General features: G+C 36.5%; 2 protein-coding genes and 2 non-coding genes across 4 annotated transcripts; 2 read left to right on the top strand and 2 right to left on the bottom strand.

Annotated features, from left to right (window-relative positions):
• Positions 1–4,237: 4,237 nt before the first annotated feature.
• LOC113769295 lies at positions 4,238–5,393 on the bottom strand. Its single transcript, XM_027313757.1, has 3 exons — positions 5,331–5,393; positions 4,641–5,135; positions 4,238–4,495 (listed from the first exon to the last, which is right to left on the bottom strand). The coding sequence occupies exons 1-3, from the start codon at positions 5,391–5,393 to the stop codon at positions 4,238–4,240; spliced, it is 816 nt and encodes a 271-aa protein (XP_027169558.1).
• A 775-nt stretch (positions 5,394–6,168) lies between these two features.
• On the top strand, positions 6,169–6,274 carry LOC113769725. Its single transcript, XR_003468271.1, has one exon. It is a non-coding gene; the product is annotated as a small nucleolar RNA R71 (small nucleolar RNA).
• Positions 6,275–36,667: 30,393 nt separating this feature from the next.
• On the bottom strand, positions 36,668–62,788 carry LOC113769294 (protein STRICTOSIDINE SYNTHASE-LIKE 10-like). Its single transcript, XM_027313756.1, has 2 exons — positions 62,649–62,788; positions 36,668–37,670 (listed from the first exon to the last, which is right to left on the bottom strand). Exons 1-2 carry the CDS (start codon positions 62,786–62,788, stop codon positions 36,668–36,670), a joined length of 1,143 nt encoding a protein of 380 aa, XP_027169557.1.
• A 1,678-nt stretch (positions 62,789–64,466) lies between these two features.
• On the top strand, positions 64,467–64,574 carry LOC113769706. Its single transcript, XR_003468253.1, has one exon. It is a non-coding gene; the product is annotated as a small nucleolar RNA R71 (small nucleolar RNA).
• Positions 64,575–72,089: the final 7,515 nt, after the last annotated feature.

Here is a 72,089-nt window from a genome sequence, read left to right as displayed (position 1 = left end):
CAAAAACATCAATATATATCATCAAAAATTTGAAATTAAAAGATGTCAGAAAGCTCAGAAAATTGAAAAATATCAACTTCTAACATACAAAGATTTGATGAAGAAACTTACCTCAATCACGTAGAAGGATGTTTGATGATGATAATTGTGCAAAAAGCCCTATCAAATTCACTCCAATTGACCTCTAATTGAAGAATTTGTAATCTAAGAACCCTAACCCCCAATCTTCTTGGAAACCGATTTTTAGGTGTTTATCTTGAATTTCAATCGGTTAGAAAGGCTCTAGGATGATCAAAAAATGCTGGGTTGATGTTTTTTTACAAGAAAATGGAGCAAAAATGGAGTTTTGTGAATTGTGTGTGAGAGGAGAAGGGAAAACGCGAGTTGAAGGAAGAAGATGAAGAAGAAAACTGGCCAAGCGATTCGCGTGTTTTAGCTTTTGTACAATGACAGAATATGTGACTAGACAAAACACGCCTTCAAGTCACATTTTGCGTAAGTCGCGTTTCTATACAAATTCCGCAAGGATGAAAACGCGACTTCAAGTCGCGTATTACAGGTCTGAAAATGCGCCTTCTTGAATACGCGGCTTAGAGTCCCGTATTCAAGTCGCATTTTCTGTACAATTTTTGCAGGGGTGAAAACACGATTCACGTAATACGCAACTCTAAGTCGCGTATTCCTGTAATCCACGTTTTTTTCTGCAAATTTTTGCAGAAATGCTAACTTTTAAAAAAAAATTATATGTTACCCCAATTATTCAAAATGCATCCTAAATCATTCTTTTGCCAAAATTATCATCGCATGCACATGTAAAATGATCGAAACATGCATTTTACCCATTTTTAATGGATCAAATACACCTTTAACGCGAATCGAAGGATTGAATTCCTTGATCAAATTTCGCATTTTTCACCTCAAATGGTCATCTTTTCTTCCATTTACCAAACCTATAACACAAAAACAACAAACTAACTTAATTACATGCGTTAAACATAAAATCATACCAAATTAACATCTTAAACAAAAACATTGGGTTGCCTCCCAACTAGCACTTTTGATTATAGTCGTTGGCTCGATTCAAAAGGTTTGGCTCATTTCTTTGAAGAAAAGTCACCCAAAGGACTCATATGTCCTTTGGGGACGATTTCACCCGCCAAGTAGGGTTTCAATCGTTGTCCGTTGACCTTGAACCGTTCATTTTTTGCATTTACCACTTCAACAGCTCTAAAAGGAAACACTTGAGTGATTTCAAATGGTCCCGACCACCTTGATTAGAGTTTTTCGGGAAACAACCTAAGGCGTAAATTGTATAATAGCACTTTTTGCCCCACCTCAAATTGTTTGGATACGAGATGCTTATCATGCCAATATTTCACTTTCTCCTTATAGATTTTTGCATTCTCGTAAGCACGTAACCGGTGTTCCTCAAGTTCATTCAACTCAAGTAGTCTCCTCCCACCTGCAAGACGTAAATCTATGTTAATCGTTTTAATTGCCCAATATGCATTATGTTCGATCTCTACAAGTAAATGACAAATTTTTCCAAATACTAATAAATACGGTGACATCTCCAAAGGTGTCTTAAATACCATTCGATAAGCTCATAATGTATCATTGAGTCGTCTTGCCCAATCCTTCATTGATTTGTTCACCATTTTCTTCAAGATAAGCTTTATCTCTCGGTTGGCTAACTTTGCTTGTCCATTCGCTTGTGGATGGTATGGAAGTAATGTCTTATGCTTACAACCTTACTTAAGTAATAAAGAATCAAATTGATTATTACAAAAGTGCTTTACTTCATCACTTACTATGGCCCTAGGAATACCAAATCTACTAAAAATATTCTTTTTAAGAAATCTAAGTACTCCCTCCATCCCATTGTTAATGTCATATTTCCGCTTTTTGCTTGTCCCAAAATTTGAGTCACTTTGAACAAGTCAAACCACTTTTGAAATTATTTTCCAGTTATACCCTTCTATTGAAAAGTCAAGATTGCACTAACCAATTCTAATGGACCCAGCCATAACACATCATCGGAAGTTATACCCTTCTAATTGTCTTTGCCTTTTAGTCAAAGTGACTTAATGGCAAGTGGTTCCCAACAGTTTGTTGTTTTACTCCACAAACAGCAAAGGGTACGATTGAAAGAGTCAGATAAGTGTGTCCTCATAATGCTACTGTGCATAAAAAGTGTGTTTCCCAAAAAGCGTCCCAAATTTTGGGACGGAAGGAGTACTACCTTAGTATCATTTGTAGGTGAAACAATTGCCTCCACCCATTTAGAAACATAATCTACCGCTACTAAGATATACTTATTGTTAAAAGAACTAGGAAATGACCCCATAAAATCTATATCCAATACATCAAATAACTCAATTTCTAATAAAGTAATTAAGGGCATTTCATTTTTGTTAGAAATATTTCTAGTTCTTTGACAAGCGTCACAATTTTTAACATATTCCCAAACATCTCGGTATCTAGTAGGCGAATAAAATCCCGATTGCCAAATCTTAGTTACGGTCTTAGAAGTGCTAAAATGTCCTCCGGTTTTTAAGTTATGACAATGAAACAAAATATCACGTACCTCTTCTTCGGGAATATATCTTTTTATCATACCATCGGCCCAATGTTTATAAAGCAGCAGTTCTTCCCAAAAGTAACTTTTAACATCATGCAAAAATTTCTTTCTTTGGTGAAAATTCAAACCCTTGGGAAGTATTCCACTTACCAAAAAATTAGCAAAATCTGCATACCATAGGGATTTAGTTAGTGCAAGAACAAACTCATCTGAAAAATTCTCTTTAATTGGAATTTGATCATCGGTAGGGATATATTCTAATCGCAAAAAATGATCCGCCACCAGGTTCTTCGATCCCTTTTTATCTTTAATCTCTAAATTAAATTCCTGCAATAAGAGAATCCAATGAATTAGTCGCGATTTTGCTTTTTTTTTATGGAGCAAATATTTAAGAGTTGAATAGTTCGTATAAATGATAACTTTAGATCCTACTAAATAAGATCTAAAGCAAATATCACCGCCAAAAGCTCCTTCTTCGTGGTCGCATAGTTAATTTGTGCTTCGTTGAGTACTTTACTTGCATAATAGATCACGTGCAACCTTCCTTCCTTTCGTTGATCTAACATAGCTCCGATTGTATAGTCACTTGCATCACACATCAACTCATATGGTAGCGACTAGTCTGGTGATGTTATAATTGGTGTTGACGTCAACTCCTTTTTCAACCTATCAAAAGCCATTAAACAATTATCATCAAAATGAAATGGAGCATCATTGCATAGTAAATCAAATAATGGTTTAGCTATTTTGAAAAAATCCTTAATAAAACGTCTATAGAAGGTCGCATGTCCAAGAAAGTTTCTTATCCACTTGACATTAGTTGGAGGTGGCATTCGCTCAATCACTTCTATTTTTGCCTTATCCACGTCTATTCCTTGAGATGAAATCTTGTGCCCAAAAACAATTCCTTCTCGAACCATAAACCGGCACTTCTCCTAATTAAGCATAAGATTTGTCTCTTCATATCACTGCAAAATCAAATCCAAATTATGAAGACAATGGTCAAACGATCAGCCATATACCGAAAAATCGTCCATGAAAATCTCCATAACTTTCTCTATATAATCAGAAAAAATAGCTATCATGCAACGTTGGAATGTGGCTGGAGCATTGTAAAGGCCAAATGGCATTCGTCTAAAAGCAAATATGCCATATGGACAAGTGAAGGTGATTTTCTCTTAATCTTCCGGAGCTATGGCTATTTGGTTATAACCTGAAAATCCATCAAGGAAACAATAAAATCATAACCAGCAATACACTCCAATAATTGATCAAGAAAGGGTAGGGGAAAATAATCTTTTCTTGTGACTGAATTTAACTTTCTATAATCAATACACACTTGCCATCCTACCACAAGTTTATAGGGAATAAGTTCATCATTTTCCCTTTAACTATGGTAGTTCCACCCTTCTTTGGAACAACATGAATTGGACTTATCCAAATACTATCTGAGATAGAGAAGATTATACTTACATCCAACCACTTTATAATTTTCAATCTTACCACCTCTTTCATGTTCAGGTTAAGCCTTCTTTGGGTTTCGACTACCGGTTTGCAATTTTTCTCCAAGAGAATGTGATGCATGCATAAAGAAAAGCTAATTTCTTGAATGTCAGAGATGGTCCATCCTATAGTCTTCTTATGCTTCCTTAAGACTCATAGCAACTTATTGAGTTGCTCTTCTTCCAAATACGCACTAACAATCATTGGAAGAGTTTCATTTTCACCAAGAAACTCATACTTCAAGTGGTTAGGAAGTGGCTTGAGTTCAAGTTTTGGAGTTTCTATCTCCGACGGTGGTGGAAGTCTCTTTTCTTGTCCAAGCTTTTCAAACATACCCCTTCCTATAAAGAGGTTGTGCATCCAAATATTGGGTCTATAATTCTCTTTCTTCATCATTCTCCTTTTGTACCCCTGCACTTATTAAACAAAACTCAAGAGGATCGACATCGAGATTGATTCGATTCACCTTTTTGGTTAGCAAATCCATTGTGGCAATTAAACAAGCATGATTAGTAAAAGAAGGGTATTTTTTTATTTCATTCAAATTAAATACTACCTCTTCTTCACCTATTTGAAACTTGAGTTTGCCATTTTTAACATCAATAATAGTACCCGCAGTTGCTAAAAATGGCCTACCTAAGATAATTGGTATAGATATATCTTCCTCCATATCTAATGCCACAAAATTCACCGGAATGATACATTTTTGTATTTTGAGCAGTATATTCTCCAAGACTCCTAGTGAATATCTAATAGACCGATCTGCTAACTGCAAAGTAATATTTGTGCGTTTTAGCTCATGCAACTCTAGTTGTCTAGCCACCGTTAAAGGAATTAAGGACACACTTGCACCAAAGTCACATAATGCTTTTGAAAATTCAATGTTACCAATAGTGCAAGGTAGAGAAAATCTCCTCGGATCTTTCAACTTTGGTGGCAGCTTGTTTAGTATGATGGCGCTATACTCCTCAGTTAATGCTATTATTTCGCGATCCTCCAATTTCCTTTTGCGCGTCATTATCTCCTTGAGGAACTTGGCATACGAAGGAATCTGCAAAATGGCATCAATTAAAGGAATATTAATATGCAATTGTTTAAAAATTTTTACAAATTTATCAAAATCTTTGTCGAGTTTATTTGGCTTGAGTCGTTGAGGAAATGGCACTATCGGAGGTATCAGAATGGTATTGTAGGAAGTTGGTTGTTTTTCTTCCAATTTTTCTTTATCACCTTCCCCCACACCTACCTCTTTCTCCAATTGCTCATCTTCTCCGCTAACACTCTCCTCATTCCCTTTGTTTTCTATCATTGGAGGGTCTTCTAGTTGTTTACCACTACGAAGGGAAATGGCCTTGACATGTTCCCTATGATTCACCTCCGTTTTACTTGGTAATTACCCCTGATTTTGATTGTTGATAGAATTGGCGATTTGATCAATTTGGATCTCCGCATTTTTATACATTCCGATCAATTAATCCAACCGCCCCTCTATTCGTTCGAATCTCTTCGAAATTCCTTTTGCCAATTTCTCCACCGCAATCTTCCAATCCGGTTTAGTATTCATCTATTGTGCCCTCGATTGGAATCCCGACAGATTATTGGGCCTTTAAGGATTGCCTTGCTCCTTCCATCCAAAATTTGGATGATTCCTCTACCCCGGATTGTATGTTTTTGAGTATGGATTGTTTTGATCATTCCTATCGTAATTATTAACAAATTGAGTCTGCTCAACATCAACACACTTGTTAGGGTCGTGTTCTCCTCCACATATGGAACAACAAGCAACAGGTGCATTAATAGAAGAACTCGGACCACATCCGGTTTGACGACGTAACATTTGCATCATATTACTCATTTGTGCACTAAGCATATTGATCGCATTAGTTTCAATCATACCTGCGTGTTGCCTTGGATTACCTTTTTCATTAGCCCATTAGTAGTTGTTAGCTGTCATTTCTTCAATCAAACTTTGAGCTTCTTCGGGTGATTTACCCGTCAAAGCACCACCTGCGGCTGCATCAATAGTCATTTTAGTAGAGAAAGATAAACCGTTATAGAAGTTTTGTACAATAAGCCAATTGAAAAGTCCATGATGTGGACATCTTCGAAGCAACTCTCTAAATTGTTCCCAAATTTCATACAACGATTCACCATCAAATTGACTAAACTAATGATATCCATTCTAAGTTTAACCGTTTTACCTGGTGGGAAATATTTATTCAAAAATACCCTAGATAAATCATTCAAAGTGGTGAAGGTATTAGGGACATGAGAATGTAGCCAAATTTTAGCTTTATCTTTTAATGAAAATGGGAACAACCTAAGCCTTATTGTATCATCGTTAACTCCATTCATTTTAATAGTATCACATATCTCCAAAAATGTGGCTAAGTGTGCATTTGGATCCTCTATGGCATTACCTCTAAATTGAGATTGTTGCACCATTTGGATTAGTGATGGTTTAATCTTAATATTATTAGCGTTTACTGTAGACCGCACTATACTTGTTTGGGATCCTTGAGTTCCCGGTAGAGCAAAATCCCTTAGACCTCGCCTATTTGCTTCGTTTTTCGTCATTTTTTCTTTAAAAGGTAGTTTCATTGCAATTCCCTCTATTGGATAAATCTTTTCTTCTTCTTGTTGTGGTGTACGCCTTCTTTGTCTATGTAGTGTCCTTTTAATTTCTGAATCAAAAGGTGCTACTACCCGTAGCGCCCGGTACATACACTGCAAACAAAAATAAAAGAGACTATGTAGCAACTAATTCGCAAAAACCAATAAAAATTGTAATTTAACTATAAACAAATTAGCTAGTAATTACAAATAATGTCTAAATTAATAAAGTTAATTAGGCCCTAATATTGCCGCTCCCAGGCAACGGTGCAAAAAATTTGACAGAATTTCAATATAAGTGCAAGTTTAAATCCAATTTATACCCGTTTTGACTGCAAGTATACAGGTCAACTAGTAGTTTAGGGCATATATCGGGTCGATTCCACGGAGAGCTATTTTTCAAGTATTAGGTCCTTACTTACTCTATTATTTAGACTAACAATAAATTGGAACAGAAAAAGTTATAGCTACTATTAACTAACTAACTCTAACTAGATTTTTGCAAGATACAAAGGAGAAAATTCACTAAAAACTGGAGTTTAGGGATATAGATTCCACTTATTGCATAAACAATGAATAGATTTACCTCTTGTTACAACCCTTGTTTAACTAGGGATTCAATTCCAATATCACCAAATCTCATTCTCATGATGAAATGGCTTAGAATAGTCTAGTTTTTCCTATTCTCAAGGTGAATACCTAGTTCTACTGTTGTTTTCTTCAAGAAATTCAAGTTTACCACTTGAGTGTACCTCTATTCTCATGAGTCTACTACTCAAGCTCTATTCATGTGGTTCTATCATTATTACCAACTTTTATTGAATAATAATAACTAAGAGTTTGTTATTGGTGATCAAGCAACAACAAGTGATAAGCATGCACAAATAGACAAGTTAATAGAAGATGTAACAAGTGTAAATTATATTCACTTTATATCAAATAGCTATAAGTTTCATCTACTCCCTAGATCTAGAAAATTAGCTATTCCTGTAACATACAACAAGAAAACACATAGTTTCGTTGTATGAACACATCATGAATCACAAGTAAAAGATAAATAAAGAAAATTTAGCCAAGTTAATGAAGAAGCTCCCAATGATCTTCAATTTTTTCAATAAAATGGTGTACAATGAAGTCTCGAATTGTTCTCACAAAAAGTGTTAGTTAGAGAGAACAAGACAAGACTTCCTTTTTTAAGTTCAAATGCTAAAGTCTGATATGAGCTTCTTCTAATATGTTCTACTCTCTTCTTCTAATGATTCTAAGATCTAATTGTTAAGAGTCAAAAAGGTGGACTTTGGACAAGACATAAAGCTCCTTTCCTCTTCCTTTTTGCCTCAGAAGCATGTGCAGCTGAAATTCTCTCTCCAACTATAGCTGGAAAGTAGTGTGAAAACAAAGCAAGTGGCTGAGCAAGTTACTGAAATCAGGCTGCAATACGCGACTTCACTCACATTTTCTCAAGTCGCGTATTTACTTCTGTGAATTTGGCCTCACTTTAACTGCTATTGTCTCTATAACGAAAGCTGAACTAGCTTTTGTGCAAAACATGAAAGTTGTAACCTCTTGAATTAGCTTTTCAATGCTTTAATAATCATCCAATTTGAAGTTCTGTGGACTGAGATATGATCAAATTACCATCGACTATTCAATCCCCTGTTTCAACTTTCGACCATACAAATAAGCTTCTCTGTTTCGACTTTTTGACTGAGAAAACAACTGAATTGGATTTCGATGTCTTCATACCAAATGCAGATCTATCTCTTATCTTCAAAATGGTGTAAAGTTCATCTCGATCCGATGTGTATAGCTCAAGATATAGCCGAAATACGAAGATGTATCAAAACTGTCTTCACTTGCATTTCTTCATTTGAATGTTTTGCACTTCATGTTTTCTTTAAGCACTTCAAATCATGAATTATCATCCAATTATCTTCTCAATTCGCACCCTTTGATGATTGAATCATTAAACCTACAAAAGCATGAAGTTTTTACCATTAAAATCCATAGAAATGCAATGTTTGCCATTTAAACCACAAAATGTATATTTTTACCAAAACTCTAGTTAATTAGTTATGAAACTAGTTAAAACGCACCAAAACTAATGTGTAGGGGAAAGAAAAGAAACAAAATACCTCTCGGTTGGCTACCTTCTCAGGAATTATAAGGTCGGTTGAATTCCCCTTTTCAAAAATGACCACGGGAGCAGACGGGTAGAAGGTCAAGCCGCCCTTCTTTTTTTTTTCCCCAATTGCTGAAGGCTCGACAAAGGCCTTGCACTTCTGCCTCTTGGTTATGCTCCCTGTTCCTGAAGTCATCAGGTCGGATACCTTCGCCACTGCATAGAAAAATGAATCATTACTCAATAATTAAGAAGATTAAAATATTACTAAATGAAATGAAAATCACAAGTTCTCTTAAATCTAGAGAGTAGTAAAGAGATTTAGTGGCACTGATAAGAGTTCGACTAATGCCCTCCTCTGCCAAGACCGCGTCAGAGTAGAACCAGCCATTTATTTTGAGACTCGACCTTTTAAACCTTCTGAAAGTTTTGCTCTTCTACAAGTTCGGGAGGGGGATTAGCAGGTACGTTATGAGGTCGCCACCAAAATCCATTCGAAAATCATCACTGAAAACAAAAACAAAGTTATTTTTCCTCCTCTTAATTGAGGTGGAGGCATTTATTATTAATTTCTTGACATATTTGGAGTGTGTCCTAAAGTAGAACCACCCTTCTCATTTTCACTATTCTTTATCTTGTAAAATCTTCAAAATAGGTTGACAATGGGATTCATTCTTTGTTCTCGGTACAATATCTCGAACCACGTAAGAATTTGGATGGCATTGGGAGTAAGTTAGTTGATTCAAGTTCCCTAATATCAAAAGTCGTCCGGAACAAATCGGGTGGTTGACATTCTTCGGATCACTTCTAGTTACTCAACGTAAATTGTCACTTGACTTTCAGGAGGAATAGCTGTTGACTAATTCGCCTCAACCCAATGTTTGTTATAATCTCGGTAAAAGGGGTAGGCTCGTAGCAATGCTTTTGGCTCGATCCAGTATATATCGTAATGTCGACGAAAGGCAGACTTTTTGAATTCTAAAATGCCCACTTCTATTTCTCTCCCTCTATTAATGAATGACGGATCGAATGACACTCCCATGGTAGCACACTTCAATCACCCTTGACTGACATTTCATCTTCTCATAACCCAATATCTGAACATGTGTCTCTTCTTGACTACAGAATATAGTTTCAAATGGAGAATCGTCTATACTCACTCCACTCAAGATTGGGGGCTTACGTGGATATCACGGCCTACCCGAGTTTAAACCATCTTGTCCATTCTACTGATCTGGGAAACACCTCGTCCTGGTTATTCTCAAACAAGAGTTCACCTCAAGAATTCATTTGGTTCGAAATAATAGACATCTCAATTAATGATGTGATTAGAGACTGTTGGATCGTTGTGACTATCAGCCATCCTGTTGCTTAAATTTACAATTTACACTGCTACCTTAGACTGTCTCATAACGTCAGACAGTTATAGATTTCGTCATCCTACCCATAGATATTTCTAGTATATATACCCATACACTATTCACAAAAAAGATATGCAACTTTATTCTCACAAACAACTTTCGAACTACTTTTGACTTCAACATCGGAGTGAGACCGGTGGACTAGGTCTCGACCATTTTATATTTTGCAGGTAAACTAATCTCTTGGTAACCTCGATTCTACCACCAGGAACTCGCCTCGCCACCTCCCTAGTAATAATCATTAAAACTAATTCTAAATTTTCAGATTAATTACATATTTTTGCCTCTTTTTCTTAGTTGATTACATTTCATATTATCATTTTCATTTTTGGTTCCGCCATAGCAAACATCTAGTCGATGAGTTAAACGCTTGTCAAATTCTTATTGGCTCTAGTGTTTGTATGCAACTTTAGCAGAGAAGTTGTCCGTAGCAATTACCTTTACGCACCTCAGTAGGAAATTATTAATACCGGAAAGAATTTTCTCCAGTCAATTTATCATATTTTTCATCTATCACGGCATATCAGTTGAATTCACAAGATTCGTTTACCTTGGGTATGCTAATTGAATTCACAACGCATCAAAATATAAAAGTTTTAAACAAGTTGAGAAGTTCTAAATGAGTTCAAAGACATCATTCTTTAATTTGTGTAGATTTAAATTTTTCATTTTAATAAATGGGAACTGAAGAAATGAAGCAAAGGGTATTTAAATATGTGTATAACTTGCACTGGTATTCGAAGATGTATAAAGCTTTCTTGGTGTTTGAATTCGTGGGCATGCCAGTTGAAATCACCAAGATATCAGAAAACAAGTTCAAAATTGAAATCTTGACATCGATCGTTGATGGTGAGTTCCCATGGAGGATAGAAGTGCTCAATGGGGTACCTGATCTCGGGGCTACTTGGCTTCAAGAGGAGAGTAAGATATCAATTCCATAAAGATGCTCCCACGATCATAGGACCACGAAGGTAGAGAATCTTTTGACCCCTATGACCAGCCAAGGCTATTGTTATCCCTTGGACGGCTACCCTCTATGGAATTATGGATTTGTTCAAGATCCCCTCTTCAAGAATGACCACGGGAGAAGACTGGTGGGAGGTCGAGCTGCTCATCGTATTTCTTCCCAGTTGCAGATGGCTCTGCAAGGGTTATGTGCTTTTACCTATTGACTACGCTCCCCGTTCTCGAAATGATCTAGTCAGATACCTTCACAACTGTATAGAATAAATGAATTATTATTCAATAATTGAGATGATCAAACCATTACTCAATCAAATGAAAATTACAAGTCCTCTTGAACCTAGAAGAGTAGTAAGAAGACTTATTGGGGCTGATAAGAGTTTGGCAAATAACCACCTCTACCAAGACTACCTCTGGATAGAACCAACCATTTATCTTGGATTCGATCCTTTAAATTTATGAAAGTTTAGCTCTTTCACAAGTTTGGGAGAGGAGTCGGCAGGTGCGTTATGAGGTTTCCACTGAAATTCGTTCGAGAAATCATCATTTGGAAAAAAAATAAAGCTATTCTTCCTTCTTTTAATTGAGATGGAGGCATTTATTACCAACTTCTGGACATGTTTGGAACGGGTCCCAATATAGAACCACCCTTTCTCATTTTCACTATTCTTTATCATGTAAAATTTTCGACATAAGTTGATAATGGAATTCATTCTTTTTTATCTGCACAACATCTCATATCCTAAAGAATTTGGATGGCATTGAGAGTGAGTTGGATTATCCGAATTCTCTAATACCAAAGGTTATCCCGAAGAAAGCGGGTGGTTGGCATTCTCATGCCTGCTTCTAGTTTCTCAGCATAATGTAGACACCAAATTTTTAAATAATTTTTATTTTATTTTTATTTTTATTTTATTTTTTGCTTTTAGTGATAATTCTTATCTATTTTTATTTGTCAACTTCATGATTTTGGTTTAGATTTTTTTAGCATTTGTATAGCGTTTCAGATTATTATTATTATCTATTATTATTAGTTTTTAGTTTTTATTTTTGTATTCATTTTGCCTTTTTAGATGTTTATTTTTATTGTTATTGTTAAGACTTTTAGCATAAAACTTGTCCAAAAAAAAAACAGAGAGAAAGAGAAAATCATTCACAAAAAAATATGCTTTAGTATTTTAAATTCAAGTTCATTAGAAAAAAAAAGGGAAAAAGGAAAAGAGAAGGAAACAAGCTTATGCACCTGAGCTACACAGGATCCGTGCCCATTTCTTATTTCAAGCAAAAATGAGAAACGGAACCAGAGATGAAAAATGCATCCGACTCATCAAGAAATATCGGTACAAAAAGCCATCTAATGGCTTAATAATCACCGAAAAAATGCAGAAAACATGCACCATTGATCCTAGGTTCTAGGGATATTCGGTACACTATAAAAGCAAGAGGAAGGGAGGTTGGATGACGGCTGGGGGGGCAACAAGAAACCAAACGAGAGCTGAGGGTTTAAGGGCTGGAGGAAAAGACAGAAATGAGAGGAGAAAGGGGAGAGAAAATCAGAGAGCTGGAGTGGCGGCGGAGTAAGGAAACAAGAGAGAGCAAAGGCTTTTGAAAACCAGGGAGAGACAGGGGGAGAAAGTTCAGAGGGGTAGTCGGCGGCTAGGTTTAGCAAAAAAGAAACGGAGAGATAGAGAGGGAGCTTTCGTAAAGGAGGTTTTTGGTCTGGGAAAAAGAAAAACAGGAGGCTACGGGGGGTTTTTTGACGACTGAGTTGGAGAGAGACCAGGAGAGCCGAGGGTTTTGGATAGAAAGGGAGAGTTGAGGCTGAGCGAAGAAAACCATAAAAAGGAAAAGAGCGACGGGCAACAACGAAAGAGCCAAGAGAGAAACTACCGAGTGAGGAAGAAACGGGCAACTCAACGAAAGGAGAGGTGATGCAGAATCTGGAAGGCAGTCGCAGCAAAAAGATGAAACTTTTCCCAGCTTTGTTCGGCTTGCGCTGAGATTCATTGTTCCTCCATCCCGACGCCGTCTTTCTGCAATTCAAAGGAGCGCAGGTAACCTTTCGTTCTCTGCTCTCTCGTTCACCAAGCATCAGACCATTCATTTGGGTGTTAAATGGATTTGTAGCTAAACTTGCTGTAAGCTTTCTTCCTTCATGTTACTATCTTTTGTGCATCTGGGGAGATGATGGATCTGTGTCATGAATGTCCTCTTGGTTTTTCTGATGATAAAGCTGTAAACTTTCAGTCGGTTTTCCGATGGTATCATCATGGGTCTCCTCAAAAAGCAAGCCAACTATTTTTCCCCCGTGCATCCTTTATGCTTGTCCCTTGATTTGATCAAACAATGGTCTGGGACGTCATTTGTTATGGTTGTTAGGACCCATAAGAGTCAGTTTTAGAGTCTGCTACCACAAACTTGAAGTGCTGGGTTTTTGTTGCAGCAACACGCACGAGCAGATTGTTCTCTCTTTAATTGCTGATATTGTTTTGGTTGAAATTTTGATTTACCAACCATTTTGGGATACCATGTTATAGTTTCCTTTTCCTGTGTCGCGTTGAAGTTTTTGACATACTTGAAAGGTTCATTTTTGCTTGGTATTTGACTGCTATGGGTTACCTCTGTTCGCCGCAAGTTCGAATCTTTCCCTGCTGTGTTTCATGTTGCACTGCTGCACTTAACCTTCCCTTCCCCTTATCCCAAGTTCTTCCAGTTTTTGAGTTGAGTTGCTAACTCCATTAGAACTGCGGACTCCTTCGCATGACTACGTTTAGGATGACTGAAATTGCAGCAAGCCTTCCTTTCTATTGCAGCAACTTTCCTCGTAACATTTGCATGAGAAGTTTAGAAAATGGCTGTCTTTTGCTTGCTTGGATGTTGAGGTTGTGTGTTTGGATGCCTATGTTTCGTGTATTTGGGCCCGAATTCTGACAAAACAATAATGTGCTCTTGTTGGAGATGAACTCAGGAAGAGCTGCTGCCTATGTTTCCTTTTGTGTCAGTTTGCTTTGCGCTTAAGCTTGCGCATGAAATCTGTTGCAACAAGCTAAGCTCGATTGTTTTGTTTTGTCGGATGAGGAGGTTATTTGTTTTGCCGCTTAAGTTCAAAGTTTTGGATGGATGAAACGGCTTTACAAAATGCTGCCCAGAATCTGTTTGGAAACGCAAATGGCAGCAGAATATAAAGTTTTCCTTGTTCTCCCTTAGAATGCTTTGTTGGGTCTCAATTGAGCAATTCATGGATTTTGTTTGGAGTTTGCATGAATACTTGTATTCAATAGATTGCTAAGGAAACTGCAGCAAGAAAGTTGGAAATTGCCGAAGGCTTCATAGCTTGCTGAAACTTGATTGCAGAATTTTTCTCACGTCCTTGCATGAAGATTGCATGAAATAACTTTCTAAAACTTCACTTTGACCCCTTGGCTTCTAACTAATGCTGCTATGACCCAATCAATTGAATAATCTCCTCAATTTGGTCCTTGGTAGTTTTAATTTTACAACTTCATTGCTTGTTTGCTTCAATTGACTACTATGCTTTGTTTAAATTGCACTTAAGTCATGACTTTAGGGGCTTTATGATCAAGTGAGCTTTGTATTTGCGCATTTCTTTTAATTTTTCTCAATTAAAGTGGTACCTTGACCTTTTTATTGTTTTGAAGCTACTTTTCCTTCCTTTGATTACCATTGCGAGGGAGGTACACTCTATTCTTCATTTCTTGACTTTATTTGACCCTACGTGCATATATGTGTCTTATGTGTGCAATTGCATGACTTTAAGTGATTATTTCATTCTTACCTTATTTATTTCTTTAGTTGCTTAGTTTTGCATTAATTTTAGTTCAATTTCATCATTTGGAAGGCACTCGAATGCCAAAATTGTAATAGTTAGGGGTTTAATTCCTTTTTTATTTCCCCTTTTAGATTGTAGTAGGCCTTCCCCCCCCAAAAAATGTAATAGTTAGGGCTTTAATTGCCTTGTGTGTTTTGCATGTCTATGTGCTATGTGTTTAATCGCTTTCTTAGGTCTTGGCATCTAGATATGCATGCTTATGTGTTATGTGAATTACGTGCTCACATGTCTACTTGCTTTAATTATGCACATTACTTATATATGTGTATGATGGATATAAATGCACGTAATCGTGGCTAGTCCAATGCTAGTCATGATTGTCCCCTCGAGCTCTTGCAAGTCCAACGCTTGTGAGAGAGCGTTAGTGTGGGCTAGTCCAATGCTAGACCTAATAGGGCCGCCCCTTGCTAGTACATACTTGCATGCCCTCAATACATCTTCATTCATTTTTCTCGTTTAGTTTTACATATTTGCACGACCCTTTACTCCCTTTCCCTTGCACATTTAGGATTGCATTTCATTCTAGTTATTAAGGTCATTTACTTGACTAGATTAGGCAATAACCCCTTGGATATGGGATATGGACGAGTTTGGCTTTCCAGCCTTAGCACGCTCGTATTCCCTCTATTAAAGGGAAAATTGAGTCACGGACATTAGTCCCCCGTACCCGTTTTGCTTGCATTCCTCTAGGGTTCATGCATTTCATTTGTCCGCTATCACGTGCACACACACACTTCATACTATCATTTTACTCACCTTACTTTGCACATCCATTTGCACACTTCCACTTACACACTATTATTTTTTTTATTATTACTTTTTCACTTCATGCAAACTCATATTTTCACATTGCATACATTCATTCCACTCATTTTTCGTCATTAGCATTATTCGTAACCTCTCCAAAGAGTCGTTATTTGGGCATCACAATTAATGTGATTGGCACCATTCAAGCTTTGAAGAGAAATCTTACCCCCGATTCCCCCCTAGGTCTAGGGTTTGCATTCATATAGTACATCCAAATGTGATAAATTCTTTGGTTAAAACAAGAAAATCTTTGACTAAATCACGCAACTAGCCTTGGCTAGGTCGAAGGGGTGCCTTGGATTTCTATCCTTGCCTTCCCCTTCGTCAAATGTGACTCCCGAACCTTTTTCATTGGTTTACGTAGACTAGGAGTCGTTTAAAAGGGGTTTCTTTCTACCTTTCCTCTAAAAATTCATTTTTAGGTGACTTGGTACACCTTAACTCCATACCAAGTGGCGACTCTGATTTTTTCTTCAAAAACCCTTTTTAAACTATATTTTGCGTCAAATCGTCGCATTTTCAAGTCCCATTTAGACCCACTTTCTTTGTAAATCAAACATTACTTTTCAAATCAAAAATTCACTTTTTAAAAAAACATTTATTTTTCTTGTAAAAAATGGGGCGCGACACATAAATTACCACTTGACTTTCAAGCGGAATAGCCGCTAACTGATTCATCTCACCCCAATATATGTTATAATATCAGTGAAAGGGGTAGGCTCGTAGTAATGCTCCCGCCTCGACCCAATATATGTTGTAATCTCGGCAAAAGGCAGACATTTCGAATTCTGAAATGCCCACCTCCCTCTCTCTCTCTCTATTAATGAATGATGGATCGACAGACACTTCCATGACAAGACACATCAATCACCTTTGATTGATGTTTCATCTTCTCATCACCCAAGGTCTCAACATGTATCTCTTCCTGGTTACAAAGCACAGTTTCGATAAAGAATTAGCTAGACTCACTCCACCCGAGGTTGGGGGTTTATGTGGATATCTCAGCCTACTCGAATTAAAATCAGTTCGTCCATTCCATTGAACCAGGAGACACCTCATCCTGATTATTTTCAAACAAGAGTTCACCCCAAAAATTCCTTCTGTCCGTTACAACAGACACATTGATTAATATTGTGACCAGTGATTAATGGATTGATATGACTGTCAACCACCCTATTGTTAAGATCTACAATTAGCACTGCTGCCCTAAACTATCTCATAACGTCTGACAGTTGTAAATATCATCATCCTACCCATAGACCTTTCTAGTATATATATACCCATTCACTACTCACAAAAAAATTATGCAACTTTATCTTTACAAACAACTCCTGAACTATTTTTGACTTCAGTATTGAAGTGAGACCGAGGGACTAGGCCTCGGCCACTTTATATTTTGCAGGTGACCTCATCTCTTGATGACCTAGACTCTACCACCAAGAACTCAACTTGTCACCTCCCTGGTAATAATCATTAGAACTGATTTTAAATTTTCTATGTTCTCTAATTAATTGCATATTCTTGCTTCCTTTCCTTAGTTGATTACGTTTCATCTAATCATTTTCATCTCTAATTTTGCTGCAGCTAGCACTCAATCGGAGATTTAAATGCTTGTTGAATTCTTATTGGCTCTAGTATTTATATGCAACTTTAGCAGAGAACCCGTCAGTAACAATTACCTTTACGTACCTCGATGAAAAATTATTAATACTCGTAGGAATTTTTCTCCAACTAATTTATCATCTTTTTCATCTATCAAGGACATGTCACTTGAATTCACAAAACTCGTCTGCTACGGGTATACCAATTGAATTCACAATGCATTAGAATTTAGAAGTTTCAAACAAGTTGAGAAGTTCTAAATGAGTTCAAAGACGTCGTTCTTTAATTTGTGCAAATTTGAAATTTTCATTTCAATGAATGGAAGTTGAAGAAATGAAACAAAGGGTGTTTAAATCTGTACAGAACTTACGTTGATGATTGAATATGTACAAATCTTGCATTGGTGTTTGAATTTGCGGACATGCCAATTAAATTTGTTAAGGAATCAGAAAAAAAAAAGTTTAGAATCGAGATATTGACATCAATCGTTGATGGTGACTTCCCATGAAAGGTAGAAGTGCTTTTCAGAATCCTTGATTTTGGGGGCGGCTTGGGTTCAAGGGAGAACAAGATATCTATTCCACAAAAATGCTCCTACGATCACAGGAAGATGAGGGTGGAGAGTCTTTCCACTCCCATGACCAGTCGAGACTATTGTCACCCCTATGGTGGCTATCCTCTCAGAAATTATGGATTTGAGTCAAATTCCCTCTTTAACAATGACTACGGGAGTAGACTGTGCTCCTACCCCTTTATATTTTAGAGGTGTACTCATCTCTTGAGGATCTCGATTCTACCACCAGGAGTTCACCTCATCATCTCTTTAGTAATAATCATTAGAACTGATTCTAAATTCTCTAAATTCTCTGATTAAACGCTTATTCTTGCCTCTTTTCTTTAATTGATTAGATTTCATATTGTCATTTGCATATCTAATTCTGCTGTAACTAACACTTAATCGGTGACTTAAACGCTTTTCGAATTCTTATTGGCTTTAGTGTTTGCATACAATTTTAGCAAAAAACCCATTTGTAGCAATTACCTTTACGCACTTCGGTGAAAATTATTAATACTCATAAGAATTTTTCTCCAACTAATTTATCATCTTTTTCATTTATCACGGTCATGCCAGTTGAATTCACAAGACTCGTCTACCACTAGTATGCCAATTGAATTCACAACACATCAGAATTCAAAAGTCTTAAATAAGTTGAGAAGTTTTAAACAAATTCAAAGACATCATTCCTTAATTTGTACCAATTTGTTTAGTGTTTGAATTCATAGACATGCCAATTGAATTCAATAAGGTATCAGGAAAAATGTTCAGAATTGGGATCTTGACATTGATCGCTGATGGTCAGTTCCCATGGAGAGCAGAAGTGCTCATCAGGGTACCTGATTTCGGGGCTGTTTGGCCTTAAGGAGAGAGTAAGATATCTATTCTATAAAAATGCTTCCATGATCACAGGAAGATGAGAGTGGAAAGTGTGACGACCCCACCTCTCCCGAGGGCGTACTCCAGGGTTTGGCGGACAGCCTGCCCAACTCTCGCTAGAACTCGTTCACTCTTAACAAATAAAATAAGGTATAACCTCAAGAATAAGTGAAATAACAGTTCCCAAACTTAGAACGTGTACTTACATTCATCTCTATCTCAAACATTTATACAATTCCAAATATAACAAAAGTTGTGAGTTCCAGATACATTTAACCCTATCCGAGCACTAGCGCGAGTACAATCGCAAAAATTCAAAAACTAGACTATACTAGCGTGTACCAGTCTCACGTCCTCACTCGCATCCCCTGTAAAGAAAACAAAAACTAAAAGAATGAGTTAAAATCCCAGTGAGGTTCCCAAACAAGTAATCAAGCAATTGAAACAAGGACATTAGTCATATAATAACAATCAATCGAGAAAACATTCACAATATAAAAGCAATGAGAATACACTCATTAAAAGGATACATGCTCACGTAGAGCCATTCATTCACCAACCATTTTCCTTATCCCTCCAATTATTAGAAAAACATTTACAACTGAAAACTCCTCCAGTGTTCTTGACATTCATTCATTGATTTCATTTCCCGCCACTAGCCAATTCACTGGCCAGTTCTCCACCAACTTTCGTGGTCATACTCGAGTATACCAAAACACTGTCCCAGAGTCACCAGCCGCCCGACCGAGTCCGCTTCTGGCTCAAGTCGGCTGGCAACGAAGGGCAAGGGCCCAGTTCAGCCAAAAAGGCTTACATTCATGCACAAGTAACATTCAATCATTTAATCATTAAAAATTTCACGTTAACTTAGGTCGAGTGCAATAAAGTACACACTCACCTATCGAAAATTCATTTAATAATCATTGAAAACATTTAACATTCAAGCAAACATTCACAACAATCCACATAGTCATTGGAAGCACAACATATAAAGAACACTCACCAGTTTAAGCAAAATAATGTCAAAAGTTTCCTTCTGGATTATGCCCTTGATCACCGACAGACCCTAAAAATAACCAAGAGAAAATATTATGGTTCAATCATCCAAAATTTAGGTGAACCAAAGAAAATCCGAGTAACTACTAATACAAAGGTGCAAATATGGTTTTGGAGTGAAAAGAGAACATTTAAACCCAAGGGACATAAGTAACCAAGAATCCCCTCATTCCAATCATAAACCAAGCTCAAAATGGTTTAACAACTCCAACTTGAAGTTGGAAATGAAAGTAAGGACAGTTTTAGGACAACAGAATTTTTCCAGTTTTACGCGATGCTATTTGAAAAATCATATCTCAAGCTTCTTAAGTCCAAAATTTATAAAATTTATACCGCTATAAAATAGATTCAAAGCGTTACAATTTCTCAAAAGACACCTCTGCAAGATTCTGTCCACAAGTCAGTCAAAATCCAATCTCAAGTGGCTGCTTTATCTAGTAGAAAGACAGAACAGGAATGAAAATTCAGTCAATTTGGAAAATCACAAATATTCATAAGGACTGAGAAAAATTCTGAAATTTTCACAGTTAAAAGAGCTATGAGTCTAGTTTCAAATACAATAAACGGAACTCAATTTGGATTTTTCTACACGAAGATATAACAAATTTCCCAAAACTGGTCAAAGTCTCCTGCGAAAAAAATTTCAGCAGCACTTCCTTTGTGCTTACCAATTTTTCTAGCCATTACCATGGCATCAACTTCACCATAAAATAGCCCCAAATCAAGCACAAAAGTAGAGAAACAAAGGCCTCTTATTTTAGGTCTATTCTAAGCTGGAAATTCACAAACAAGAATAGAAATTCCTCAAGTAACACCAAAATTGCATGTATAAGCTGGAAAACCTTTATGGCAGGCTTACACCTCCATAGTAAAGCTAGAAATACTAAAAAAACTGAAATAACCAATAAAAGCTAAATATAACAGCCCACAACCTAAAATGACAAAATCAGCCACAAAACCTTCTATAAACAAGCCAAAACTCCCACCAAATGCAAGATTAAAGAGATAAAGTAGTTCTCAACCAAGAATACCTTCAATCCTCAAGATGAGCAGCAAAATATAGCTTGCTTTCTCCCTAAATAACTCCATTCCAACCCACCTTTCTTCCTTGTGGTAACTTCCTATGAATTGGTTTTGGATTGGAGGTTGATTTCCTACTAGTTCTAACTTGGAATCAAAGTGAAATTGGGGAAGCTTTTCTTTCTTTTCTTGTCTCTAAGGTTCGGCCATCATGGAGGATAAATGAATGAAATTGTGATCAATTGGAAGATAAAGATGGAAAGAAAGTCGTAGTGAAAGGTGGCTTAAGTGCCAACACTTGGTATCCTTCAACTTGTCTATTTTTTTTTCTTGTTTTCTTTCTTTTCCTCTTGTTTTTTTTTTTGTCAAAAATGTTGGCTGGACTTAGGGTTAAATTAGGGAAGATCATATGAAATAAAAACAAGGAGATTAAGGTAAGAAAATATTGGTCAAATGGTATACTCAACTAGTAACAAACGATGCACGTTAGTTCAAGCCTACTTTCTTAACTCTCTTGTATTTTTGTTTTAACTTATGATTCACTAACTTATCCTTAGCACTTTTAATTACACACTTCCGCTTACTTAATACCCGCTCTTATCTACCAAATGTAGTGCACACACCTTACCAATCGATCACACTATCAAAATGCACCAAAACTCTAACTTACTCTAACTTTAAAAGTAAAAGTAAAACTCTTGACTCAACTAATGAAATCACCATGAAATTTAGGTCTAGTAAATAGTTAAATAGTCAAGTAAAGAAATATAGAATGAAATATAAATTAATTTTTTAAAAATGGGAGGAAATTCTAATGGAATTTTCGGGTCCTCACAGAAAGTCTTTCTACTCCTATGACCAGCCGAGCCTATTGTCATCTCTCAGGTGGCTACCCTCTTAGGAATTATGAGTCTGGTCGAGATCTTCTCTTCAAGAATGATCACGAGAGAAAATTGATGGAGCTCAAGTCGTTTTTCCTTTGTCTCCCAATTGCTGATAGCTCGACAAGGACCTTGCACTTTTGTCTCTTGACTACGCTCCTCATTTCCGAAATGACCAGGTCGAATACCTTTACCACTTTATAGAAGAAATGAATCGTTACTCAATAATCGAGATGATCAAAACATTATTCAATGAAATGAAAATTATAAATTCTCTTGAATCTAGTAGAATAGTAAAGAGATTTATTTGGCCTGATTAAACCTTGGCTAATGCCCCTTTCTACCAAGATCGCCTCGGGGTAGAACCAGCCATTTATCTTGAGATTCGATCCTTTGAATTTTTAAAAAATTTTCTCTTCCACGAGATCAAGAGAGGGATCGACAGGTGCATTATGAGGTCTCTACTAAAATTCATTTGAAAAATCATCATTGGAAATAAAAATAAAGTTATTCGTCCACCTCTTAATTGAGGTGGAGGCATCTATTACCAAGTTCTGGACATGTTTGTAGCGGGTCCTAAAGTAAAACCATCTTTTCTTATTTTTACTATTCTTTATCATGTAAAATTTTTGAAATAACTTGACAATGGGATTCACTCTTTGTTCTCGGTACATCATGTAAAATTTTTGAAATAACTTGACAATGGGATTCACTCTTTGTTCTCGGTACAACATGTCAAACCACATAAGAATTTGGATGGCACTGGAAGTGAATTAGATTATCCGAGTTCCCAATACCGAAGGTTGTCTCAAAGAAATCAGGTGATTGGCAATTCTCAGACCCGCTTCTAGTTGCTCAACATAGATTGCCACTTGACCTTCAAGCGAAATAGCCGTTGATTGAATCACCTCGACCCAATATATGTTATAACCTCGGTAAAAGATGTAGGCTCATAGCATTGCTCCCGCCTTGATCCAGTATATGTTATAATCTTAATGAAAGGCAGACATTTTGAATTCTAAAATGCCCACCTCCCTCCCTCCTCTCTCTCTCTCTCTCTCTCTCTCTCTCTCTCTCTTTATTAATGAATGACAGATCAACTGACACTCCCATGGTAGGACACATCAATTACCCTTGGCTGACATTTTGTCTTCTCATAACCCAACATCTCAACATGTGTTTCTTCCTGACTAAAGAGTATAGTTTCAGAAGGAGAATCGTCTATGTTCACTCCATCCGAAGTTGGGGGCGTATGTGGATATCATGGCCTACCTAAACTCAAACCGTCTCGTCTATTCCACTAATCCGATAGACACCTCGTCCTAGTTATTCTCAAACAAGAGTTTACGTCGAGAATTTCTTCGGTCTAGAACAACAAACATCTCAATTAATGATGTGACTAGAGACTGTTGGATTGATATAACTGTCAGTCGCCCTGTTACTCAAATTTACAATTAACAACGCTGCCTTAGACTGTCTCCTAACGTCTAATAATTGTAGATTTCATCATCCTATCCATAGACATTTCTTATATATATACCCATACACTACTCACAAAATAAGTATGCAACTCTGTCCTCACAAACAACTCTTGAACTACTTTTGACTTCGACATCGGAGTGAGACCGGTAGACTAGGCATCGGGTACTGTATATTTTGCAGGTAAACTCGTTTCTTGGTGACCTTGACTCTACCGTGAGGAACCCGCCTTGTTACTTCCCTAATAATAATCACTAGAATCGATTCCAATTTTCCTAAATTCTCTGATTAATTGCATATATTTTTTTAGTTGATTACATTTTATCTTATCATTTCCATCTTTGATTCTGCTGTAGTTAACATCCAGTCAGTGAGTTAAACGTTTGTTGAATTCTTATTGGCTCTAGTGTTAGTATGCAGATTTAGCAGAGAATCTGTCCAGAGCAATTGCTTTTACGCATTCGGTGAAAAATTATTAATACTCAAAAGAATTATTCTCTAGCCAATTTATCATACTTTTCATCTATCACGAGCATGCCAATTAAATTCAAAAGATTCTTCTACCCCGGGTATGCCAATTGAATTCACAACGCATCAAAATTCAAAAGTTTTAAACAAGCTGAGAAACTCTAAACGAGTTCAATAACATCATTCTTTAGTTTGTGCAGGTTTGAATTTTTCATTTTAATAAATGAAAGTCAAAGAAATGAAGTAAAGGGTGTTTAAATATGTACAGAATTTACACTGGTGTTTGAATATATACAAAGTTTGCACTTGTGTTTGAATTCACGAGCATGCCAAAGGTTGTCCCGAATCTTTTCACACCCATGACGAGTCAAAACTATTTTCAGTCCTCGGGATGATTACCCTGTCAGGAATTATGGGGTTGGCCAAGGTTCCCTTTTCAAAATAACTACGGGAGTAGACTGGTGGGACGTTAAGCTGCTCTTCTATTTCCTCCCAACTGCCGAAGAATAGAAAAAGGCCATGCACTTTTGCCTCTTGGCTATGCTTCCCATTCCCGAAATGATCAGTTCGAATACCTTCACCACTATATAGAAGAAATGAATCATTATTCAATAATTGAGATGATCAAAACATTACTTAATGAAATAAAAATTACAAGTCCGCTTGAATCTAGAAGAGTAATAAGGAGATTTATTAGGATTGATAAGAATTCAACTAATGCCCTCTTCTAGCAAAATCGTATTGGGTTCTTGAGGCTTGACCCTTTGAAATTTTGAAAATTTTGCTCTTTCACAAACTCAAGAGAGGGGTCGGTAGGTGCGTTATGAGGTCTCCACCAAAATCTGTTCGAGAAATCATCATTGGAAACAAAAACAAAATGATTCTTTCACCTTTTAATTAAGGTGGGGGAATCTATTACTAACTTTTGAATATGTTTGGAGTGGGTCCCAGAGTCGAACCAGTCCTTCTCATTTTCATTGTTCTTTATCATGTAAAATCTTTGTAATAGGTTGACAATGTGATTCACTCTTTGTTCTCAGCACAACATCTCGAATCATATAGGAATTTGGATGGCATTGGGAGCGATTTGGATGATCCAAATTCCCCAATATCGAAGGTTGTCTCGAAGAAATTGGGTGGTTGGCATTCTCAGGCCCGCTTCTAGTTGCTCAGCGTAGATTGCCATTTGACCTTTAGGCGGAATTGTAGCTGACTGATTCGGCTCAGCCCAATATATGTTATAACCTCGGTAAAATGGATAGGCTCGTAGCATTGCTCTCGTCTCAAACCAAATATGTTGTAATCTCGATGAAAGATAGACTTTTCGAATTCTAAAACGCTCGTCTTCCTCTCTCTATTAATGAATGATGAATCAACTGACATTTTCATAATAGGACACATCAATTACCCTTGATTGACGTTTCATCTTCTTATCCCTCAAGGTCTCAACACGCGTTTCTTCTTGACTACAGAGCATATCTTCAGATAGAGAATCGACTAGGCTCACTCTACCTGAGGTTGGGGGCTTTTGCGTATATCTTAGCCTACTCGATCTCAAATCACCTCGTCCATTCCACTAATTCAGAATACACCTTGTCCTGGTTATTCTCAAGCGAGAGTTCATCTCGAGAATTGCTTCGATCCGAAACAACAGACATCTAGATTAATGATGCGATCAATGATTGATGGATTGATTTAACTGTCAGCCACCCTGTTGTTCAGATTTACAATTAACACCCCATTGTCTATCTCATAACGTCTGACAGTTGTATATCTCGTCATCCTATCCATACACCTTTCCAGTATATACATTCATTCACTACTTATAAAAAAAGATATGCAACTTTATCCATACGAACAACTCCCAAACTGCTTCTAACTTCAGCATCGGTGTGAGATAGGGGGTAGGCCCCTGCCACTTTATGTTTTGCAGGTGAACTCGTCTCTTGGTGACCTCGACTCTACCACTAGGAACTCAATTTGTTACCTCCTTGGTAATAATCATTAGAATTGATTCCGAGTTCTCTAAATTCTCTGATTAATTGCATATTCTTGCTTTTTTTCCTTAGTTGATTACATTCCATCTTGTCATTTCCATGTCTAATTTTGCTGTAGCTAACACCTAGTCGGTGACTTAAACGCTTATCGAGTTCTTATTGGCTCTAGCTTTTGTACGCAGATTTAGTAGAGAACCCATCAACAACAATTACCTTTAAGCATCTCAATGGAAAATTATTAATACTTGTAAAAATTTTCCTTTAATCAATTTATCATTTTTTTTATCTAACACAGGCATGCCAGTTAAATTCACAAGGCTCGTCTACCATGGGTATGCCAATTGAATTTACAATGCATTAGAATTCAAAAGTCTTAAACAAGTCGAGAAATTCTAAACGAGTTCAAAGATATCATTCTTTAATTTTTCATTTCAATGAATAGAAGCTAAGGAAATAAAGTAAAGGGTGTTTAAATGTGTACAAAACTTGCGTTGGTTTTGAATATGGATAGCTTGCACTGGTGTTTGAATTTGTGGGCATGCCAATTGAATTTACTTGAGTATCAGAAAAAAAGTTCAGAATCGGGATCTTGATATTGATTGTTGGCAATGAATTTCCATGGAGGGCAGAAGTGCTCATTGGGGCACCTGATTTTAGGGTTTGTTGGCTTCAAGGAGGAGCAAGATATCTATTCCATAAATATGCTTCCTTGATCACAGGAAGATGAGGGTGGAGAGTCTTTCCATGCCCATAACCAGTCGAGGCTAATATCACTCCTCGGGTAGCTACCCTCTCAGGAATTATAGGTTTGGGCCAGATCCCTTTTTCAAGAATGACCACGGTAGCAAAGAAGACCCCGACCACTTTATATTTTGCAAGTGAGTTGGCATGTTTTTGATATAAGTACAACTTTAATTCCAAATTACACCCGTTTTACTACAAGCATACAAGTCAAGATAGTAGTTAGGGTTTATATCAGGTCGATCCCACAGGGAGCAACTTTGCAAGCACTAGGTCCTTACTTACTCAATTATTTAGACTAATGGTAGATTTAAGCAAGAGAATATGTAATTACTACTACCTAACTAATCTTAACTAGATATTTGCAAGGCAACAATGAAGAAAATTCACTAAATATTTGAGTCTAGGGAAATAGATTCCACTTATGGCATAAAAGATATAAATAAATAGATTAACCTCTTGTTACAACTATTGTTTAACTAGAGATTCATTTCCAACCTTACCAAATCTCATTCTCATGATAAAATGGACTAAAATAGACTAGTTTTCCCTATTCTCATGGCGAATAACTAGTTCTACTCTTGTTTTCTTCATGAAATTCAAGTTTAATTCACTTGAGTGTACCTTTATTCTCATGAGTCTACTACTCAAGATTTATTTATGTTGTTCCATCATTATTACCAATTTTCACTGAATAATAACAACTAAAATCTTGCTATTGGTGATCAAGTAACAACAAGTGATAGGCATGTATAAATAAACAAGTTAATACAAGGTGTAACAAGTATAAAACATATTCACTACATATCAAATAGCCATAAGTTTCATCTACTCCCTAGATCTAAAAATTTAGCTATTCATATAATATGTAACAAGAAAGAGCATAGTTTGATTGCAAGAACACATATTGAATCACAAGTAAAAGATAGATAAAGAAGCTTAGCCAAAATTAGTAAAGAAGCTCCCAATGATCTTCTATTTCTTCAAGAAAATGAGTTGTACAATGAAGTCTCCAGTTATTCTCACAATAGCTCTAGTTAGAGAGAACAAAACAAGACTAACATCTAAGTTCTAATGCTAAAATCTGATGATACTCCCTTCTAATATGTTCTACTCTCTCTTTTTAATGATTCTAACATCTCAAGTGTTAAGAGAGTCAAAAGCTGGTTTTTGGACAAGACATAAAGTCCTTTTTTTCTTCCAAAAGGTTCCTTGAACATGTGTAGCCAAAATTCTTGTCTGGAGTTGAGATGGAAAGTAGTGTGAAAGCAGAGCAAGTGTTTGAACAATTTGCGGAAATCAGGCTACAATACGCGACTACAACCCACGTATTGCCAAGTCGCGTATTCACTTTTGTGAATTTAATCTCAATTCAACTGTTATTTTCTCAATAATAGAGGCTGAACTAACTCTTATGAAAAACATGAAAGTTGTAGTACTTTGAGTTTTCTTTCCAATGCTTCAAAAATCATCCAATTTTGAGTTCTGTGGACCAATATATGAACAAAATACCATTACCTAGTCAGAGCTCTGTTTCAACACTCGACCATGCACATATACTTCTATATTTTGATTTTTTGATAAGGAAGATCACTAAACTGGATTTTGATGTCTTCATACCAAATGTAGATCTATCACTTAGCTTCAAAATGGTATAATAATCACCTCAATATGATGCTTGTAGCTCAAGTTATAGCTGAAATACGACAATGTGTCAAAACTGTCTTTACTTGCATTTCTTCAATTGAATGTTTTGCACTTCATGTCTTTTTTAAACCACTTCAAATCATCAATACTTATCCAATTCTCGTCTCAATTCATGCCAATTGATGATTGAATCGCTAAATCTATAAAAACATGAAGTTTTCACCATCAAAATCCATAGAAATACAATTTTTGCCACTTAAACCACAAAATGTATATTTTGACCAAAACCCTAGATAATTAGTTATAAAACTAAATAAAACACACCAAAACTAACTAATAAAATACAGCAAAAACACGTAAAATATACTCTTATCAAACTCTCCCATACTTGAACCATTACTTGTCCTTAAGCAATTAGAAATACACACCCACAATGATCCAATATTTTGAAAGTAAACATATGTGCACCATCCAACTTCATTTTTTCAAAAATAAGGTAAACAACCATTATGCAATCACTCAATTAAGTTCAAGCACTCATAATATCAAGTAGGGATGTACGCGAGCCGAGCCATAATCGAGTAGCTCGCGAGTAGCTCGGTCAACGGCTTGGCTTGAACTCGGGTTGACCGAGTTCGAGCCGAGTCTCGAGCTACTCGATTGTCATTTGAGTCGAGTTTCGAGCCAATATTTTGAGGCTCGAGACTTGTCGAGCTACTCGTCGAGTCGGGGGTATTTAAATAATATATTTATAATTTAAATAATATATATGTATTATAATTATAAAATGACCATTATGGGTATAAGTTTTACGGAATTTACAATAAACTCTTCTTTATAATAAAATTTCATAATGGCAAAAAAGTAATAACATAATTGTAAAAAGACCTAAAAAGAAAAAATGTCTAAAAAAGGGAAGAAAAGACGAAAGTGTGTCAAAAAGTTTGATTAGGCTCGACTGCTTGAGTCGAGTCTCGAGCTTAAAACAAGTTCCTCGAGTCAAGCTTCGAGGATCGATTTTTTGTACTCGGTCGAGCTCGAATATAGTAATACTCGAGCTTGACTTGGCTCGATTACATTCCTAATATCAAGTAAAGAAGAGTTAATTATACCATAATTTTAGCTAGTTCAACTCAGTTTCTCATCCTTATCCAATTTCACAAGCAAGTAAGTCATATGGTCAATAAAATACTTCCTAAAGCCATGATCATTTTCTTATTCAATTTAGAGAGGAATTTATTCATATCATATACTAGGGAGGGAGAGTCCGCGCGACGAACGGGAATTTGGTATTTGTGATTGAAGATAATTAATAATTATTGTTTAATATTTTATAGTATAAGAACTGAAGTATGATGATTTTATCATGTCATTTTACCAGAAAAATCATAAATTACATAGTGAGTCAATAAAATAATGTGCAATGAAATATCCTTATCCTTATATTATATAAAAATCAGTTGTGATCAAAGGTTATATTTGAATTTCGACCACAAAAATAAGGGTAGTTTGGAAATGTAAGAATGTTTGAAATGCAATTGACAAGTATCCAAAAGTTTTTTTAAAAAACTTATCCAAGATGATAAAACATTTAAAAGTATCAATTGGACTCCTCATCTCCTGAATCTATATATATTCGTGAAAGATTCCTCAAGCAATGCTTTTGATTTCTCCCTCGACTTAAGCTCAACTTGAATTATCAAGTCAAGTTTATCCATCAATCACTTTGCGTCCAATCTAATCTAAAATAATTTTATTTTAGACTAACTATTTATATAATTTGGTGGGCATAATATGACTTAATTACATGTTTCTTATAAAGATAATAATGCCCAAAAATGATAGATATATAAGAAACTTAAGTGGTCTCTTTAAAGTTTTGTAGAAACGATTCAGATTTGGTGTTTTTTTGCTAGGGACTGTCGCGCCCCATTTTTTTAAAAAAATAAATAAATGACTTAAAAAGGTGAATTTTTTACAAAGAAAATGAAGAAAAATTTGGGTCTAAATGGGACTTGAAAATGCGACGATTTGACCCAAAATGATAGTTTAAAAAGGGTTTTAAAAACAAAATCGGAGTCGCCACTTGGTATAGAGTTAAGGTGTACCAAGTCACCTAAAAATGTATTTTCAAAGGAAAAAGTAAAAAAAAAAAAACCCCTTTTAAACGACTCCTAGTCTACGTAAACCAAAGAAAAAGATTCGGGAGTCACATTTGAAGAGAGGGAAGGCAAGGACGAAGTCCAAGGCACCCTCTCAACCTGGCCAAGGCTAGTTGCGCGATTTAGTCAAAGATTTTCTTATTTTAACCAAAAGATTTATTACATTTGGATGTACTATATGAATGCAAACCCTAGACCTAGGGGGGATCGAGGGGCAAAATTTCTCTTCAAAGCTTGAGTGGTGCCAATCACATTAATTGTGATGCCCAATAATGACTCTTTGGAGAGGTCACGAATAATGCAAAAGTATGAGACTCCAAGAAAAAGAAAAGGGATAAAATAATGAAATGATGAAAGAGGCCCTAGAAAGTTAAGATATGCATGAAATGAAGTGATCACACAATCATGCAATCATGATTTAACGCGCGAAGGGCTCTTAAGGGTCTAGCGTTGGACTAGCCCATATCTACGCTCTCTCGCAAGCATTGGACTTGCAAGAGCTCGAGGGGACAACCATGACTAGCATTGGACTAGCCACGGTTACGTGCATTTGCATCCATCATACACATACGTAAGTAATGTGCATAATTAAAGCAAGTAGACATGTGAGCACGTAATTCACATAACACATAACACATAAGCATGCATATCTAGATGCCAAAACCTAAGAAAGCGATTAAACACATAGCACATAGACATGCAAAACACACAAGGCAATTAAGGCCCTAACTATTACATTTTTTGGGGGAAGGCCTACTACAATCTAAAAGGGGAAATAAAAGGAATAAAACAATTAAATCCCTAACTATTACAATTTTGGCATTCGAGTGCCTCCCAAATGACGAAATTGAACTAAAATTAAAGCAAAACTAAGCCACTAAAGAAATAAATAAGGTAAAAAATGAAATAAACACTTAAAGTCATGCAATTGCACACATAAGACACATATATGCACGTAGGATCAAATAAAGTCAAAAATAAAGGATAAGGTGTACCTCCCTTGAGTTGGAGCTCTAATGGGGTGAAATGACTTATTTACCCTCCAAAAATAAAGGAAAAAGGTCAAGACATCACTTTATTAACAAATAATCGCAAAAATGGAATAAGCATAAATTAAATTAGTCAAAGACACTTGAAAGAAAGCAGATAACTCATGTTTAAGAAATTAAAACAAAGTAGAGACTTGATTGCAAAAAATTAAAGAAATTTAAGGGATTAAATTGATCAATTTTTCAATTATTTGAGCCATAGTGAGACAAAGGAGGACTTGGGGGCCAAAGTGTAATTTTAGAAAGTTATCTCATGCAATCTTCATGCAAGGACGTGAGAAGCCTTCTGCAGCAAAGTTTCACAAGCTTATGAAGCTTTCGGCAACTTTAAGCTTTCAAGATGCGGATTTCATTCAAGACTTCAAACAACATTCAGCAGAGACCATCACTCGACACCACCTAACAGCTAGACACTATGATTAACGCAATCCAGTCATGGACACTAAACCATTAAAAATCAAATGAAGACAAGTGAAGAATCAAATGGAAGACGTGTGCAGCAACAGAAAAGCAAAACCAGCCTTGTGATTTTCTTGAAACTTCATCATTCAACAAAAAGGCCTATATGAAGCAACTCACACGGATTCTACCATTTCAACAACCAAAAACTAGTGCAAGACTTCAAACAATCCTAGAAGATTCAGTCCAAGCAACGGGATACAAATGCAGCAAAAGAAAGAGTGAAACCTGCGACAATTTCCAGCCATGCTTTTCGGCAATGTTGCTGCTGCGTTTCATTTGCTTTAGCCGAGCCATGTTTGTACGTAAAAGTTCAAACAGACTTGTACTAGTTCAACAACTAAGCCCAACTACAAAGGCTCCAACCCATTGTCATTACCCTCCCCCAAACATAATCATCTATCTCCAAAAGAATCTAAGTAAAGCAACCAGGCATGAAATGCAACAAAGCAATGTGAGGATCTGCTGCAATTTCGTTCAACCAGAAAACTCCCTCAATAGCATTGTTAGAAAAACACAAATGCACATACTTACTCTCAACAGGTCCAATAATGCTACTAGAAGCGGAAAAGCAGCATAAATGCAAAACAAACTTAACAACAAAGAAATGGTCGTTGCTGCAATGAGCCGAAAGCTTCAAGCTCACTGCAGCAGACTTGTACGCACAATATCCCATCCCAACGTCATCTGATCCCAAGAGACAAGACCATCAAGCAAGAGCTATACCCAAAACACAGGTAAACAGCGAAAAGGAAACATCTTGATCTTGTAAAGTGCAAGTAAAACGTAAGGAAACAACAGAAAGCCAACTGGACTCTTCTTACATGCCTACCAAGCTTCACATACGGATCTCTTTGACCCAAATTTACTTAGATGCCTTTTATCCAACCCAGTCAGGTGTATTAGCAAGATTGAACTGACTTTGCTAACTCATGCAATAGCAAACAACGACTCATACACAACCTAACAGATTCCTTGACCAAATACAGCAACCGCATCATTCAATCATAAAGGCGCAATTATCAGAGAAAACAAGCAAGTTAATAACTCTGATTTTTATCCTTTTGCTAGCAAATATTAAGGATAAGAGAGAGGAAGAACTCATTACAGTGTTTTTCTCGAAATTTCGATGGCGATGGCAGTGGGTCTCGGCAAACGATGGCTACTTCCAGCTCTTCATCCACTCTTTGGCTACTGGTTCAAAGCCTCCCTCCGTTGCTGTTTTTCTTTTCTTCTCACCAGAACCTCCCTTTTTCTTTCCTCAAACCCTCAGCCTATAGCTACCTCTCTATCTCTCACTTCAGCCGCCGCACCAGATTCTCTTACCCTCTCCCAAAATTTTCAGCCGTCATCAGATTCCTAGCTCTTCCCCTTTGGTTCTTTTTCTTGTCTTCCTCGGCTCTCTCTTTCGTTTTTTTTTCTCACCCGAAGCTCTCACTCTTCCCTTTTCTTTCCGTTTTTCCCAGCCTTTTTTCTTTTCGCCGCCCAGAACTCTCCGCCGTCACCCCCAGTTCTCTCGTTCTCTGGTCCCTTTCTCGTTCTTTCTCCCTCAGTTTCTTTCTTTCCGCCACCAACTCCCTTTTTCTCTCCCTCCAGCCGTCTGTCAAACCCCCAACTCTCTCCCTATCCCAAAACCTAGCCGTCCCTTGACCCCCCTTATAAGCACCGAATGTCCCTAGAACCTAAGATCAATGGTTCATGTCTTTCTGCAATTTTCGGTGATTGTTAAACCATTGGATGGCTTTTTTCCTTGACCCCCCTTTTGCTTCGTTGATGAAAGCCAGGTTAGCATGATCTAAAGGTGGAGAAAAATGACGGAATGAAACATAGGAAAATAAGATGATTCGAGCTAAAGAAAATGGGAAACAAAACGGGAAGTAAGCTGGAACTTTCTTTGTGCTTGAGCTTGTCCCCTTTTTTTTTTAAATAATAACTTAATTAATAATAATGAACCAAATAAATAAAAATAACAATTTAAATAAAATCAGATAAAATGAACAAAACTAGGAATAAAAGATAAAAACAAAATGCTAATAATTTTTCTTCTTCTTTTTTTTTCAAAAAATTCTATGCTAAAATGACTTAAAATAAAAATAAAAGACTAAAAGTAAATAAAAACTAACATGAAAAATAAAAATAATAGTAAATAAAAATACACTAAAAATTTGGTGTCTACAGGGACATTTCTTCATAATCTCATAAATAAGTTCAAATCTGCAAATTGTTAAAGATCTGGTTTGAAATTACCTTGATTATAAAAATTGGTGCAAATAATATTTTCTAAATTTGAAATTGTAGGAAATGGTAACTAAAATCAGAAGAAATTACTCATATGAATTCGAATTGCAAGCTATGGTAGAAACTCCTTAATGATATTTTCTAATTTTTACTTATATAAGTATCCAATATAGCAACTCTACTTAATTGACTCGTTTGAACTATGAATAATAGTTATTTCAATCAAATCAAGAAACATTAATTATCATTGCATAGTATACAATTATGAGTAAATGAATTAATACAATGCAATCAAAATGGTGTTGTAGCTAAAGCATTTAAACTCATCAAGTTCCACTACAAATTCTTTTAGATAGCATGTTAAATAATATCGCAAAACGAGTTGTCAAAGTAAAAAAACAATTTTTTTGTATTTAGAATTATATAAACAGCAGAATACAAGAACGAGATCATAACATGAAAAGCAAATAGAGTGCAAATTACATCTTAGTATTATGTAACATGATTAATTTTCTTTTTTAGTTTCAATGAAGGACAAAATTCTAAGTTAATAAATTTTACAATCATAAAATTTCCAATTAAAATCAACACAAGCCGAATTCCAAATCATATTAAATGAAAAACTAAATAAAAATAACTACTTGAACCATATTTTATCCATAATATAAAATGCCATAATAATTCTATTCAACCATCAAAAATTTTGTCAAGCATTAAACTACTGGCAGAATCACCAGGCCTCGGTTCCATCCATTCTTGCTATGCTTACTGCAACACCCACGCCTATAAGCCTATTGCATCAAAATCTCAAGTTTCAGTCCCTATCATTATTTTTTCGTACCTTACTTTCAACAATACTGATTAGCATCTTCAAGCTATCTGAGACTTGGAAGAAGATGTCAAGATTGAGGCTTCTTCATGGTAACTACCGGATCATTCCCTTTTCTTTTTTTCTTTTTCGCTTGGGAATTTGGATTCCTAGCTACTTAGTAGCAGCAAGACACTGGGAATTCTAGAAATTCAGACTCCCTTCTTTCTAGAATTGTCAAAAAACATCATGCTTTTACATGGTTTAGTTTGAGTGATATATAGTATGTGACGGCGCACGTAGGTGGTAAATCACGGCATACCAGAAAGTCTGATGAATGAAATATTTGATGTTAGCAACTTGGTCGAGGAGGTGAAGATGGGATATGAAACTAAGCATGTGTTGGATCCGGTGTGGCACGAGCTTCAATGCTTCTGAAAAGCAAATCAATCTTCTTCAGGACTGGAGGGACTTTCTCAAGGTCGTCGTTCAATTTGCTTTTGCAATGCCCTCATGTTATACCCTGTTCTAATTAAACTTTGACTTAATATCTAGAACTTATAAGTAATAAATTTATAAGAACAAATAAGTTCTGCTACTTTAAAAATTAGTTCCACACAACTTCATTTAATGAATTATAAGCAAGATGATAAAATTGCTAACCTTATTCAAGATATATGCAATAAAACTAGGTTTTGATACCAACTTAAACGTATTCCACAAATACAAGAACCAGAAAATAGCACAATTAGTTAGTTTTTGGAATTAGAAGTATCAAAAAGCAAACTATATGGAGTTCTTGAATAAATCAATCATCAAAAAAGAGAAAAAACCACCTCAAACTCAAAGAGCTCATCTCAATTTAAAGGAAAAGTTACGTCTTCCACCAAATATTTAATAGCCATAATAAAACCAAAGAGGTGAAACAGAAAAAGAAGACAGGCTATCGGCTAAACATGGAGGCATAACTATGGTGATGGTTGTTTATGGCAATCGGCTAAACATGGGTCATAAATATGATAATGGTTGTTCAGGTAATAATTAGGTCAATTAATTGTAATTAAAATCCAATTATGTAAACATCCAATTAATTCCTTAATGGATGAGAAAGGCTTCAGAAATTGGAAGGTTTGGATGTTAATATAATAAATGATTAAAAGACCTTTTATGTAATTCTATCAAAACACAAGCTTAATTCAATTGTACCTGATACTCAACTTGGCACCAAACATTGTCACTTACCAAACCTGCCCCTAGTCTTAAATGTCTGAAAGGTTATATAAGTAATTATAGCAAAATTAAAGCTGTAATAACTTGTATTTAATGCTCCAATTATATTTCAAACACTCTCACGTTTCCAAAATAGCCCCACCCTTGCGGTTGAAATCTAAAAACTATATTTGCCCTAAACTTGTTCTTATATAGTATAAGGATATAAATATTACTCAAGTTGTGAAAGTACCTTTTGACGCGAAAATCAACATTTTTAGATGAAAATCGCTGGTTACTCAATCACTTCACATACTCTTTTTTTTTCTTTTTTTTTTAACGGTAATAGTGTATATACTTTTAGTATATATAAGATTTACTCATAAAATATTATTACAAAATGCTAATATAGGAAACATACCTGCTACTAAGGTTGAAACAAACTATAGGGAAAATCATATTATCGATACTGATCTTTGTCCAAAAGATTAGAAATACCACTAAAAGAGAGAAATAAATTTAAGAGCTAATGATAATTTTTCTAAGCAATATTAGCCTAGTTAGAGAGTGTTAGTCTGACAACACGAGACCCTTCTACTGATCCTATCCACAAATTTCCATTATGTTCATTTACATCACTACTAAACCCCCATGTCACCCCATTTCCAGCTCCTATTATCTTCAATATGTCACCTTCCGGACTCAATTTAATTATCATTCCAAGTGGATTAAAAATCCCATCTCTTGAGTTAGTTGCCACCCAAAATTCACCTTGTTGGTTTCTTTTGATGTTGTATGGCCTTCCTGGAAGTTGTGCGAAAACATCAACCTTACCAGCCCTGGATGGCTCAAGCCAATACCTCAACACTCTACTGTTTGTGGTTTCAGTAACAAGTAGGGAATCCCCATTTTGGCTCAGTGCTACTCCATTTGGAAACATAAGATGATCCAGAAGGACCGTTACTTGATGAGTCAATGGGTCATATTTCAATGGCCTTCCTGTATTGTCATCACTTGATATCACATAAGCAAATGCACTTCTTGGAAATCGTGTGCTGGTGTCAGTAAAATATACTATACCACTATATTGATCTACCACTACATCATTGGTGAACCTGAATGGAATTCCTCCTGCTTGCTTTGCCAGTGGTCTAGCTAATCCACCATTAGGACCAACGGCCAGGAGACCCATGTAGGCATCAGCAATGTAAAGATCACCAGTCTTCTGGTTAAAACTAAGTCCTAGTGGTCGCCCACATCTGGCCTCTGCGTAAACATGATTAAATGGACCTTGACAACCAATTCTGTATGGAGTTGTTATAGCAAAATCGACCCAACGATTCAGAATTGCAACCCACTTAATTATGTGACCATCAGAAATGCCCGTATACGGGCCACCACCATACCAATCAAAGGCAATACTCTCAGGTCCGGTTGCATCATAAATCAAAAAATTTTTAGAGTCCTTAATTTGACAACTAACAATTCCAGCATTATAGATCAATATAGCTATGAGAAGTAGGGTAGAGAAAGATGCAAACCAATGCTTAGAACCCATACTGAAAAAAGAATTGAAAAGAATGGAATTTACAGCAAGAAGCCGAAGAAAGGTTTTTTTTTTTGTAGTCTAAAATAGAATAATGTTTTGAATCACTTTACATACTCAAGTTGTCTTGCATATTCTTAATTCAAATACCGTTTTACACGAAAGTCGACATTTGTAGATAAAAACTCTTGGTTACTAAGTACAAGAACCATTGGAGTAGAACAACCCTTATTTTTTTCTTTTTTTATTTTTTTTCAAAATAAGATAATAAACATTCCCTCAAAAGAATAATCATGAGAAAAGTATTGCACTTATTGACGATATTTATCATTTAACTTATAAATCAAGTAAAGAGAAAAAATTTCATCAAATATGCAAAATCTAGGCATAATTTTCTCTACTTTACAAAATATACTTTCCTATAAATATACATCTTATAATCACATAATAGTAATTTCCAAGTTAAAGGAGAAAAAAAGTTTTCAAACAATATATATTTATCTCAAAAGTAAAAGGAATTTGAATTACTAATGGTGTGGAATTTGTTACTCCATGGATATAACTGAAAAAATTTGAAACTTTTTGGGGCAAATTTGCAAATTTGGACAAGATGTTAGAAAATTTTGGACAGTGTCCCCTTAAATTTGGATGAAACTCCTTGCCAGCAACCAAAGATTAACAACAATTAAATGCAATTCATCTTTCAAACATCAAGTCCAAGCAACAAATACAAAAATACTATCAAGTACCACACATTTTCTCCCCCACACTTAAAATACACATTGTCCTCAATGTGTAAGGAAAGAAAAACTACAACAGATAGAAAGAAATACTCCCCAGTGCAATAGCTGAGATCCAAATCAACCATGAATCACGAATGTGAGGACCCGTAAATTTTCCGTATTTTATATTATTTTATTTCCTCGCACGCAATTTTTCTTCACTATATCCTATTATTTCGATTTTCCAGAGATTTTATAAGTGAGTAGAGTTTTTTTAAATCATTTTCCTAGTTTAAATTAGTTCATATTAAGTTTGAAGTGCATTATTGATGTGGAACCCGCTAGTGCGGTAAATGTGATATATTTTTGACGACTCGTTGGAGTTTTGTATCAAGTGATAATATTTTACAAGATGCTAGGAGACAATTAGAGGTTAACTAGATTAATTAGTATTGGGAAACAAGAGGATGAGATTAAGCATAGGAAAGGACAAGTGTCATGAAGTCAATGGAGGTTGGACTTTGACCAACTTTCTTCCACCTTTACTAAATGCAAAATTGACCAAAAATCTCCTCATTTTTCTTGCATCTTGGCCGAACCATAAAGGGAGAAAAGAGAGGAAAAAACACAAGAGAAAGACTTCACTTTGTTCTTCAATTCTTGTCCAAATTTGGAGTTTAAACCGATTAAATCACAAACCCTTCCATAAAAGTGTTATCTAAGGAGGAATAAAGGTCTTGGTGGAGTGATTTTTGAAGAAGAAACCCTAAACTATGATCTTTCCAATAGTTTCAAGGTAAATTACCTAGAAATTTCCTTTTACTCTTAATAATTGCAAATTAGTGGATTGGAGTTGTTAAATATGTATTTTTGTGAGATAGTTTATGATTTGAAGTAGGGTTATGGTAAAGTTCAGTTTTTATAGTGAATATTTCTGTCCTCATGTGATGATTAATGAATAGCCATGGTTTAATAGTTTGTTATGTGTAATTTTGAGCTTGGATATGCTAGTTTCACTTGCCTCCGAAGAATTTCAGCTTGTGTAGCTAAATTCCAGCTTAGGGTTTCCATTTGGTAGTAATTTGTCCTGCTTTTGCACTGCATGTTCGTCCTTGAGAGAGGCCGAATCAGCCCTTCCTCAAAACATGAAAGTTGTAGATAATTGAGTTAGCTACCTACTGGTAAAATTTCAGCTCAATCGGAGCACTTTATATTGTGAAATGATCGAAATACCCTTGACTGCCAACAAGCCTTGTTTCACAGACAGTTTTCTATTTTCTCTGAGATTTCGATTTTTGACCATGAAAATGCATGATTTGATTTTGGAGGTCTTCATAAGAAATGTAGGTATATGTATTGGCTTCGAAACGCCATAAGATTCGTCTCAATCCGACAAGTGTAGCTTCAGTTGTGGTTATCATGCTGAAAGGTGTGTTTTATAGCCCATGATTTGTATGTGAAATTGGGTTGATTTGAGTTGAGATTGGTGATGATATGTAGGGTGGAAAGTAAAGGAATTTAAGGGGAAATGCTGTCCAATTTTCTAGACCATTTGGTTCTTTTAAGTTTGAGTTGCATTGTGGTAGAATGTGGGGTTTTGGGGTTGTTCGTAACCCTAGCACCAACTGTTATCCTTTTGCTCAAAAGTCACATTTTATTCTTTTGTACTAGTAATTAACTTGGAGAGGCACCCTACTTGTAGTCGAGTTTCATGTATGTATTCCATTTACTTGGTTGTGGCTGTGGAACCATAATTGTTTTACCTTGATTATTTTAGGGTTTCTTGATGATTAAAGCCACTTTGGGTGAAAACTTTTAAAGTATCTGCACTTGAACTGATGAGTGTACCAATCCCCTCATTTGTTGCTTAACTTGGTTTCTGTACATGCAATCTGTGATTTGAATGACTGTACTATCTGTTTATTCTGTTTGAGACGAGGGTGTATTTTATCACACTCGTTCTCTTATCTGTATGCCTATTTCCTGTGTACATTTGACTCTGTTATCTATGCTTAATCTGATGTCGTTGGAGACTTGTATCCAATGATCTTTCTGTGACCTCTGAGCTCAAAACCTGTGGCTACTTATTCGAGTCGAGTCGGTAAGGGCCTGATCGATTAGATAACGAACCATGGCAGTCTGTTTCTGAGAAATCTTTGGATATTGGAGACTCTGAATTTCTGGTATACTGGAGTATTACCACTTTTGTTTCTGTTGAGGTGTTCGGACCCGGTAAGGGGTATGTTTGGTGGACGGAATTTGGTGTAAAGTGGGGTCTACGGACATGGTTGTTCTTTATATGTTGACGGAGAGTCAACGGGTTTGGATCAAGTACTGCAAATGGGAATTTTAGGCTCCCGAGAGCCACTTGTATCCTTTCTATCTAAGGTGTTTGGTTATTTCCCTATTTGGTATGCATATGTGACTAATTGAACATGAAATTTCATGATTCTTGACTGCTATTATTTTGGTACCTCATTGAGCGTAAATTCACCCCCTTCCCGTTATCTTTATTTTTCTTACAGGGGACAAACTTTGAAATCATGGTTTTGGAAGAAAGGGTCGAGCTAGTGTATAGGTTATTTTGTTAAGCTATTTTGCAACCGAAACCCTAATTGTATTTTGAATAGTATGAATACTTTGGCTTGTACTTTAGTTAATTTGTTCAAGACTCCGATGCAAATAAGTATTTAACCTTGTTTTTGAAGTGTATTCCTTTGAGATGTTTTGCTTTTATGGCTTTGGTGAACATTTCATCTAACCGTTGGACGATCGGGCGAGTGCGACATTTGGAAAAGAAAAAAAATTTCTGGCGGGAAAATTCTTCAGAGAATCCGGCCGTATATCTGGCCAGTTCTTGGCATGATTGATAGGAAAAGTTGAAAAATTTTGGATCAGCTACTGCCTCGAATCCGGCCAGTAATTCGGCCGGATTGTGACGTGGCCATTTCGCTTCATTTTTTTGTTTTTGTTTCTTTTTTCCTTGAAGTGTTCAATCGATTTCCCATTTCACCGTATGATTTGGTAAGTTACATTTGAGCTTGGTGGTCTTCAATTGTTCGTTTTCTTAGGGTTCTATCGCACGTAATATAGGGTTCGTGTGATTCGTCTCCGTAGTCCTGGCGAGAGCTACGCAGGCGGTCCGCTAAACCCTTTGATTCGCCTTAGGGGGAGGTGGGGCTGTCACAGTTGGTATCAGAGCTGGTTCGCGTGTGGCCTCTGCGCGGAGTGAGTTTGGACCAAGTGGTGTTATGGTCCTGATTGTGTGAATAAGTGTAAAGGACTTAGTGCTTTTCTTGGGTGTAGGCTATGAATCGTGCCTGTTATAAGCGTAAATCCCTTATTATGGTACTTGAGGAAGATAGATATGTATGTTGGGTAGGAATCTCTAATATAGATGATTTACTCTTGGGACCGGCCGGCTCGAGTTGTGAATTATCTTATTTGGGATTCTTGTAACCGACTACTAAATAGATGAGAGCCTAGGTTGGAAAGGACTTGGGCGAACTAGAAATGTGATTCTATGGAACTTCATGTGATTTGTTTGGGTGTTGTTAAGTATGATTGATCTTGATTAAGATATAAATTGTGTTATGCTCGTAGATTAGGGACGGAACCCTAGAGGGGGAAAGCTTTTCGTTAGTTACTTTTGTACTTTTGACCTAGTTGGTATATAGTACTTTTGATGACCCTGATACTTTCATGGGATTTCTTTTGCTTGTATCTAACTGACTGCTACCGTGTGATTTGTTTGATAAAGTTGTGTTAGGTAGATATATGTCTTTTGATCTGTGTGTATCTCTTGTTACTTGTTCGTGCATATATTTATCTTTAATATTATTTTCACGTTTCGACCATAGATTGGTTAGACCAATGGAGGGTACTCGTAGTGGACGAGGTCGTCGACGTGGTGTTAGGCAACCCTCGAATGAAGGGAGTATCCGGGAACCAATACCTGAACCAAATCATGAACCTAGGGTCGACCCAAATGCTCAGGTAGCCGCTGCTATCCAGCGCATGACCGATCTGCTAACCCATGTAGTGGAACACCAGAGCCAAAACCCTAATCCTCAACCTAGTAATAATGTAGAGGGCGAGGATAGAGCCCTTGAAAGATTTCAGAAGTTCTCCCCACCAAAATTTCTTGAAGGACCAGATCCTGACGTGGCTGAGAGGTGGCTGGAGAAGATGGTCGATATTTTTGCTGCGTTACATTATACCGAGGAGAGACAAGTGACATTTGCTGTCTTTCAAATGGAGAGAGCAGCCCGTTCTCGGTGGAATATCATAAGACTGAAATGGGAAAGAGAACAAACCCCGAGAACGTGGGCGAACTTCATGAGAGAATTTAACGCCAAGTTTTCCCTCCTCTAATCCAAGAAAAGAAGGAAGATGAATTCATTCGATTTCGCCAAGGAACTTAGACTGTAGCTGAGTATGAGAGTCAATTTACCCGATTATCTAAGTTTGCGCCCGAACTGATTGTAACCGAACAAAGACGGATAAGGCGTTTTGTCCAGAGATTAAATGTTGAGATTCAGAAGGATTTGGCTGTGGCCCAACTTAGTGCCTTTAGTGATACTGTGGAGAAAGCCCAACGGGTTGAAAATGCTGGGTTACAGGTGAGAAACTTTCAAACCAAAAAAAGGAGCTCCCCTGGGAATAGTTCGGAACAAGAGGATAAGAGTACACCCCCTAAGATTTGAAAGGGAAATGGAGGAGTACAACAACCGGGGGTGTCGAGTGGTGTCTCACAAGGAGGATCGGCCTCTGCTACTCGTGGTTCCTGTGGATATTACGGAGGGCCAAATCACACGGAGGTAAATTGTTGGAAGAAAGAGGAAAAATGCCTGCACTGTGGGAGCGCCGATCATCGGATTGCTGACTGCCCAGTTCGATTGCGAGAAGGGAAAGGGATCCAGCAACCAACTAAAACTAACCCTGGACTGTCGAAAGAGGAAGGGACTGAACCGAAGGTACCGACTCGAGTGTATTCCCTAGACCAATGTCAAGTCCCTGACTCATCTGAGAACGTAGAAGATACGATCCTCGTATTTTGTCCTTTACCTCAGAGTTTGATAGATTCGAGTGGTAAGAAAAATTTCGAGGACGAAATTTCTTTAAGGTGGAAAGAGTGTGAGGACCCGTAAATTTTTCGTATTTTATATTATTTTATTTTATTTCCTCGCATGCAATTTTTCTTCACTATATCCTATTATTTCGATTTTCTAGAGATTTTATAAGTGAGAAGAGTTTTTTTAAATCATTTTTCTAGTTTAAGTTAGTTCATATTAAGTTTGAAGTGTATTATTGATGTGGGACCCGCTAGTGCGGTAAATGTGATATATTTTTGACGACTTGTTGGAGTTTTGTATTAAGTGATATTATTTTATAAGATGCTAGGAGACAATTAGAGGTTAGCTAGATTAATTAGTATTGGGAAACAAGAGGATGAGATTAAGCATAGGAAAGGACAAGTGTCATGAAGTCAATGGAGGTTGGACTTTGACCAACTTTCTTCCACCTTTACTAAGTGCAAAATTGACCAAAAATCTCCACATTTTTCTTGCATCTTGGCCGAACCATAGAGGGAGAAAAGAGAGGAAAAAAACACAAGAGAAAGACTTCACTTTGTTCTTCAATTCTTGTCCAAATTTGGAGTTTCAACCGATTAAATCACAAACCCTTCCGTAAAAGTGTTATCTAAGGAGGAATAAAGGTCTTGGTGGAGTGATCTTGAAGAAGAAACCCTAAACTATCATCTTTCGTATAGTTCCAAGGTAAATTACCTAGAAATTTCCTTTTACTCTTAATAATTGCAAATTAGTGGATTGAAGTTGTTAAATATGTATTTTTGTGAGATAGTTTATGATTTGAAGTAGGGTTATGGTAAAGTTCAGTTTTTATAGTGAATATTTCTGCCCCATGTGATGATTAATGAATAGCCATGGTTTAGTAGTTTGTTATGTGAAATTTTGAGCTTGGATATGCTAGTTTCACTTGCCTCCGAAGAATTTCAGCTTGTGTAGCTAAATTCCAGCTTAGGGTTTCCATTTGGTTGTAATCTGTCCTGTTTTTGCACAGCATGTTCGTCCTTGAGAGAGGCCGGATCATCCCTTGTTCAAAACATGAAAGTTGTAGATAATTGAGTTAGCTACCTACTGGTAAAATTTCAGCTCAATCGGAGCACTTTATATTGTGAAATGATCGAAATACCCTTGACTGCCCACAAGCCTTGTTTCACGGACAGTTTTCTGTTTTCTCTGAGATTTCGATTTTTGACCTTGAAAATGCATGATTTGGCTTTGGAGGTCTTCATAAGAAATGTAGGTATATGTCTTGGTTTCGAAACGCCATAAGATTCGTTCAATCCGATAAGTGTAGCTTCAGTTGTGGTTATCATGCTGAAAGGTGTGTTTTATAGCCCATGATTTGTATATGAAATTGGGGTTGATTTGAGTTGAGATTGGTGATGATATGTAGGGTGGAAAATAAAGAAATTTAAGGGGAAATGTTGTCCAATTTTCTGGGCCGCTTGGTTCTTTTAAGTTTGAGTTGCCTTGTGGTAGAATGAGGGGTTTTGGAGTTGTTCGTAACCCTAGCACCAACTGTTATCCTTTTGCTCAAAAGTCAAATTTTATTCTTTTGTACTAGTAATTAATTTGGAGAGGTACCCGACTTGTAGTCGAGCTTCATGTATGTATTCCATTTACTTGGTTGTGGTTGTGGAACCATAATTGTTTTACCTTGGTTATTTTAGGGTTTCTTGGCGATTAAAGCCACTTTGGGTGAAAACTTTTGAAATATCTGTACTTGAACTGGTGAGTGTACCACTTGTAGACACCAAAATTTTGATGTAATTTCATTTTTAGTTTATTTGTCGTGCTCGTTTTTTAGTTTTTAGTTTCTAGTTTTTGTTTTTAAGTTTTAGCATAGAGTTTCTTGAGGAAAAAAATGAAAAAATAGAAATTTTGTTTTATTCAGCTTTATTTATCTATTTTAGTCATTTCTACTTAATTTATTTTTTATTTGGTTCATTTGGAAAAAAGGAAAAGAGAAAATCATGAAAAATGGAAAAAGAAGGAAAAAAAAAGGAAAATTTGTTCACAAAAATATGTTTTTTATTCAATCTTTTGGCGTTTTATTTTTATTAAGTTATTTTGGAAAGAAAAGAAAAGGAAAAAAGGAGGGAAAGATTTTGGAAAAAAGAGTTTAAAAATGTCCATTTTTGTTGTTTTAGTGGTTTAGATTTTTTTAAATTATTATTAATATTGTTACTTAGTTTTGTTGACAATTTTGTTAATTTGTTATTATTATTTATTTATCTTTATTTTTATCAATTTTGCTTGATGAAAAAAGAAAAAAAAAGAAAAAGAAAAATGATGATGAGAATCGCGGCACGCAAGCTGCGTTTTGGTCGCAGCTTGCAAGAGAACTTTGGGGCAGCCCCTGGCTGCAAATTGCAGAAGAAGGACTGAAGGTTTTAGGGTTGGGTACCCCGTATAAGTAGAATGAAAAGCTACAGCCGCAAATGGGGAGTTGGAGAGGAAAATGGGAACAAAAGTCCGAAAGAAAGGGGGTGACGGAAGGAAGCAAAGAGGCTGAGAAAAGAAAAGGTTACGGGAAGAGCTGGAGAGGAAGGAACCAACGAGAGCTTGAGGGCTGAACCAAAAGGGGAGGTTTTGGGAGAGGGTTCGGACTAAACAAAAGAAGAGAGTTTGGAGGATAGAGAGCGGCGGCCGTCCATGAAAGGAAAAGAAAAACGAAAGGGACGGTTAGAATCTGGGCTGAGGGAGATTAGAAGGGGAAGGAGAATCCAGTAGCAGTTGGGGTTTCTGAGAGAACCTAAGCGCAAGAGAGAAAGCGGTCAAGCCGGAGCAAAAGGAAAGAAACCAGAAAGGAGGGTCACGGGCTAGAAAGCTACGGGCAATGAAACGAGGGAACGGCAAAGTCTGAGCTCCAAGTCGCGGTTCCTCCAACGCTGGCTTTCCTGGGGCAGAACTCTCTTCTTTCAGTTCGGGTTCGTACTTCTCAACCCTATAGGCGACAAAGGTAATCCGTTTTACTCAAGATAAATGTAGACATGTTGAAAATTCTGGAAATCTAGCTTGTTCTCCCGATATGATGTTCCCTCTCTTTGTGTAAATGGATAACCCGGGTACTAGTTTTACATCGCTGTGCTTAGAGCTTGTGTTGTTGTCACTCATGAAACACAGGGTATAGGAGTCATTCCTAGCTTCATTTAGTTGATGTTCAACCCTAAATTTGCCGAAGGAAGGTTGTAAAAATTTTCCAGATTTGCAAGCTCTCTTCGGCTGGATTTCTTTTTGTGTTCAAACATAATAGTTGCAGCCCTGCGCACAGAATCTGTCTTTTTGTTGGGTTGTTGAAGCCCGTGGTCTATATGAAATTTGAGTTGCTTGGCGTTTGTTTGTGTGTACCATCCATAAGTTTCTGCTCAATGTTACAATCAGTCTTTGCGTAGTTGAATAAGCAAGCACAGAAAATGGCTTAAAATTAAAGACAAGTCTGTTTTGATGTTTCTTTGGCTGTTGTTTTGTTGTTTCTTGTCGTTTGTGTTTGGGCTTCGATGTTAAGCAAAGTAAACGTTGAGTTTTTGGCTGTTTGCTTGGAGTTTGATTCTCTGGATAAGCATGCTTGATAATAAAATGGGTGGAAGTCTTGATTGAACAAAATCTGGTTTGATGTTAATTGTGTACCTGGATTGTATTAACAAAGGGGATTTGAAGGTTTGTGAGATTTCTAACCCGCAAACAAAATAAGTTTTAGTTGACCTCTTTTCATATAATATCAGCGTGGGTTGAATTGCAAGGTTGAAGCAGAATTTTGTCGCAGCAATGATTGATAGGAGCTGCGTTTTTCACTTCCCTCTCCCTGTCTCAAGCTCACACATCCAAATTTGTTTAATGATCTTGTGAATCTGATTATTTCTGTCTTTGGGATTAGCTATGTTCCTGCTCTTTGGCTTTGGTTCATCACCTGATTTGTTGTTCAAATCTGATGCTTTAAAGAGAGTCTGCCAGTAAAAACGTTGCCCAGAATTGGTTTGCAGACGTTTGTTGTGTTGTCTTGCTGAAAATGTTTGTACATTGCATCTGAGAGTTGCAGAAGCTCTTGTGAAGAGGAGAGCTTCGACTAGGCTGCATAAAGTTCTGGAAAATGCATGTTTCAGTTCCTCTCTACCCTCGAATTCCCTTGTTTGCTTGTCTAAGTGCGCATTCATGGCGAGCATAGTGCACCTTGAGCTGCAACTTTACAGCAGAAATGTGGCAAAGTTGCAGCAGATTTTAAGTTTCTTTTCTTTCTTTTCTCCTGCTTTGTGCACTCATGTCCCGGAAGTTGGGTTTACCACACAGTTTGGGAGGTTTAGCTCATGTTCTTGATGCTAGAGAGCTGGATTGTATCTTCTGATTGAGACGGCATGTTTTCTGTTTCATGTTTTCCTGCTGTTGTGCGAGATGGTCAGGAGCGAAAGAATGGTTAAAATTGCAGAAAGAATGGTAGAAGCATAAGTCACGTAGCTGCATGTTTTACATGAAAATATGTTCTGGAATTTGCACTTTGACCCCCCAAGTCTCCCCTTGTCCTGTTATGGCCCAATCAATTGAATGATTTCCTCAATTTGGTCCTTGGTAGCTTTTAATTTTACAACTTCATTGCTTGTTTGTTTCAATTGACTACCATGCTTTGTTTCAATTGCACTTCATTCATGACTTTAAGGGTTTTATGACCAAGTGAGCTTGTGTTTGCCTATTTTCTTTAATTTTCCCAAATAAATTGGTACCTTGACCTTTTCTTTTATTTTGGAGGATAAATAAGTGATTTCACTTCATTTTGACCCCAATTGCAAGGGAGGTAACCTCTATCTCCTTGATTTTCATTTCTCCTATGTGATCCAACGTGCTAAGTGTGAATTGCATGTCTACGTTGCTTTCCTTACCTCCTTGCATGCATTTACTTGCTTTTACTTTTATTTAAGTTTTATGGGGTATGTGTACACCTCTTGGCTTATAATAGATAGGGCTCGGAGAGCATCTGGTCCATTTCCCCTTCCCCTTTATGTTTTATGGGGTATGTGTACACCTCTTGGCTTGTAATAGATAGGGCTCGGAGAGCATCTGGTCCATTTCCCCTTCCCCTTGGTTGCTTGCTTTTGTTGCTACATGTTTAATTGCTTTATTAGGCTCCTGCATCTAGTCGAGCATGCTAAGTGTTACGTGTTACGTGTTTACAAGTGTTTTGGCATGTCTACTTGCTTTCATAGCCATGAATGAATGGAATGGATGAATGTACGTCACCACACTAGTCCAACGCTAGTTGTGGCTTCTTTTATCGTTTCCACTAGTCTAATGCTAGTAGGAATTCATAGAAAGGATTTTTCCTTTGTTCTTTCATTAATGCATTATTTGCCTTGTTCACTACATATCATGCATTTTTCCTTAGTTTTATCATTTGGCATGCTCCTCGAACCCCTTTTCCCCTCATTTTAGGATTTTTGCATCTCATACTAGTTATAGGGTTCATTTGCCTGGAGAGTCCCCTTAAATATGGGATATAGACGAGTGTGGCTTTTTCTAAAGCCTTAGCACGCTTGTATCCTCTCTATAAAAGGGCAAATTGAGTCACGATTTAGGTCTCCCCGTACCCAATATGCATGAATTCCCTAGGCTCATGCATTCTCAATCCACTCTATCATCACACTTTCACTTTTGTCTCATTTGCACACATGCACCTTTTTTATCACTTTCACTTGCACACGAACACTTTTTTATCTTCACGTGCACACGAACACTTTTATCTTCACTTGCACACGAGTACTTTCATCTTCATTTGCACACCGACACTTTCGTACTTTTCTTTAAATTGCATACATGCATTTTTGCCCACTTGCACTTGGAGTATATATTTGCATTCAAAGACATTTGCACACGTCCACTTATATCGTATTTTTATCATTCTTCCCACTTCACAAACTCACATTTTCACATAGCATGCATTCCACTCATTTTTACGTCATTTAGGATCATGTGTGACCTCTCCGAAGGATCATTATTGGGCTTCACAATTAATGTGATTGGCACCACTCACCCTTTGAAGAGAAATTTCCCCCATGTCCCCCTAGGTCTAGGTTTGTGCATTCATATAGACATATCCAACACGCGATACATACCTTGGGTAGAAAAATTAGGAAAAATTGGTTTAAGTCACGCAACTAGCCTTGGCTAGGTCGAAGGGGTGCCTTGGATTTTTATCCTTGCCTTCCCCTTCGTCAAATGTGACCCCCGATCCCTCTTTTGGTTACGTAGACCCAAAAGTTCTCTAAAAGGGTTTATTTATTTTTTTTATTCAAAAACAAAAATCATTTTTGGGTGACTTGGTACACCCTAACTCCGTACCAAGTGGCGACTCCATTTTTGGATACAAAAAACCCTTTTTGAACTTTATATGGCCAAACCGTCGCACTATCAAGTCCCATGGCCTTTATTTTCATTTTGCACACGTTCACACCACACTACACATATCACATCAAAAAGTGGGGCGCGACACCACTCCTCTCATTTGTTGCTTAATTTGGTTTCTATACATGCAATCTGTGATTTGAATGACTGTACTATTTGTTTATTCTGTTTGAGACGAGGATATACTTTATCACACTCGTTCTCTTATCTGTATGCCTATTTACTGTATACCTTTGACTCTGTTATCTATGCTTAATCTGACGTCGGTTGGAGACTTGTATCCAACGATATTTTTGTGACCTCTGAGCTTAAAACCTGTGGCTAGTTATTCGAGTCGAGTCGAGCCAGCAAAGGACTGGTCGATTAGATAACGAACCACGGTAGTCTATTTTTGGGAAATCTTTGGATATTGGAGACTCTGAATTTTCGGTATACTCGAGTATTACAACTTCTGTTTCTGTTGAGGTGTTCGGGCCCAATAAAGGGTATGTTTGGTGGACGGAATTTGGTGTAAAGTGGGGTCTACGGACATGGTTGTTCTTTATATGTTAACGGAGAGTCAACAGGTTTGGATCAAGTACTGCAAATGGGAATTTTGGGCTCCCGAGAGCCACCTGTATCCTTTCTATCTAAGGTGTTTGGTTATTTCCCTATTTGGTATGCATATGTGACTAATTGAACATGAAGTTCCATGATTCTTGACTGCTATTATTTTGGTATCTCATTGAGCGTAAGCTCACCCCCTTCCCGTTATCTTTGTTTTTCTTACAGGGGATAAACTTTGAAATCATGGTTTTGGAAGAAAGGGTCGAGCTAGTGTATATGTTATTTTGTTAAGCTCTTTTGCAACCGAAACCCTAATTATATTTTGAACAGTATGAATACTTTGGCTTGTACTTTAGTTAATTTGTTCAAGACTCCGATGTAAATAAGTATTTAACTTTGTTTTTGAAGTGTATTCCTTTGAGATGTTATGCTTTTATGGCTTTGGTGAACGTTTCATGTAACCGTTAGACGATCGGGCGAGCACGGCATTTGGAAAAGAAAAAAAATTTCTGGCGGGAAAATTCTTCAGAGAATCCGGCTGCATATCCGGCCAGTTCTTGGCCGGATGGACAGGGGAAGTTGAAAAATTTTAGATCAGCTACTGCCTCGAATCCGGCTAGTAATCTGGCCGGATTGTGACGTGGCCATTTCGCTTCATTTTTTTGTTTTCGTTTCTCTTTTCGTTGAAGTGTTCAATCAATGTCCCATTTCACCGTATGATTTGGTAAGTTACATTTGAGCTTGGTGGTCTTCAATTGTTCATTTTCTTAGGCTTCTATCGCGCGTAATATAGGGTTTATGTGATTCGTCTCCGTAGTTCTGGCGAGAGTTGGGCAGGCAGTCCGCTAAACCCTTTGGTTCGCCTTAGGGGGAGGTGGGGCTGTCACAATGAACCATTACCAAAGCATAAATATCTGCTAACACTGTCCAAAAGGTAAATTTGAAAATGGAAAAGGTCAAGTTAAATATCCTACAAAAAAAGATTAAAAACAACAAACAAATCAAGAAGTAATGAAATAGCCATCCTAGAGATGAAACTTCAGGCATCATCTTCATCTTCATCGCCATCATAAGATGGAGGAATGTCTAGGTGTTATTCGATTCTCTCCAAGCGAGTATCCATTCTTTCCAACTGATACTCGACGTCATCCAAGTGAGTGAAGAGCCGCTGCCAATTCGATTGTGACGGTGGAGGAGGAGATGCAGCAGTAGAAGGTCCGGCTTCCTCTTAACCATGTCAGGCCTTTTGTCGCCTTTCTCGCATAGGTTGAGGATTATGCTCCATACCAATACTAAGATGGCGAAGGGAAGAAACTGATAGCTCGGTTCTAGGTTTTACAAATTCCCAAGTTACTCCTTGCAAGTTAATGTTGAACCGCTCGAACACCAAAGAAAGCAGACGAGGAAATGCCAATTTGAATGAAGTAGTCTGCCGCCTCGCCGTAGACCTTATGTGGCTAATGATGATGTTTGGCTGTGAAAACCCGAGAAAATTTTTGTGTAAACCATGTATGTAATATATCCATTTTCGCCATTAGAACTATTATATACCAATTAATAGATTAATTAAATGTCTAAAATTTAATATTTCTAAAATGAACTATACGAACCAAATAAAAACATGGTGTATATACCGTAAGTTGTATGAATTGAACATATTATAGTGAAATGAGCTACATGTCTAGTTAATTTCCTAAAAAAATAAATCAAATGTGTGAGAATTTATGAGATTAAGGAGATACAAATAAGATTAGGAGTTAACGAGTGAATTAAGGAAACAAAATTTTAGTTTAATAAAATAGATGAAATATTGGTAAAAGACTAAACTAAACTGGAATTGTGAGGGAATTACCATGCAGCTTTGAGAGTTATCTGATATTAGAAGTGGAATGGTGTGGGAGAGCTTGGGGATTTGGACACCACCAACTGATGAAGCTGGGTGATCAGTTACCTAGTTATTATCGACAGAGAGAGAGTGAGATAGAAGGTTGCAACCAGTGAGAGAGTTCTGCATTTTCTCCTTGGACAGTAGCAACCGAGGAAAACAGAGAGCTAACCATTCTTTCTTCTAAACACAAACACCGAGAGCTAGGCCAGTGATAGGCGGAGGAGGAAACTTTGTTAGTTTCATTCCTGGTCAGTTATCACCGAGAAGAAGAGGGCAAGCAAAGGCAGTTTGAGGAAACCGAAGCTAGGAGTTGGAACAGTCCACAGTTACGGTGTTCTAAAGGAAAAGATGAAGTAGCTGTGAACCAGAAAATTGACTCAAGACTCGAGAATAGTTCCTTTGGATAATTGGTGAGTGTTGTCGAATGTATATGCCTTATTGGTTATGTTTCTTTAAATGAATTTATGTGAAAAATGTGCTTGTTTTGAATATTGCTAGTGATTTACTGTGGTGTGTATATCAATGTTCCCTCGCCTTCATAGTCGGGAGTGTACTTTATTGCACTCGATTTAGTTGAGCTCGAAAGTTGATTATTGATTGAATGATACTGTAAATGTGCATGAATGTAAGCCTTTGGCTGAATTGGGCCACAAAATCCTCTGTTCAACGAACTATTCGAGCCAACAAGGGGTTTGGTCAGATAGGACAGTAGCTTTGGATAAATGTTTTGGTATACTCGAGTACTACCTAGAAGTTGGGAGATTACTGAATTGATTGTTGAATGTAGGGGATTGTTTATTGTTTCAGAGGACATAAGGGGGTGAATCGGCGGAGTGAATGCAATGATATTGAAATGAATGTTCAATGACAATGAAATGAGTGTCTCTTGACACTGGAATGAATGCTCAATGACATTGAAGTGACTTTAATGCAAGCACCGTATCCTTTTAAAAGTGATTGTACAGTGAAATGTGTAGCGTTTGTTTAATTATAATGATTTAAGTGTTTATTAATTGTTACTTGCTTGGCAAACCTCACTGAGCTTTAACTCAACCTTTTAGCTTTGTTTTCCTTACAGGAGCTGGTGGTTGAGGATCACTCGAGGGTTTTAGGAAGTTAACTTGGAGATCTTGTGTTTGTGAATCTTTTAATATTTTTTTTTAGGTTGAAACTTTTGTATTGAGTGAAGTATTGTATAAGATTTGAATGGTTGGTTGTGGTTATCTAAATGTTATCTCTGGAATTAATGTAAGTGAGTGAGCCCTGGCAAGAGCCAGGCAGGCTATCCGCTAACTTCTAGGGTACGCTTTAGGAGAAAGTGGGTCATCACAGGTGGTATCAGAGCTCTTAATGAGCTCACACCGGGAGAGGATTCTTGGATTGTGGGGTGTGGCCTATTAAGTGTAAAATGAACTATCATTGTTGAGGAAAAATTAGATATGTACGTCGGATAGGAGTCTCAAATGTGGATGATTTACTCTTGGGACCGGCCGGCTTGAGTTGTGAATTATTCTACTTTCGGATTCTTGTATCCAAGTATTAAAAAAAAAATTCAAATATTGGTATATTTGTAAATTTGGAAGGATTTAGTATATTGCCTTATGATATGATTAGGGATCATGATTAAATTTGGAAAAATAGAAACGAAGGGACCAAATCTAGCTTTTGAAAGTTAAAAGTAAAGATCCAGTAGTGAGATCTTAAAGATTAGTGCAAATTCTACTTTCAAGATGAATAATTTTACAATGGATTATATGTCATCTCTTACCCAAAAATGTGAGTTTAGACTTAGAAATTTGAGTGAAATAGTAGTTTAAGTAAGAACCAGGTGCATCCTTTCGGCAGTGTGTTTGAGGGCATCGAATGACTATTCATTGTGACTGTTCAAGAACTTACTTCTATCTGGATCGAGTGATACTAGTTCAAATGGAGTGGTACTAGTTCAAATGAGTAAAAGACAGAGGCTAGTATTAACAAATGATAGAGCTCATATTAAAATGAAAGAAATGAGGAAATTCACAAGGATGTGACATGACAGGATTCTACAGTTGGAAACTAATATGAAAAAGGAACCTATGGAAGTAGAACCAGACAAAGAAATTGGGTCTAGTGGGACTGTCCAAAATTAGATTAATGAAAGTTAAGTTGAATCTAAACTAATGGTTGAGCTAGTAGCTGTGTGGTTATGATAATTTATGTGTTATTGAATTGCTTCCTTCTTTGTGTGTGTTTATAGAAAAAAAAATTAAAGTTTGAGATGTATGGAGAATATCGGATTGTATTTGTAAATTGCTTGGCTTTCAAAGTTGTATAAAGTTAGTGTGCAATGTAACTTATATTGTGTAAATGTAATTGATGATTATGTGTTTATTTTATTATTAAGCTGTAATGTTTAGCGGTCCTTGGGACTAAATAATTACTAACTTGAGTATATGGGAGTGATATTTACCATTTAATATATAAATTGGTAGTGAAACATGGAAGCTGGGCCGCGATGACGTGGTCGTAAACCTAGACAACCTCAGGAGCAAGTGGGAGAACGGGAACCTGTGGTTGAACAGAATCAGGAACAAGGAACTAATGTAGGTGACCCAGTAGCTACTGCATTAAACTGGATGACCGATTTATTAGAACGAATAGTACCTCAACAGGGACAAAGGGTTGGAAATGAAAATCAACTGAGGGGTCGGGAGGAAGGAGAATATAAAGCCTTAGAGAGGTTCTTAAAATTTTACCCACCTAAATTCTCTGGTGGTTTTGACTCGGAGATTGCTGAAAATTGATTGGAAAATATGGTTAACATATTTGATACTTTGAAATACTTGAAGGTAAGACAGGTAAATTTTGCAGTATTCCAAATTGAGGGGGCGGCTCGGTCCTGGTGGAATGTTATTCGAGCCAAGTGGGAGAGGAAGAGAGTCCCTTGGACTTGGGTAAATTTTACCAGGGAATTTTACCAAAAATATATTCCTCCGATAATCCAGGAAAAGAGAGAGGATGAATTTATAAGGTTTCGACAATGGACGATGAGTGTAGCTGAGTACGAAACTCAGTTTACCAAATTATCAAAATTTGCTCCTGAGTTAGTTATCATCGAGCAGAAGCGAAAAGGCGATTTATACAGGGGTTGAATTTGGAAATACAGGAAGCTTTAGCTGCCGCACCAATAAGCACATTTGGGGAGGCTCTTGAGAGAGCTCAGAGGATAGAAAATGCTAAATCTCAAATGAAAACTTTTCAGGCTAGGAAGAGGGGCATACCTAGCAACAGTGCACCCTTATCCCAAAAGAAGTTTGAAAGAATCTCGGCGGGAGGAGCTCAGCTGGGAAAGGAGCAATATAGGGGTTCATCTCGAGAAGGACAAGCGACGACCCCTCGTTCAACATGTAATTATTGTGGGAAAGGGAATCATACTGAAAATGATTGTTAGGTGAAGGGACGAAAATGCTTATTTTGTGGAAGTTCAGAACACCTAATTGGTAGTTGCCCAACTAGGATACCACGAGGTATTAACACCCTACCACCTGCACCTCGACAAATTAATGATAAAGGAAATTGACAAAGAATGCCAGCTAAAGTATATGCTTTAGATCAGCAGCAAGTGCCAGAGACAATTAAGGTGGTAGAAGGTATCATCCCCGTCTTCAACTGCCTAACTAAGATTTTGATTGACTCTAGTGCGATGCATTCGATTGTAATTGTTGATTTTATAAATAGAATTGATATGAAGTTTAACAAACTGCCTTGTGAATTAGGAATTAAAACCCCACTAGTGATCACAGTTTGGTAACCAAAGTGGTGTATGAAAACTATGAGAACTATAAAATAAAATGCGAAAGGAATACCCAGAACTCTTTACAATGAAAGGTACGAATTTCGAGGACGAAATTTTTTTGAAGGGGGAAGTATGTGAAAACCAGAGAAAATTCTTGTGTAAGCCAAGTATGTATTATCTCCATTTTCGCCATTAGAACTATTGTATACCAATTAATAGATTAATTAAATATCTAAAATTTAATATTTCTAAAACGAACTATACGAACCAAATAAAAACATGGTGTATATACCGTAATTTGTATGAATTGAACATATTATAGTGAAATGAGCTACATGTCTAGTTAATTTCCTAAAAAAAATCAAATGTGTGAGAATTTATGAGATTAAGGAGATACAAATAAGATTAGGAGTTAACGAGTGAATTAAGGAAACAAAATTTTAGTTTAATAAAATAGATGAAATATTGGTAAAAGACTAAACTAAACTGGAATTGTGAGGGAATTACCATGCAGCTTTGAGAGTTATCTGATATTAGAAGTGGAATGGTATGGGAGAGCTTGGGGATTAGGACACCACCAACTGATGAAGCTGGGTGATCAGTTACCTAGTTATTATCGACCGAGAGAGTGTGAGATAGAAAGGTTGCAACTCGTGAGAGAGTTTTGCATTTTCTCCTTGGACAGTAGCAACCGAGAAAAACAGAGAGCTAACCATTCTTCCTTCTAAACACAAACACCGAGAGCTAGGCCAGTGATAGGAGGAGGAGGAAACTTTGTTAGTTTCATTCCTGGTCAGTCATCACTGAGAAGAAGAGGGCAAGCAAAGGCAGTTTGAGGAAACCGAAGCTAGGAGTTGGAACAGTCCACAGTTACGGTGTTCTAAAGGAAAAGAGGAAGTAGCTGTAAACCAGATAACCGACTCGAGAGTAGTTCCTTTGGATAATTGGTGAGTGTTGTCGAATGTATATTCCTTATTGGTTATGTTTCTTTAAATGAATTTATGTGAAAATGTGCTTGTTTTGAATATTGCTAGTGATTTTTTGTGGTGTGTATATCAATGTTCCCTCGCCTTCTAAGTCGGGAGTGTACTTTATCGCACTTGGCTTAGTTGAGCTCGAAGGTTGATTATTGATTGAATGATACTGTAAATGTGCATGAATGTAAGCCTTTGGCTGAACTGGGCCATAAAACCCTCTGTTCAACGGACTATTCGAGCCAGCAAGGGGTTTGGTCGGATAGGACGGTAGCTTTGGATAAATGTTTTGGTATACTCGAGTACTACCTGGAAGTTTGGAGATTACTGAATTGATTGTTGAATGTAGGGGATTGTTTATTGTTTCGAAGGACATAAGGGGGTGAATCGGCGGAGTGAATGCAATGATATTGAAATGAATGTTCAATGACAATGAAATGAGTGTCTCTTGACACTGGAATGAATGCTCAATGACATTGAAGTGGCTCTAATGCGAGCACCGTATCCTTTTAAAAGTGATTGTATAGTGAAATGTGTACCGTTTGTTTAATTGTAATGATTTAAGTGTTTATTAACTGTTACTTGCTCGGCAAACGTCACTGAGTTTTAGCTCAACTTTTTAGCTTTGTTTTCCTTACTGGAGCTGGTGGTTGAGGATCACTCGAGGGTTTTAGGAAGTTAACTTGGAGATCTTGTGTTTGTGAATCTTTTAATATTTTTTTTAAGGTTGGAACTTTTGTATTGAGTGAAGTATTGTATAAGATTTGAATGGTTAGTTGTGGTTATCTAAATGTTATCTTTGGAATTAATGTAAGTAAGTGAGCCCTGGCGAGAGCCAGGCAGGCAGTTCGCTAACTTCTAGGGTGCGCCTTAGGAGAAGGTGGGTCGTTACATCGGCAATGGAATTCGAGCGTAGGAGGACTCCCGATTATGAAACATATAATCAAGAAAATAGATATCACTTTTACGGACCTCTGTATGACCCATTTTTTTGGGTATGACATTGTGCGCCATCATATAGATAATGAGATGATGGCGAAGTTCAAAGACACTCGCCAACATAATCTCCTTCCTTGAAAACCTAAAAGGTTGGTACTCCAAACTAAACCTATTCATGGCGTGGAAAGGATCCCACCGCCTATTAGGTGCAACAGACCCCTTCTTCAAGTCAACCGCCCGGCCTTAGTTGTTACATCCCAAAATGGCAGCTAAGCGCTCTCGCGACAAAACAATACGTCTCCCTTGCACCCATGATTCCACCATCTCACCACTGTGATACTCTTTATAATCAATGTTGGCGTAGAACTCTCACACCGAGTCAGGGTAGAAGTGAGTTGGTAATTTGAGAATCAGCGCCCAATCAAGTTGATTAAACGCCTCCGAGATGTGATAAACCATTTCAATTTCTGCACTCACATGCATGTCTCAGAGGAACTCCAAATTAGCATGCGCCTCATGTCACTCTTGATTTCAAAAACTAATGAACTTGGCACTATCAAAGACGGTAGTTTTAGCACTACGAGAAGTACCCTCCCCTTGTTGTCTCCGCACCGGTTGAGATGAAGGTGACCTCTCTTCTTAACTTTCTTCAATATCCTCACTCACCTCCATTTCATCGCTACTAGAGGATGAATAGACAACTTGCTTTCCTCTTGCCATAGTACCTAAGAAAAGAGTTTCAATTATCCACATGTACTAAGACGCATTACATATTTTTTGGCAATAAAGAATCCCAATTGACTCAAATAACCATAAAGACATATCTCCATGTCATAAAAAATTAAATAAACATATTCCAATGACCGCTATTATGACATACGAGAAATGACATATTAAAAACGTCAAAAATTGCTAAAATCACCAATGTGTCAAAATAGGCTACAAATATATCCCAATTAGTGATATTAGCCCTAATCATGATTATAGCAATTGATATTTAGCAACAATATTGCACATTTAACTATAAACAGGGTTAAACAAAAGTTATCCCAATAACTCACAACATTCATCAAAATTACTCACTATACACAATACACATGCTAAAACATTATCAACTAATCATTTTTAATCATAATCATCTATCACAAATGGCTCAACAACATTTCAAGCTAATTTTTCAATTTTAGCCAAATATAGCAAATTTAAATTTTAAAAAACTAATAATCCATCAATTTGCTATATTTGAACATGTAAACATACTTAAACAACCTTATTAAACATAATGGAAGCCACAAATATCAATATATATCATCAAAAATTGGAAATTAAAAGATGTCAAAAAACTCAGGAAATTAAAAAATATCAACTTCTAAAATACCAAGATTTGATAAAGAATCTTATCTCAATCACGTAGATGGATGATGTTAATGATACAAAAAACCCTATGAAAGACTCTCCAATTGACCCCAATTGCTTGGATAAGAATTGAGAAACCCTAGTCTCGAATCTCCTTAAAACCGATTATTGAGGTGTTTTTGTTGGATTTTAATCGGTTAGAAAGGCTATATGATGCTCAAAAGGTATTGGGTTGATAATTTTTAGCAAAGATATGGAGCAAAAATAGAATTTTGTGAATTGTGTGTGAGTGAAAGAAAGAAAACGCGGCTGGAAGAAGAAGGTGAAGAAGAAAACTGAAAAAGAAAATCACGTTTTAAGGCTTTTTACCAACAAGATAATATGTGACTTTACAAAACGCGCCTTCAAGTCACATTTTGCTAAGTCACATTTTCTTCATATTTCTTGTAGAACTAAAAACGCAACTTCAAGAATACGCGATATCAATTCATTGAAGTCGCATATTCTGTTTTGTCTATGCAAAATTGAAAACGCGCCTTCATGTATACGTGACTACATGTCGCGTATTCAAGTCGCGTTTTCTGCATTAACTTTGCAGAAATGAAAATGCGATTAGGGTAATATGCGACTTAAAGTCGCGTATTGCTACAATCCGTGTTTTCTTCTGCCAAATTTTGCAGAAATGTTAACTTTTGAAAATTACACATGATATCCCAATTACTCAAAATGCATCCTAACATGCACATATAAAATGATCAAAACATGCATTTTACCCCCTTTTAATAGATCAAATACATCTTTAACGCATATTGAGGGGTTAAGTTTCTTGATCGAATTTCACCCTTTTCACCTCAAATGGTCATCTTTGCTTCCGTTTGCTGATCCTATAACACAAAAATAACAAACTAATTTAAATACATGTATTAAACATAAAATCATATCAAATTAACATATATAACTTAAACATTGGGTTGCCTCCCAACTAGCACTTTTGTTTATGGTCGTTGGCTCGACTTAAAGATTTGAATCTTTGAGTTGAAGAAGAGTCACCCAAAGGAAGAGTCCTTTGGGAATGATTTCCCCCATCAAGTAGAATTTTAACCGTTGTCCGTTGATCTTGAATCATTCGTTTCTTGCATTAACCACTTCAACGACCCCCTAAGGAAATACTTGAATAATTTTGAATGATCCCGACCACCTTGATTTAAGTTTTTCGAGAAATAACTTAAGGCACGAATTGTATAAGAGAACCTTTTACCCCACCTTAAATTGTTTGGGTATAAGATGCATATCATGTCAATATTTCACTTTATTTTTATAGATCTTGGCATTCTCATAAGCATTTAGACGGTGTTCCTCGAGTTCACTCAATTCAAGTAGTCTCCTTCCACCTGCAAGACGAAAATCCATATTAATTGATTTGATAGCCCAATATGCCTTATGTTCAATTTCTACCGGCAAATGACAAACTTTTCCATATACTAATCGATACAGCAACATCCCCAAATATGTTTTAAATGCCGTTTGATACGCTCACAATGCATCGTCGAGTCTTCTTGCCAAACTTATCTCGAGTTATTCACCGTTTTCTCCAATATGAGTTTGATCTCTTGATTTGCCAATTCCGCTTGTCCATTCGCTTGTGGATGGTATGGAAGTGATATCTTGTGCCTACAATCATACTTAAGCAACAAAGAATCATGAAGACTTGGTTAATGTAAGAACAAACTCGTCCGAAAAATTCTCCTTAATTGGAACTTGATCATTGATCGGGATATACTCTAATCACGATAAATGATTTGCCACAAGGTTCTCCGATCCCTTTTTGTCTTTAATCTCTACATCAAATTCCTACAATAAGAGAATCCAACGAATTAGACACGATTTTACATCTTTTTTATGGAGCAAATATTTAAGAGTTGAATGGTCCGTATAAATGATAACTTTAGATCCTACTAAATAGGATCTAAATTTATATAAGGCAAATATTACCGTCAAGAGCCCTTTCTCCATGGTCGCATAGTTAATTTGTGCTTCATTGAGCACTTTACTTGCGTAATAAATCACATGCAACATTCCTTCCTTCCATTGACCTAACACAGCTTCGATTGCGTAGTTGCTTGCATCACACATCAACTCAAATGGTAGCGACCAATCCAGTGATGTTATAATCGGTGTTCAGGTCAACTCCTTTTTCAACCTATCAAAAGCCATTAAACATTTATCATCAAAATGAAATAGGGTATCTTTGCACAGTAAATCATATAATGGCTTAGCTATCTTAGAAAAATCTTTAATGAAACGTCTATAAAAGCCCGCATGTCCAAGAAAGTTTCTAATCCCCTTGACATTGCTTGGAGATGGCATTCACTCGATTACTTCTATTTTAGTTTTGTCTATCTCAATTCCCCTTGTGAAAATCTTGTGCCCTAAAACGATTCCTTTTTGGACCATAAAATGGCACTTCTCCCAATTCAATACGAGGTTCGTCCTTTCACATCTCTGCAAGATCAAATCCAAATTATAAAGACAATTGTCAAATGATGAACCGTATACTGAAAAATCATCTATAAAAATCTCTATAATTTTCTCAATATAATCAGAAAAAATTGCCATCATGCATCGTTGGAATGTGGCAGGGGTATTGTAAAGGCCAAATGTCATCCTCCTAAAAGCAAATCTGCCATATGGGTAACTAAAAATGGTCTTTTCTTGATCTTCGGGAGCTATTGCTATTTGGTTATAACCTGAAAATTCATTAAGGAAATAATAAAATTCATACCCAGCAATACGTTCCAATAATTGATCAAGAAAAGGTAGTGAAAAGTGATCTTTTTTAGTGACTGCATTTAACTTTCTATAGTCTATACATACTCTCCACCCTACCAAAAGTCTAGAGGGAATGAGTTCATCATTTTTTCCCCTTAACTATGGTAGTTCCACCTTTCTTTGGGACAACATGAATTGGACTAATCTATACACTATCCGAGATAAGAAAGATTATATCTGCTTCTAACCACTTGATAATTTTTAATCTTACCACCTCTTTCATATTCGGATTTAGCCTTTTTTGTAATTCGACCACCGATTTGCAATTGTCCTCCAAAAGAATGTGATGCATGCATATGGACGGGCTAATTCCTTGAATGCTGGAGATGGTCTATCTGATAGCCTTCATGTGCTTCCTTAAAACCCTTAGCAACTTATTAAGTTTCTCATCTTCCAAGTAACCACTGACAATCACGGGTAGAGTCTTATTTTCACCAAGAAACTCATATTTCAAATGGCTAAGAAGTGGCTTGAGTTCAAACCTTGGAGCTTCTATCTCCGAAGGTGGTGGAAGTCCCTTCCCTTGTCCAAGGCTCTCGTACAAATGCCCTTTCTTATAAGGAGGTTGTGCATCTAAATATTGGGTCAATGCTTCAATTTCTTCATCGTATTTCTCTTGCATCCTTGTACTTGTTGAACAAAATTCAAGAGGATTGAAATCAAGATTGACTCGATTCAACTCTTGGGTTAGCAATTCAAAAGTGCTAATTGAACAAGCATGATCGGTAAAAGAAGGGTACTTTTCCATTTCATTCAAGTTAAATACTACCTCTTCTTCTCCTATTTGAAATTTGACTTTGCCATTTTTAATATCAATAATAGTACCCACAGTTGCCAAAAAATTGTCTACTTAGAATAATTGGCATAGACATATCTTCCTCCATATCTAATACCACAAAATTCACCGGAATGATGAATTTTTTTAACTTTAATCAACACATTTTTCGAAACTCCCAATGGATATCTATAGACTAATCGACTAATCGACTAATTTCAAAGTAATATTAGTACGTTTTAATTCATGCAAACCTAATTGTCTAGTCACCGTTAGAGGAATTAAGGATACACTTGTACCAAGGTCACATAATGCCTTCGAAAATTTGATATTACCGATAGTGTAAGGTATAGAAAAACTCCCTAGATCCTTCAATTTTTGTGGCAGTTTGTTTTGTATGATGGTGCACTTTTCAGTTAATGCTATCATTTCATGATCCTCTAATCTCTTTTTTCATGTCATAATCTCCTTGAGGAACTTGGCATATGAAGGAATCTATAAAATAGCATCAACGAAAGGAATATTAATATGCAATTATTCAAAAATTTTGACAAACTTATCAAAATTTTTGTCAAGTTTATTTGGCTTGAGTCATCGAGGAAATGGAACCGCTAGAGGTATCAGAACGGGAGTGGAGGATGTAGGTTGTTCTTCTTCCGATTTTTCTTTACCACCTTCCCCCACACTTTCCTCTTGCTCTATTTGCTTATCTCCTAGTCTCTCACTTCCCTTGTTCCCTTTATTTTCTACCACCGGAGGATCTTCTAGTTATTTACCACTACAAAGAGTAATGGTCTTGACGTGTTTTTTCGGATTCACCTCCGTTTTACTAAGCAACTCCCCTTGATTTCGATTATTAATAAAGTTGGCGATTTTACCAATCTAGACCTCTACGTTTCTATATATTCTGGTCAATTGGTCCAACCGCCCCTCTAGCTGTTCGAATCTCTCCGACGTGCCCTTTTGCCAATTTTTTCACCGCAATCTCCCAATCCGATTTGGTACTCATCTGTTGTTGCTTTGGTTGGAATCCCGACAGATTAGTCGGCCTTTGTGGGTTACTTTGATTTTTTCACCCAAAATTTGGATGATTTCTCCACCCTGAATTGTAGGTATTCAAGTATGGGTTGTTTTGAACATTCCTATTGCAATTATTAACATATTAAGCCTGCTTAAAATCAACACATTCATTAGTATCATGTTCTCCTCCATATATGAAACAATTTACATGCATATTGGAAGAAGAACTTGTACCACCTCTGGCTTGTCTATTCAACACTTTCATCATATTGCTCATTTGAACACTAAGCATATTGATGGTGTCAATTTCAATCATACCTGCTTGCCATCTTGGATTACCTCTTTAATTAGCCCATTCATAGTTGTTTGCCGCCATTTTCGCTATCAAACTTTGAGTTTCTTGAGGTGACTTTGCCATCAAATCTTCACTTGTGGTTGCATCGATAGTAGTTTTAGTAGAAAAGGATAAACTATTATAAAAAATTTGTAGAATTAGCCAATCGAGAAGTCCATGGTGTGGACAATTCCGAAGCAAATCTTGAAACCTTTCCCATGTTTCATATAATGACTCACCATCAAATTGACTAAAACTAATAATATCCATTATAAATTTAGCCGTTTTACCAGGTGAAAAATATTTATTCAAAAACGACCTAAACAAATCATCCCAAGTAGTGAAAGTGTTAGGGGCATGAAAATGTAGCCAAATTTTAGCATTGTCTCTCAATGAAAATGGAACAACCTTAACCTTATAGCATCTTTACTAACTCCATTCATTTTGATTGTATCACATATCTCCAAAAATGTGACTAAGTATCATTTGGATCCTCTACGGCATTACCTCTAAATTGAGATTGTTGCACCATTTGGATTAATGATAGTTTAATTTCAAAATTATTAGCGTTTACCGTCGACTGTGCTATAGTTGTTTGAGATCCTTGGGTTCCCGATAGAGCAAAATCCCTAAGAACTCACCTATTTGCTTCATTTTTTGTCATTTCCTCTTCAAAAGGTAACTTTATTGCAATTCCCTCTATTTGTTGTCGAACCTCTTCTCCTTCTTGTTGCTGTGTATGCCTTCTTTGTTGACTTAGTGTCCTTTCAATTTTTGAATCAAAAGGTGCTACTACTCGTAAAGTCCGGTGCATACACTACAAACAAAAATAAAGAGATTATGTAGAAGTATTTCACAAAACTACAAAAAATTCTAACTTAACTAGAAACAAAGTTTAACTAACTAATATAGAGAATGTCTAAATTAATAAAACTTGTTTGGCCTTAATATTGCCGCTCCCCGGCAATAGCGCCAAAAACTTGATGAATTTTTGATATAAGTACAAGTTTAATTCTGAATTACACCCGTTTTACTGCAAGCATACAGGTCAAGATAGTAGTTAGGGTTTATATCGGGTCGATACCACAGGGAGCAACTTTGCAAGCACTAGATCCTTACTTACTCTATTATTTAGACTAATGATAGATTTAAGCAAGAGAATATGTAATTACTACTACCTAACTAATCTTAACTAGATATTTGCAAGGCAACAATGGAGAAAATTCACTAAATACTTGAGTCTAGGGATATAGATTCTACTTATGATATAAAAGACACAAATATATAGATTTACCTCTTGTTACAACTATTATTTAACTAGGGATTCATTTCCAATCTTACCAAATCTCATTTTCATGATAAATTGACCTAAAATAGACTAGTTTTCCCTATTCTAATAGTAAATAACTAGATCTACTCTTGTTTCCTTCATGAAATGCAAGTTTAATCCACTTAAGTGTACCTCTATTCTCATGAGTCTACTACTCAAGATTTATTTATATTGTTCCATCATTATTACCAACTTTCATTGAATAATAACAACTAAAAACTTGCTATTGGTGATCAAGCAATAACAAGTGATAGGCATGCACAAATAAACAAATTAATACAAGGTGTAATAAGTGTAAAATATATTCATTTCATATCGAATAACCATAAGTTTCATCTATTCCCTAGATCTAAAAATTTAGCTACTCATATAATATGTAACAAGAAAGAGCATAGATTCATCGCAAGAACACATATTGAATCACGAGTAAAAGATAGATAAAGAAAGCTTAGTTAAGATTAGTGAAGAAGCTCCCAATGATCTTCTATTTCTTCAACAAAATGGGTTGTATAATGAAGTCTCCAATTGTTCTCACAAAATCTCTAGTTAGAGAGAACAAAATAAGACTAACCTCTAAGTTCTAATACTAAAATCTGATGATACTCTTTTCTAATATGCTCTACTCTCTATTATTAATGATTCTAACATCTCAAGTGTTAAGAGAGTCAAAAGCTGGTTTTTGGACAAGACATAAAGTCCCTTGTTTTCTTCCAAAAGGTTCCTTGAACATATGCAGTCGAAATTCTTGTCTAGAGTTGAACTGGAAAGTAGTGTGAAAGCAGAGTAAGCGGCTAAGCAATTTGCAGAAATTAGACTACAATACGCAACTAGAAAATACGCGACTACAACCCACGTATTGCCAAGTCGCATATTCACTTTTGTGAATTTGATCTCATTTCAACTACCATTTTCTTAATGATAAAGGTCGAATAGCTCTTGTTCAAAACATGAAAGTTGTAATTCTTGAGTTAGCTTTCCAATGCTTTAAAAATCATCTAATTTAGAGTCCTGTGGATCGAGATATGACCAAAATAGCATCACCTGGTCAGAACTCTGTAATTTTATATTTCGACTTTTTGACAAGGAAGACGACTAAACTGGATTTTGATGTCTTCATACCAAATGTAGATCTATATCTTAACTTCAAAATGTATAACAATCACCTCAATCTGATGCTTGCAACTCAAGTTATAGCCGAAATAGGATAATGTGTCAAAACTATCTGCACTTGCATTTCTTCAATTAAATGTTTTGCACTTCATGGCTTCTTTAAACCACTTCAAATCTTCAATACTCATCCAATTCTCTTCTCAATTCGTGCCAATTGATGATTGAATCACTAAACCTACAAAAATATGAAATTTTTTACGTGCGCGGTGTATACATATAATATTAAGCTCATCCCAATCAAGTTTTACATTTATAAACTCCTAAATACCCCACACGCGATTTATCGCAAGTATACGAATCGTGAGCGAGTAGAGGGTATTAATGGTCGATCCCATAGAGAAGATTGCAATTACCGATGTTTTCAAACTCCTTTATTATTTAGATTACCACAAATATAAAATTTATGAAAATAACACTAGAAAGCACCTAGAGACATGGAATTTCTTACTACTCTTGCAAATGAGAATACCGGTTAAGTGAATGTTATTATCTTGACTAATTATGGCGTAATTTCCTTATATATGTGAAACCTACTCTCGTAGTGAATCAGCTATACTTATAAATAAGTAATACCTACTCTCGTGGTTATGAATTAAATACAAGCTCATTTCTTCCATGAAATTACATGAACAAGTTACTTAAGCCACATAGGTGCACCTCTACTCTCGTGAGTGTGTTCCCTAGGTTTATCACTTCCTTGAACTAGTGTTAAATTCCAATTCTCATTGCAAACTTAACGCCTTTAGATAATCACAATTAATGGCCGTTTAATCATGATTAGAAAAACAAAAATGATAAATAACTTGCTCAAAATAATATCATCAAATAACCAAGTAAAGATCATAAACAAGATGTAGAAAGTTCATCCATACTCTAGGCATAAACTTTAACTAAACATGGTAAAAACAAACACCAAACTTGTATTATAGTTAAACATGAATTCAAATACAAAAGAGAAAGTGATAGGAGAGAAGTCACTCTTGTCACATGAGTTTCAAACTCTCCATCTTTGTTCCTCCAATCTTCCTCCAAATCTAACTTCAAATACAAGAAGGATAAACTACTCTACCTATATTATACTAATGAACTAAGAAAAACTAGTGAACACTATTTTTGGTGAGTTTTCCTAGCCTTGCAAAGTTATTTTGAATCTTGCAAGTCCATGGCTATATATAGATGAATACAGTCAAGAAATGAGGCTTTAAATATCCCTTTTACAGCTGCTAATTGGTTGTCATACGTTCGTCCATAGCTGTGAATTATTTAAGGAGAAAACAGGTTGTACCAGTGGAGAGCAGCTATTTCTGACCAGAATCTGGTTACTTCAACTGCTATTTTCTCTATGATGGCGGCTGAATTGGCTCTTGTGCAAAACATAGAAGTTGTAGTCCATTGAAATAGCTGTCAAATGTTTCAAGAATCAGCCAAATCGGAGCTTTGTACACTGAGATATGACCAAAATACCAAAGCTTGGTCAGAGCTCTATTTTCAACTTTGGACAGCAGTGTTGAACTTTGGTATTTCGACCTTTTGACTGAGAAAACGGCTAAATTGGACTCTGATGTCTTCATACCAAATTTAGATACATCTCTTAGCTTCAAATTGGTTTAAGAATCATCCCAATCCAATGTTTGTAGCTCAAGATATAGCCAAAATACCAACAGCTGCCAATGCTGACTTTTTGTTGCATTCTTTTGACCTTAATTGCATTTATTCTTTCACACTTCATATTCTATTTTTATCACTTTAATCCATCATCAATCATCCAAATATTTTCTCAATGCAGTCAATTTGATGATTGAATCATTAAACCTACAAAATATGAAGTTTTTACCGTAAAAATCTATAAAAATGTAATTTCTACCACTTAAACCATAAAATGCATATTTTTATTAGAAACTTAGTTTATTAGCTATAAAATTAAATAAAACACACCAAAACTAATTAATAAAGCACACTAAAAATATGTAAAATATATTCTTATCAATTTTCACCATTAAAATCTATAGAAATGCAATCTTTGCCACTTAAACCACAAAATGTATATTTTGACTAAAACCCTAGTTAATTAGTTATAAAACTAATAAAACACATCAAAACTAACTAATAAAACAACTAAAAACACATAAAATATACTCTTATCATGAGTTCGTCTCTTGGTGACCTCGGTTCTACCACCAAGAACTCGTCTCGTCACTTTTCTGGTAATAATCATTAGAACTGATTCTAAGTTTCCTAAGTTCTCTGATTAAATGTATATTCTTAGCTCTTTTCTTTAGTTGATTACATTTCATCTTCTCATTTGCATATCTGATTTTCTATAGCTAACACCCAGTCGGTGACTTAAATGCTTATCGAATTCTTATTGGCTCTAATGTTTGTATGCAACTTTAGCAAAGAACCTGTCAGTAGTAATTACCTTTACGCACTCAATGAAAAATTATTAATACTCATAAGAATTTTTCTCCAGCCAATTTATCATCTTTTTCATTTATTATAGGCATGCCAGTTGAATTTACAAGACTTATTTACCACGGGTATGCCAATTGAATTCACAACGCATCAGAATTCAGAAGTCTAAGATAAGTTGAGAAGCTCTAAATGAGTTCAAAAAGATCTTTAATTTGTACAGATTTGAATTTTTCACTTCAATGAATTGAAGATGAAGAAGCAAAGGGTGTTTGAATATGTACACAACCTCCGTTGGTTTTTGAATTCGCAGGCATGCCAATTGAATTCACCAAGGTATCAGCAAACAAGTTTTGAATTCGGATCTTGACATTGATCATTGATGGTGAGTTCCTATGCAAGGCAGAAGTGCTCACCAGGGTACCTGATCTCGGAGCAATTTGGTTTTAAGGGGGGAGCAAGATATTTATTTTATAAAGATGCTCCCATGATCATAGGAAGATAAGGGTGGAGATTTTTTCCACTTGCATGACGAGCCATAGCTATTTTCACCCTCAGGTGGCCATCCTCTCAGGAATTATGGGGTTGGCCGAGATCCCCTCTTCAAGAATGACTACAAGAATAGATTGGTAGGAGGTCGAGCTGCTCTTCTTTTTCCTCCTAACTGCTGAAGGCACGGCAAGGGCCTTATACTTTTACCTCTTGGCTATGCTCCCCGTTCCCAAAATGATCAGGTCAGATACTTTCACCACTGCATAGAAGAAATGAATCATTACTCAATAATCAAGATGATCAAAACATTACTCAATGAAATGAAAATTACAAGTTTTCTTGAACCTAGAAGAGTAGAAAGAAGGTTTATTGGAGCTAACAAGAGTTCGGCTATTGCTTTCCCCTACCAAGACCGCCTCGGGGTAGAACCAGCCATTTATCTTGAGGCTCAACCCTTTGAACTTCTAAAAGTTTTGCTCTTCAACAAGTTCAGAAGAGGGGTCAATAGGTGCATTATGAGATCTCCACCGAAATTTGTTTGAGAAATCATCAGTGGGAATTAAAAAAAGAATTATTCTTCCACCTCTTAATTGAGGTGGAGGCATCTTTTACCAACTTCTGGACATGTTTGGAGTAGGTTCCAAAGTAGAACTATCCTTTCTTATTTTCACTATTCTTTATCATGTAAAATCTTTGAAATAGTTTGACAATAGGATTCACTCTTTGTTCTTGGTACAACATCTCGAACCCCATAAGAATTTGGATGGCATTGGGAGTAAGCTGGATGATCCAAGTTCCCCAATACCAAAAGTTATCCAGAAGAAATTGAATGATTAGCATTTTCAGGCCCGCTTCTAGTTGTTTAGCATAGATTGCCACTTAACATTCAAGCAGAATACCGCTGATTGATTCGTCTCAACCCAATATATGTCACAACCTCAATGAATAGGGTAGACTCGTAGCAATGATCTCGCCTCAACCTAATATATGTTATAATCTCGACGAAAGACAAACATTTTGAATTTTGAAATGCCCGTCTCCCTCTCTCTCTTTTATTAATGAATAACGGATCGACTGACACTTCCCTGGCAAGATACGTCAATCATCCTAGATTGACATTTCGTCTTCTCATAATCTAAGGTCTCAACACGTTTCCCTTCTTGACTATAGAACATAGCCCCAGATGGAGAATCAACTAGGCTCACTCCAACCAAAGTTGGGGGCTTATGTAGATATCTCGGCTTATGGGAATTCGAACCACCTCGTCCCTTTCACTGATTCAAGAGACAACTTGTCCCAGTTATTTTTAGATGAGAGTTCACCACGAGAATTTCTTCTGTTCGGAACAACGGACATCTCGATTAATGATGCGACTGGTGACTGATAGCTTGATATGATTGTGAGCCACGCTATTGCTCAGATCTATAATTAACACGGCTGCCCTAGGTTGTCTCATAATGTCTGACAATTGTAGATCTCATCATATTACACATAGACCCTTCTAATATATATACCCATTCACTACTCACAAAAAAGGTATGCAATTTTATCCACACAAACAATTCCAAAACTACTTTTGACTTCAGCATTGAAGTGAGACCAGGGGACTAGGTTCCGGCTACTTTATATTTTGCAAGTGACCTCGTTTCTTGGTGACCTCAATTCTAACACTAGGAACTCACCTCGTCACCACCCTAGTAATAATCATTAAAATTCATTTTAAATTTCCTAAATTCTCTAATTAGTTGCATATTCTGTTCTCTTTTCCTTAGTTGATTACATTTCTATCTTTGATTCTGCTCTAGCTAACACCCAGCCGGTGATTTAAACACTTGTCGAATTCTTATTGGCTTTATTGTTTGTATGCAATTTTAGTAGAGAATCCATTAGCAGCAATTACCTTTACGCATCTCGGGAGGAATTATTAATACTCGTAAGAATTTTCCTTTAGCAAAATTTATCATTTTTTCTTCTATCACGAGCAGGTCAATTGAATTCACAAGACTCGTCTACCACAAGTATGTCAATTGAATTCACAACGCATCAAAATTTAGAAGTCTTAAACAAATTGAGAAGTTCTAAACGAGTTTAAGGACATCATTCTTTAATTTGTGCAAATTTGAATTTTTCATTTCAATGAATGGAAGATGAAGAAATGAAGTAAAGGGTGTTTAAATATGCAAAGAGGTTGCAATAGTATTTGAATATGTACAAAACTTGCATTGGTATTTAAATTCATGGGCATGCTAATTGAATTCACTAAGGTATTAGAAATCAAGTTCAGAATCAGGATCTTGACATCGATCATTGATGGTGAGTTCCCATGGAGGGCAGAAGTACTCACCGGGGTACGTGATCTTGGGGCTACTTAGTTTCAAGGGGGAAATAGGATA

Source organism: Coffea eugenioides, chromosome 4, assembly GCF_003713205.1.
Source record: "Coffea eugenioides isolate CCC68of chromosome 4, Ceug_1.0, whole genome shotgun sequence".
In the NCBI taxonomy this organism is placed as follows: domain Eukaryota; kingdom Viridiplantae; phylum Streptophyta; class Magnoliopsida; order Gentianales; family Rubiaceae; genus Coffea; species Coffea eugenioides.
Note: the sequence above shows the minus strand (reverse complement) of the source record. Positions and strands in the feature narration are given on the sequence as shown.

Excerpts from the sequence above, each read along its gene's own strand:
- LOC113769295 (XM_027313757.1), bottom strand. The coding sequence starts at position 5,393 with ATGATAGAAAACAAAGGGAATGAGGAGAGTGTTAGCGGAGAAGATGAG. Across the intron at positions 5,136-5,330 it reads ATGAGCAATTGGAGAAAGAG|ATTCCTTCGTATGCCAAGTT; the intron begins GTAGGTGTGGGG and ends GCCATTTTGCAG. Across the intron at positions 4,496-4,640 it reads TTCAAATAGGTGAAGAAGAG|GGGTACAAAAGGAGAATGAT; the intron begins GTAGTATTTAAT and ends TAATAAGTGCAG.
- LOC113769294 (XM_027313756.1), bottom strand. The coding sequence starts at position 62,788 with ATGCAAGAGAAATACGATGAAGAAATTGAAGCATTGACCCAATATTTA. Across the intron at positions 37,671-62,648 it reads TCGGAGATAGAAGCTCCAAG|TATGGGTTCTAAGCATTGGT; the intron begins GTTTGAACTCAA and ends TTCTTTTTTCAG.